At 41.6% G+C, this 72,089-nt stretch overlaps 2 protein-coding genes across 3 annotated transcripts in view; one reads left to right on the top strand and one right to left on the bottom strand.

Moving 5' to 3' along the window:
* Positions 1–12,742, bottom strand: part of LOC127569167 (cationic amino acid transporter 2-like) — a 17,966-nt gene extending 5,224 nt beyond the window's left edge. Inside the window, exons 1-5 of the mRNA XM_052013557.1 lie at positions 12,367–12,742; positions 8,103–8,258; positions 5,464–5,629; positions 3,122–3,258; positions 1,268–1,490 (exon numbers count right to left, since the gene is read on the bottom strand). Of these exons, the coding sequence (XP_051869517.1) occupies positions 1,268–1,490; positions 3,122–3,258; positions 5,464–5,629; positions 8,103–8,258; positions 12,367–12,742 (1,058 nt within the window). The remainder of the gene's footprint in view (positions 1–1,267; positions 1,491–3,121; positions 3,259–5,463; positions 5,630–8,102; positions 8,259–12,366) is intronic.
* Positions 12,743–33,907: 21,165 nt separating this feature from the next.
* Positions 33,908–70,005, top strand: LOC127569595 (fibroblast growth factor 1-like). 2 transcript variants are annotated; one of them, XM_052014376.1, is made up of 4 exons: positions 33,908–34,040; positions 56,339–56,544; positions 59,478–59,581; positions 69,211–70,005. In XM_052014376.1, exons 2-4 carry the CDS (start codon positions 56,376–56,378, stop codon positions 69,403–69,405), a joined length of 468 nt encoding a protein of 155 aa, XP_051870336.1. In that variant the 5' UTR covers positions 33,908–34,040; positions 56,339–56,375; the 3' UTR covers positions 69,406–70,005. The 2 variants fall into 2 exon arrangements, with proteins under 2 accessions (XP_051870336.1, XP_051870335.1); XM_052014375.1 differs by lacking the exon at positions 33,908–34,040 and adding an exon at positions 47,052–47,516.
* Positions 70,006–72,089: the final 2,084 nt, after the last annotated feature.

Here is a 72,089-nt window from a genome sequence, read left to right as displayed (position 1 = left end):
TGATTGGCTTCACCTCCATTTTTCAGTGAGCAACAAGAAAAGATAACTGTTCTCTTTGAATTACAAAGCACAGAGAAAAAACTACTTCTATGATTCTATACATATTAACATGCTATTGTATTCTCTAATCATAAAACAGAAAATGCAAGAAATATTCAGCAAGTCAGGCAGCATCTGTGGTGCAGGAATCAAGAGTTAATGTTTCTTGTCAGTGATCTTGGTTTTTCTGCAGATGCTCCATGGTATCCTAACTATTTTCAGTATCTTCTGCTGTTACCTCTGTTTCTCTCCCCACAGATGCCCCCTGACCAGCTGAGTATAGCCATCATTTTCTGCATTATTTCAAGTTTACTCTCCCTGGCTGATAGGATGAGAAATTTCTTTCCACAGAGGGATGTGAATCTTTAGAATTCTCTATCCCAGAAGTGGATAGCCAGTCCTTAAGTATATTCAGGACTTTGGACACTAGAGGAAATCAAGGGACGTGGTGTCAGAATGGGAAAATGGAATTGAGGTAGAAGATTAGCCACAATCTGCCTGATTTGTAGAGCTGGCTCAAGGGAGCATATAGCCTCCCCTACTCCTGTTTCTTACCTTCTGATACAGCATTGCATGTCAACAATTTACAAACATGTTGGACTAGTTGTTAAGGCTCATAATAGTTTTGGGGGAACAAAATAGGCCACCTAACCTGCTTACACACTGCACCCTTTCTCAATGGTTTCCATTAGCCAATCCCAGCCATGGAGTCGTCACCAATTTGTAGTTGTAAAGATAAAAAATTAGGTCACAAAAATGCTTATTGCTTGTACTGTTCGTTTTTTTCATTTGCGGTATAATATATTTACTGCCAACATAGTGGGATTTGTTTATCTTGCAATACACTGAAATCAATCCATTCATTTACTGTATAAAGACCACAAACAGATGCTGCAATGCATATTTATGTCAAGTTGCCTGTCTGTTAACTATATCCTTTTGGGATGACAAATATTTCTGCCGTTCAAATGAAGTCATAACAAGGAAAAGACTCCAAAACACTGGTTAACACTAACAGGACAAAATAGGTCAATATGTGTCACATGCACTCTGTCATGCCAAATAGATAAAATATATCACTACGTAATAAATGTACTTATTCATTGCAAGAAACAATGAGCAGTGCTGATGCATTTGGAAGACAGGAGCCTTTTTGCCCCTTAAACGTAGGTTGAAATTGTCAGTTCTATTTGATTGAGAGGAAAATTGCCTTCTCTTCATACAGTACCTTGTTGAAAGGGCACACAATGAGCCCACGGCCACAGAGTATTTGGGTGCACCCCATTCAACGTACTCAAAGGCCTCAGGGAGAGGGCTTTTGGTATCAAGAAGATAATAGGGCATCATAAGTGTAAGTGCAGCAGAAACCCCAAAGTAGGCCAAGAAGCAAATGAGAAGAGATGATATAATCCCAACTGGGATGGACTTCTGTGGATTCTTCACTTCCTCACCTGGGGAAATAGTCACAAAAAGATTCCAGGTGAGATACAACAGAACAAAATAGGTCTTGTCTAGTTCTATTGAAGTTCCTTCTTTTATAGACCCTTTTCATACTAAAACAACTGTTAATAGGCCATGCTGGTCCTAAGTATAACCAAGCAGAAAGACAGATCGAGAGACTGCAATCACAAATAATGTGCTCACAGCTATTTTACCATAGGGACGCACATCATAATTGCATTTTCTTTGCTGACAAAAGAGTTACAGAAAAATGAAAAAAAAATATGATGTTACAGCAGTAATAACTTTATACAGCACGTTATGGAACAAAACCTCACAGGACAACCTTCAAATGAAATTTGAGATCATGTGGCACCAGGACTGGTGACCAAATGTTTGGTCAGAGAACCTTTGGGAAATTTAATGAAAATATTTTAGAGTATAAGGATGGCACTCCATACTTTCGGGTGTTGTCAACTCAAAATCTTGGACCCTAATGGTGGAAACATTAAATTCAGAATGACTGCCAAACTTAAAAGCTGCTACCTCAGAAAGCTAATAAAGGAAGAAGTGAGGGGCCCAGGGAGGAACTTGAAAACAAGAATGAGCGTTATAAAATTGAGGCACTGCTTGGGTCAATGTCAGCCAATTAGCAAAGGGGTGATGGGTGAAAAGGATATGGCTTGAATTATAATATGATCAGTAGTTGAGATGTCCTGAAGTTTATAGACCAGTACAGCATGGAAAGGAGCTGAAGTAAGCTTAATTCACCATTAATCAGCCAAAGGTAATGTGGTCAGTGGATATCTGTTGGGATAGTTTTGTTGTGAAGATATTTAGAATGAAGAAATCCTACCCCCTCAGTCCATTTATTTCTCAGTCACAACTCAGTTCATGGAAGGGGCTGAGCAGAGGTGCAGCTGAATACCAAACATCAGATTGCATCTACAGGGTCATTGTTGTTAAAGACCAGCAGTGAATGGAAAGACAAATGGACAGTGCAACATGGTTAATAATCTATGCTCTCACCCTTTAACAGGGTATAACCCAAAAAAATGATTAAGGAGGCACTATCACTGAGCAGTATGGTGGTACAGCTAGTAGAATTGTTGTCTCAGTGCTCCAGTGAACTGAGTTTAATCTTGACCTCTGCTTCTGTCTGTGTGGAGCTTACATGTTCTCCATGACCACATAGGTATTTTCCAGGAGCTCCAGTTTCCTCCCACGTCCCAAAGACATTTTGGTAGGTTAATCAACTACTGGAAATTTCCTCTAGTGTGTAGCTGAGTGGTAGAGTCCACGGAGAGTTGATGGGAAATACAGAAGAATAAAAAAAAAGGGATTACTGAAGGATTAGTGTAAATGGGTGCTTGATGTCAATGCAGACTCAGTAGGCCAAAGGGCCTGTTTCCATGCTGGATGACATGATGACCCAAATAACTTAAGGAAAGTTTTCTAAGAGGAATGTACCTGTAAACAGCAAACTAATACTCAAGGAGTATTTTCACAGTACTTTTCTGCAAAGAAGTCTCACTTAAAATGTAAACAATTGCCTCAAATTTTTATTGATTCTCATGCGCCAGCTTTAAATCTGGATTTGTAGCATGCACAGTTTTCCTGCTTCTCACCATGAGACGCTTACCTGTGGTCACAATGGAATCAAACCCCACAAATGCATAGAAACAGGTTGCAGCGCCAGTCAGAGTACCTCTGAACCCGTAGGGCATAAACCCTCCTGTTCCATAATCACTCGTTACATTTGCAGCTGAGAACAAGTTCCTGAGGAATATGAAAGAACGTATAAGCACCCAATGCAAATTACAAAGCACTTTTAGATGAGGTATTTCTCTTCTCCACTGTGACCCTTGCTGTGGGACAGTCTCACAGGCTCTAGAGGCCTTCCAATCCAATGATCTCTTCTTCATCATGGATAGGAAAGGTTTAGAACATAATAGCACAGTACAGGCCCTTCGGCCCATGATGTTTTGCCAACATTTTATCCCTCCCACAAAGCCCTCCATTTTTCTATCACTCATGGGGCTATCAAAGAGTCTCTTAAATGTCCCTAATGTATCTGCCCCCACAGCATCTGCCAGCAGTGAGTTCCATGCACCCACCACTCTCTGTATAAGAAAACTTACCTCTGACATCCCCCTTATACCTTCCTCCAATCATCTTAAAATTATGCCCCCTCACGTTAGCCATTTTCGCCCTGGGAAAAAGTCTCTGTTCGCTTGATCTATGCCTCTTATCATCTGGTAGAACTCTATCAAGTCACCTCTCATCCTCTTTCTCTGCAAAGAGAAAAGCCCTAGCTCACTCAATCTATCCTCATAAGACATGTTCTCCAATCCAGGCAGCATCCTGGTAAATCTCCTTTGCACCCTCTCTAAAGCTTCCACATCCTTAGGAAAGGTTTAGAGGGATATGGGTCAAATGCGAGCAAATGGGACTAGCTTAGATGGACATTTTGGTTGGTTTGGACTAGTTGGGGTTGAAGGTCCTGTTTCCATGTTGTTTGGCTATGACTTTATCTTTGAAGGTGGTCCCTTGGGATTGAGGATGACTTTTTTCCACTCTGGTTTACTAGGTTCAAAGGTGACTGATCAGGCCAATGTGGGACTTGGAGACTGTGCAGACTAATTCACTGATGGGGCAGGAGGTACCTGAATGTGCAGACAGGTGGGTAGTTTGGAAGATGGTGCACTCCTTCCATCATTTACACTGAGCTCCTTTGTGCTCCCAATGCATGGGCTGAAGGCTTACAGCACCATTCCAAATACTCCTTCCTCACTCTTGCACAGTCATAGCCAGGGCTTCCTAGGAGTCAAAGGAGATGTTGTATCTTCTTCAAAGAAGCTTTGAGAACTACCTGGAATATTTTCCTTTCTCCACCAGGTAATCTCTTCCTGTGACAAAGTGTTGCTTTTGGGAGTCTGGTGTCGTAGGAGGAGCTGCCTAGTAAACCCAAAGCCCTACCCTGGTTTGAAGCCTGGACTTCAAACACCCTTTTCCTTAGTTGAAATCTGGGCACTGAGTGTTGGCATCTTTTTACTCCCTCCTTAGTAATCTTTAGGAACTGAGGTCAGCTTTAATTCTCAGCACTCAGACAGAGATCAGTGAGCCTGCAACTTAGAAACTGCCTGGTTCAATTACACACAAAGTTCACAAAGAAGACCCATTTGGGTAATTACAACAATAATTTGAAATGGCCTTGCAGCTTTGAGGGATAAAATAGAACTACGATGGTTCACAAGAGTATGATCAAAAAAATTTTAACTCAAAGATCTGGTGACTAAAAGCTCAACCAGCATCCTAAAGGAAGAATAAGGGAAAAGGAAACGTTGGGAGGGAAGTCCAAAGCTTAGAACCTTGGCAGGAGGAGCTCTGGTCATAGGTAAAGCAACTAAAGTCAGAGCTGCACCACGGAAGGTCTAACCTGGAGAGACGCAGAGATCTCAGTGGGTTGTTCAACTGGAAGGACTTCCAGATATAGGGAAAGGTAAAGTACTGGAGGAAACTGATAATAAGGTTAAGATTTAAAAACAAGCCATGATCAGATGGGGAGCCAGTTTCCATCATTAAGTACAAATGTAGTTTATCAATACTGTGAGTTCAGACAGAATCAACAGCATTTCTGATCATCTCAGGCTTAGGAAAGGTGTAAAGAGGGAGACTAGTCAGAAGACAAAATGGAGGGTAGCTAACAGCTGTTAGCCACACCTGGCAACTATTAACACTTAGAGGGTAAAGGGCTAAACTGGCCAGAAAAAAAAGGCCTAATTTCTGGGCATTATGCATATTTTTTATCAAGTATTTTTAAAATAATGGTAAAGATATAAAGATATTTTTAGAGGGAGTGGTAAAATGATAATGTTGTGTTACCCAAGTGCCATTTACTATAATTTTCTACTTAGCAAGTGACAAAACAATGCATGTGATGCACATTTGATCAAGCCCTTGAAGGTCCCAGTCAGCACATACCGCATTTCTGCAGTGACGTTCCGCAGCACCTCAGCAGCAATGTTCCAGTTTTTAATGTTACTTTTAATGCAACCTCCAATAATAACAAATACAAGCACAAGGATGTTGATAGTTGTAAAGATTTTGTTTACTATTGTTGATTCTTTGGCCCCAGATGACAGGAGACCTAAAGAAAAGAGTAGGACAAACACATCGGTGATCTGTGGATATGTCCACTTTGATATCTAAAGCCATTCTATATGGATATAAGATCCACATTCTCACAACTTTTTGACAAAAAGAAATGGAGAAAAGGAGAAACATTTGTAGAGCTAACTGTTAGAATTTGGAACATGCTATTCAAAAAGGTAGTGTAAGCCCATACTTTAAATAATTGCAAGATACTGTTGAAAATTATTTGAAGATTTGAAAATTTCAGCTTACTTGTAAAAGCAAAACAGGAAAAGGATTGAGACTAACCACATCTGTACTTTCAAAGATCCAGCACAGGCATGACAGGCCAAATGGCCTCCTTCCATAGCATAGGTTTCTACGATTCTATGATAAAATGATACAGAATTTGGTCCATCAGGTCTGTGCTAGTATTTATGCTCCACAACAGCTTCCTCTCATCTTACATTTCATCTTGTCAACATATCTTTCTGTCCATTTCTCCTCCAAGTTTGCCCTTGAAATCATCTATTCCCCTCAATCACTCTATGTAGTAGTAAACTCCATATTCCCTCAGAAGAAATGGGGTCTACTTGCCTTGGAGTTAATGATATACTTGCTTTGAATCTTGCTTGTCTACTCTAACTAGAGAACTGGTCTCAAATGTTTAGGACTGAGCTGAGAAAAAATAATCCTTATGAGGCAGATTGTAAATATCTCAAGCTCTCTGCTTTGGAGAGCTGCAGATGCTCAGACATTTTCAAGGCTGAGATTGATAGATTTCTGGGCATTAAATTATTGGTTATGGAGGTTTGAAAACAGAAGTGGACTGAGCACAGAATCAGCTGTGATCCTGTGGAATGATGAAGTAGGACCAAGGGAATTTACAAACTAATCCCTTCTTCTATCTGTTGTGTTCTACCTTATTTGATAATTGCTTGAAAATAATGAAAAAAAACCTGGAATATTTACAGAACTTTTTACAACCTCAGAATAGCCTGAATGCTTTACAGCAGGAAAAAGAAGTCTGAAACATCCCCACCAGGAGCAGTTATAATACAAAAATAATGTACTGCAGGTACAGGAAATCTAAATAATATATTATGAAAGAACTTTAATGATACCTAAACCAAATTAAGTAGTGAGCTGAAGTGCAGCAGCGTTAATAAAAATTGGGTCAGGAAGACAGACAGTAACTAAGGATAAGTCATAGATTGCCATGAGAATGCTACCATCCTGAAATAAAAAGCCCATTAAACTCCAGCAAGTGATGTGCATGATAAAGTAAACCCACTAAACTTTGAGTCAACTATGAACAACCAGAACTTTAAGCATTCCTGAAAGAACTAACTTTTCACGTGCACATGTGAAAAACAGAAAGAAAATGTGAACACTGAAACCACAAAGGATAATTAATGACTGACTTTTCACTCCAGGTAAACTGGATTAACAGAAGATGTTCAAAGATTCAGACTTCAAATGATTGTCAGTTTGACCAACAAGAAGTCAGTTTGACACATGAAGGCTCCAGGAGAGGTTAAGCATTATTCCATGTTTAATCCATGTGCTGGTGGTTTAATAGAGAGAATATCTGTGATATCTCTGCACATATGTATTCCTGGCAAAACAGATTCAGATCCCATCTAATGTCCAAAGTCGGAGATGTGAAAGCAACAGATTAATCCAACACAATAAATAAAGTACTTTTTGAGGCTATACTTATTCAGCTAACCCACTTACAGGTTAGTTACATGAAATGGTCAACAAAATAATTAGGTTTTAACAAAGAATCACGTTACCAAAGTATCTAGATAAAGAGAACATAGAAGTAGCCAGAATACATTTCAAATGGGGCAATTGTGCTTGGCAAACCTCTTAAAATTCTTTGAGCAAGTAATGGATATGGTAGAAAGGGAAATTGCAGTGTACTCTGACATCAGGTAAACCTTTGATGGGATACCACACAGGATTCTAGTAGAGGAGATTAAGGGAAGACAGAATCAGACTGTTTCCAGTCATCAAAGGATCTACAATGATGCTTCATAGCTAAAAGACTGAACAAAAGAAATGTGGAACAGAGTGCAAGAGAAGCTTCCTTACTCAGAGAGAAATGTGGCTGCTCAATTAACTGCCAGGGTGAGAAATTAAGGCAGAAACATAAATCAAAAGGACCAAGAGAATAAGAAAGTAACTTAAATTATTTGCTTGGTAAACTTTGACATGAATAATCACCCCTCTTGAAATGATGCACTTGGAAAGTTTATTTTCTGATTTGTTTATCTGTCATTGAACTTTTTAGACATAAACAATGTTGCTTAGAAGACCAATAAACAAGCTAAAATCCCATTGTCTATTTAATTACACAATGGCCCAAGCTCGGGCATAAGCTGTTTGGGTCAAAATGGCCTGTTTCTGTATCTTGAAGTTCTATTCATTTCTAGAAATATAGCACCATTTCTTAAATTGTTCATCTATAAAAATCACCTTACCTGCCAGTAACATTATCAAACATACAGCAAAGAAATCTGGATATTCGGCCAATCCCGATGTGTCCATTCTGACATGATTACGAATAAAACTTTCAATACATTTGCCTAAAAGTTCATCAAATGTGCCACTCCAGGCACATGCCACACTAGATGTACCTGATGTGGAAAAAACTGTAAAGTGAGACCAGAAAATGTATATATTTCCTTTTAATATTTTAATTAGGGGTAATATTGACTTTTGGAAATAAATGATAATTTTGGATTGGACATTCCTTGGACATCCTGCCCAGTTTTCATTCCCATTGTGTTCAATAGAACCATATCAACACTCCTGGATACTGCACACCTTCTGTATGAATGGTCATTTTGTTGATTTTTTGACCAGTAATTTCAGTCTCAGCAGGAGATATATAATAGGCAGCTAATTTAATGTCTCCCATTTTACACTCCCAATCAAAATTAAAATTATACCAGAAAAGGGGAACTCCATGTCAGAGAGGTTGTTATGTCTTACTGAACAGCTTGCTTTGAGTTCAATCACAAGCAGCATCATGACACCATTGACTGTAAAATCAGGTCCAAGTTTAGTACAACACAGGAACAGGCCCTTTGTCCCACCGTCTGGTTATTAACCACAGATTACATAGTAACATAAGAACACTCAAAATAGAAGCAGGAAAAGACCATTTGGCTCCAATACCTAGTACACCATTCAATAAGATCATGTTTTTGTTTTGTTTTACCTCAGCATCATTGTATTGCACTAACCCCATATTCATAATCATATTTCCATAAAACAAAGGAGACCATTCTGTCCATCAAGTCCATACCAGCGCTCAGGGTAATCATATTCATCTCATTGCTCCACTTATTACCCTGTAACCTATTCTCCCACAAATGGCCACTAGCACCCCTGTGATTCTTGCACTAGCCACCAGCATTAGGGATGATTTGTAGTAGCCAATAAATCTACCAATCTAAGCATATTTCTTAATTCTTTTCATATCCAAAAGTCTATCAGTCTCTATCTTGAATATACTGAGTGACTGGGCCTCTATAGCCCTCTCAGATATGGTATTCAAAGATACATTACTCTCTGGTTGAACAAATTTCTTCTCATCTCAGTTATGTATGGCCAACCTCATACTTTGAGACTATGACTACTGGTTCCTGACCAGCCAATGGAATTATTAACTCTGCAGTTCCCTGTCAAGCACCAGAAGAATTCTGTATGTTTCAATGAGATCACCTTTCAAGTTTCTAAACTCTTGGGAGTATAAAACCGATTTGCTTTATTTCTCCTCAATGAAAAAACCCATCTCAGAAATGAGTTCTTCTGGCTTTTTTTGACAATGTCTTCCTTCAAAAAAAGATAGTTAAGGTTCAATTGTTTTGTTAGAATGTTTCCTTTTACCAAATGCAGACTTGTGATGTCTCAAGTTTTTCATTGGACAAATGACTGTTCCAACAACTATCAATGACGGGCAAACATTCTCCACTCTTGATCTGTTAATCTGTAATCTCATAAAATACTTAACTGCCAAATAGTGAATCTCATGGCTGGAAGAATGGAAGATAAAAACTGAGATAAAATAAAACATGAGCATGCTCAGAAATGAAACTTCGGTTGCACTCCAAACTGAAAGAACTAAACATTAGTCAAAATATTATACCAAAGAAGTTGCTAAACTTGAAAGCTGATAAATTCCAGAGATCTGATGACCTACATTCCAGAGTTTTGAAAGAGTGGCTTTAGAGATAATGTATGCTCTTGTTATCATCTTCCAATGTTCTATAATTATTCCTGTGGATTGGAAGGTGGCAAATGTGACCTCAGTACTTAAGAAAGAAAACATAAGGGAACTAATGACCTGTTAGTGGTAGAGAAAATGCTGGAATCTATAACAAAGGGTGAAATAACAAAACACCTTGAAAATAATAACTGAGCAGAGCCAACATGGGTTTATTAATGGGATACGGTGTATTTGGATTTTTGGAAAGCTTTCAATAAGTTCCCAAACAGGAGGTTAGTCAATATGCATATGGAAATGGGGGTAATATACAGATTTGGAGGAGAATTTTTTATCAGACAGAAGGAAAAAGAAGGAATGTAATGATCATTTTCCAATTGGCAAGATGTGTCCAGTCGGGTAAAGAAGGGATTGGTGCTTGGGCCCAGCTTTTCACAATCTATATCAATGATTTGATTGAGCGGTGGGGGGGGAGGTGAGGGGGTCATATATCCAAGTTTGCTGATGACACTAAAACTAGGGGGTTATGAGTACAGAGGAGAGTGTAAAGAGGCTTCAAATGAAAATGGACAAACTGAGTGAGTGAGTAAGAGTGTGACAGATGCATTATGTCAAAAAGTGTGGAGACATAACAGAAAAGTTGATTATTTTTTTAAATGTTGAGAGACTTGTTAGTGCTGATATTGAAAGTGTTTGCTTGTACACAAGTCACTGAAGGCCAACATTCTAGTACAGCAAACAATTAAAAAGGCGAAAGGTATATTAGCCTTCTTTACTAGAGGAACTGAATACAGGAGGAAGGAAGTTTTATTGCAATTATATAGCATGTTGGTGAGACCACAGCTGAAGTATTACGTACTATACCATGAAAATAAAAGAAGGATGGCCTCAAATTTTTCGAAAGTGCTTAACAACCAATGAACTTGTTTTGAAATGTTGCTTCTGTTGTAATGCAGGAAATAAAATTAAGTGAAAGGTATTTAGGGCAGAGAACAAGATAACCTAACTAATTCAGATTAGGTGGTGGAATACCCTTTCAAAATTAGTGATTGAAATGGAGACCAATGCAGCTTATAACAGGTAGAGTAAGTGATTGAAGAAAATGACTGGCACATTAGATGAGTATCAATGTTGATGTGGAGGATAAACATCAGTCTGAACTAGATGGGTTGAATTGCCTCCTTCTGGGCAGCAACTTCAAAGTGATTTTGACAGTGATTGTTGGCAGATCGTCCATCCCAGGCATTATTTCTGAGCCCAATCCTTCCATTATCTAACATCCACCATTTATACAAGGCAGCAACATCAGGCTAACAATTGGAATCAGGAATCTTGGCCAATTTTCTTCGCCTGAATCCAGAGGTCCTGAGTCCATCTGGTGCTACCCATTCAGCGAATTGATTCTGAGAACCTTTGAATTACTAGGCTCAATCACTCACTGGTAACTGTCAAAGGACCTGAAGGAATATTTGTGAAAAATATTCTTTCCTGTTTCAACACATAACTATCTTTATCAATGAAACATGTAATAAGAAGCTGAGATAGCAGTCAAAGGGCAATTTAGTTAGTTATCTGTGTCATTTAGCTTGTTTGGATGTTAGCTCTGGTGAAATAGCCAGGCTTCACGTTCCTGATTAGTGTAATGTTCTCTGCCAAAGAATATATATTTCAGAGCGCTGGCTGACAACAGGATTAAGCTCAAATGTCATCTTGTCAATCACATTTGTGAGGCACTGGCATTGCTCCAGTTAGTTAGAAGGTTCACTAGAATGCTTCCTAGGGGCTTGTGCTATGAGAAGAGAATAAGTAAATTGGGCCTCTACTCTCCAGACTTTAGGAGAATGCAAGGTGATCTTATTGAGACGTATAACATTCTCATGGGGCTTGAAGGGGACATCAGGAATTGACACTCCCCTTTGCTGGGTCACAGTTTCAAAGTAAGGGGTTCCTTCAGCCAGAGGGTCATGAATATTTGGTGTTGTCTACCAAAGAGGGTTGTATATGCTCTGTCACTGAATACATTCAAGGTATTGTAAGATTGTAGAATATTAAGGGAATTAAATAATATGGGGTTAGTACAGGAAAGTGGTAAAAAATCAGCCATGATCTTATTGAGTGGCAGAACAGAATGGAATGGACTCTTGACCTCACAATCTACCTCATCGTGGTCTTGTGCCTTATTGTCTGCCTGCACTGCACTTTCTCTGTGATTTTAACACTAAATTCTGCATTCTGTTATTGCTTTTCCCTTGTACTACCTTGATGTACTGATGTGATGAAATGATCTGTATGGATGGCATGCAAAACAAAGATTTTCACTGCACCTCAGTACGTGTGACAATAAAAAAACAATTTACCAATTTAACAGGCATGGGGTCTGAATGGCCTAATGCCACTTCTATTTCTTACATTTCTGTCTTCTTAATTACCTGTGCAAAGTTCCATCGACTTTATATTAGTAATCATATAGCACCAACATAATCACTTAAGAATAATATTAAGCTGCTACTTGCCAATGACATAAGAGAGAATTAAGTTCCAACCCGTAATGAAAGCCAAAAATTCTCCAATCGTAACATAGCTGTAGAGGTAAACCGAGCCAGTCTTCGGTACCCGTGCACCAAATTCCGCGTAGCATAAATCTGCCAACACTGATGCAACTGCAGCAATTAAAAAGGAGATTATGATGCTGGGCCCAGACTCTGCTTTGGCAACTTCTCCTGCCAACACATATACACCAGCACCCAGAATGCTGCCAATGCCTAGGGCAATGAGGTCAATGGTAGATAAACAGCGACACAGACTGGATTCTTGAATGTTGTCCAATGTCACTGCTTTTCTCCAAATAAGGCACTGAGCAAATGATTGGACTCGACCACAGGAAATCATCCTAGTGGGAAAACAGAGAGAGGATGAACTATGAAGCAAAGAAAGATTAAACCATGATGCCTGTAACTGCCATGGAACCACAGACAAAGTGAGTTCTGAACTACCTTCTGACAGCTGAATGAAATTACAATGTCTTTCCTTTAGTTTTAAAGATGTTAATATATTAGAAAACAATTGTTTTTTTGCTGGTAATGCATTTTGTCATAGTATTCTCGGTTAGTTGATAGCAAGGTTCTATTTTACACAATGATGTAAATAATACACAATATCTATCCTATTCTTTGGCTATGAATATATGACATTGTGTAAACACTTGACACATTAATTGGAAATTTACTTTGTTACTCATTTATTTTAACTCATTTATTTTAACCAATTTAATCCCTCGGTTTACTTAGCAGAAGAGAAGACTTAAGACTTTTTAATTGTTTGCAGATTTAAAAGAAATAGTTTAATTTATAAAGCACTTTTCTTGACCCAAATGTGTCCCAAATACGTGATTGCTTCTGAAATGCTTAACACATGTAATACAACATAAGAACACAAGAAATAAGCACAGGTGCAGGTCATATGTCTCCTCGAACCTGTTTCATCAAAGTCACAACTGATTTTCTAACTCAGTGCCATCTTCTATCCGCATGTCTCTACATTACCTTAATATCCAGCAATTTATTGACTTCTATTTTGAATAAACAGTGGCAGAGTCTCCACAGCCAGCCCCCTCCCCCCAGGATAGGGAAGTCCAAGATACACCAGCCTTCGCATGAATAAAACCAACCCAGATGCCTGTCTATGCTAACCCCATTTGCCTGCAGTAGGCCTGTATCCCTCTTTGCCTTTCTTATGCAAGAACCTGCCCAAATGCTTCTTAAACATTGTAATTGTATCTGCCTCCACCACTTATTGTGGCAGCTTGTCCCAGATAACCACCACCATCTGTGTGAAAAACTTACTCCTCAGATCTCCTTTAAATGTCTCCCCTCTCACCTTAAACCTGTGCCCTCTAGTTCTAGGTGCTTCTTCCCTAGGAAAAACACTCTACCTATCCTATCCATGGCCCTCATAGTTTTATAAACCTCTCTAAACTCACCCCTCAGTTTCCTATGTTCCAATGAGGATAAATTCGGCCAATCCAATCACTCCTTATAACTACATCTCTCCAGGCAACACCCTGGTGAATCTACTTGATGAAGAATGGTACCAATTACTAATTTAACAGACTCTGCATGCAGAGTTGGCATAGACCAAAGTTTTTACCTAAATGGATCTGTCATGTGCTCATGGATAAGAAGAGGCTGAAATATTTGACAGTTTACATACAAAGGGGCTTGTATTTGTTTACAAAGCTGCCTTACAGTGTGAAATCATCATCAAAGATCTTTCAAGCTGCAGTTGACAAAATACAACCAGGTATTTTGAGTGTTTGTGCACTCATGATGGTACACTCATTGCATGCATATGAGAAGGAGTGTTTGGACAACTACACAAATACAATGTAAAGCTCAAAAGAAGGAAGCATGCATTCATCCAGATAGAAATCGTTTATTTAGAGCAAAGTGTGGATTCTAATAGATCACTACCTACCAAAGAGAAAGTAGAGACAATTATGAAGGTAAAGAAGCCTAAAAACTTTCAAGTTTCCAGTTTGCCAAACCAAGCCAATGAGGACAACTTCACAGTATTGGAAATGGCCATCAAGACCTTTCCAAAGAGGACACAATGATAATCGTGAGAAGGGGATTTTTAACATAGATAGTGGCTCGAAGTGGATCAAAGTGAAATGTGTTGAATGTTGGTCTACTTCGGGGTGTACTATTGAAGAACCATAATCAACTTTCTCATATCATGCTCAACCAGAAGAGTTAACCTCAAGTAACAGTCCTCAGTTTTGTTCATTCCTATTTAAGTTCTTTATGAAAAAAACGGAACATTAAGCATACTCTTATTTCACCATATCATCCACATCAAGTGGTGCAGCGGGGAGATCAGTGAAAATTGTCAAAGAAACATTGAAGAATGAAATATTACAAGTGTGCTTGCATTTAACAATCTGACATTGATTATCAAATGTTTTCCTAAACTGCACAATGATGTCATATTCCATTACGTTATACTCCTGGTGAGTTGCTGTTGAGAAAAAGACTCAAAACATGATTTAGTTCAGCCAAATCTTGAAAAGAGTGTGGAAAAGAAGCAGTTGAAACAAAAATGAGATTATGATTCAAGCCATGGAGAGAAACATACAACAAAATGACAGAATTTGTTTGTTAACACCACCTAGCAAATTTAACATTGAGAAATGGGATGTTGGAATGACAGTTGAAAAGCAAAGTCATGTTTTGTGAAACTAGGAGATGGGATTCCTGAAAGAGAGCAACAAACATTCTGCTGGAGGGACTCAGCAGGCTGAGCAGCATCTGTGGGGGGGGGAAGGAATTGTCAACATTTCGGGTCGAAACCCTGCATCAGGAGTGGTGCAGGGTTTAAACCCAAAATGTCAACAATTCCTTTCCCCCTACAGATGCTGCTCGTCTCACTGAGTTCCTCCAGCAGGTTGTTTGTTGATCCAGGTTCCAACGTCTGCAGTCTCCGTGAATTACTGAAAGAAATATACGTGAGAACATTGGAGAACCACGTGTACATTCCACAAGTTGATCTAGTGGAAACTATGAAAGAAACAACACAAGATTCTACAAGATCGAGTCAAGAAGTGACACCTTCCTCAAATCAAGAAGTAGATACAATGCAATTTCATTTAATGAAACTTGGAAAACCTGGAGGGGGGTTAAATCTGTAAATAAATTGAAAATGCGAATCGTCATTTCCAAAATGGCGGTATAGTGTATTTAAATGTGTGACATTGGTATTGGTATTGGTATAATACCATGTATAGGATATAAGCATCAATATGCAGTGCAGTTAGAGAGAGTGGAAAAAACAAGATACATATACATGTGCTTTAACAGTTCTCCATACCTTTTAGCAGATCATTATGTTTCTGTCACTACATACTATTAGAATAGTAAACCACTTGGGTGATTTCCTGTGACACTGTCCACTGAGTCAGGTGGCCCCCAAAAGTACAATTTGGGAAAATGAACACCGCATAATTGCTAAGGTTTGGCAACATTCACCAGGAGAAGGGAATCAGGAAGAAAATTAAAAGAAAAATGAATGAGGAAGGGAGAAGAAATTAAGTGGCTATTAGCAAACAGTCTGATTTACCTTTAATCTTCATTGGAAAATAATACAGTGCAAAAGGGCTGTCAATCTGTTTCAATCCACCACTGAAGTTCAATTTCACCCCCAAAATTGTTTACACATCTCGTGGGTGTGTGTGTGTGTGTGTGTGTGTGTGTGTGTGTGTGTGTGTATCTGTCTGTCTGTCTATCTATCTGTCTGTCTGTTTGTGTGTGTGTGTGTGTCTGTGTGTCTGTGTACCTGTCTCTGTCTATCTGTCTGTTTGTGCGTGTGTGTGTGTGTGTGTGTCTGTGTACCTGTCTGTCTGTCTATCTGTCTGTTTGTGTGTGTGTGTGTGTGTCTGTGTACCTGTCTGTCTGTCTATCTGTCTGTGTGTGTGTGTGTGTGTGTGTGTCTGTCTGTCTGTCTGTCTGTCTGTCTATCTGTCTGATTTTGTGTCTGTGTCTGTCTGTGTCTGTGTGTGTCTGTGTGCATGGGTGCGTGTGTCTGCACGTGTGTGTGTGTGCATGTGAGTGTATGTATTTAATAAGTTACCCCAAATGCATATATTGCCACTGCAAAGCCCAATGATCAACAGTACAATAATGACCTGATAATGATTTCTTTCAGCTCAAGGAATACATTTGGAAATGTCACAGGGAGAATCCCATTGCTCTTCCTCAAATTTTCATCAGTCAAATATGTTACATCTGCCCAAGAAGACAAATGGAATCTCATGCTAACTGAAAGATAACAGCCCCCTTCAGTAATATACTAGGATGTGATTCTAAATTATATTCTTGATTCCAAAGTAGGATTCAAATCTAAAACCTTCCCACTCAGCAATGAAACTGCTACAACACTGACACGCACCTGTTCTTATGTGGGTCAGTGCCCGTAAAGATGGTGAAAGAATGAAGAGCAACAAACAATCTACTGAAGGAACTCAATGGTTTGAGCAACATCTGTGGGCAGAAAGGAAATATTGACGTTTCGGGTCAAAACCCATGTGGCAAGATTGCATTTTGGTCCTTCCCTTTACCCCTTCTGCAGGTGCTGGCATACACTGCTGTGGATGCCAAGCATCATGTGACTTCCCACCAAATAGCCAGCAGTCACGTTTCACAAGCAGATTTTTCACATGCCGAACTTTTCTTAGCATCCACCAGAGATCACGTGCGGGCAGATGTGGAGTTTAAATTGGCATCATGGTTGGCATAGACATTGTGGGCTGAAGAGTCTGTTCCTGCACTGTACTGTTCTATGTTCTATGTTCTACCGAACATGTTTTCTTTTTACCAAGAGTCACTGGCTGGCAATCAAAAGCAGGAATTATATAATTATTGCCTCCTCTTGCCAAATGAAGCCAGTTCAATGTCCTAACTCTTCTTTTGATTGAGATGGGTTCACTTATGACAAACCATGTTCTGCTGTAATGTCCTTTACAGTCCAATAGCATTTGGCAGGAATCCAAAACTCCACCACTTAATTCTCACTAAGTTTGAGGGGACACTCTACTCTTTGGCCTTACTTGCTTTTGGCTCTTAATGCTCAGTGTGTTGCAACTATTGCAGAGTTTTTCATCTCTAGCTAAGCTATCAGAGCTGTCATTGTTTTTGCTAGATTTGAAGGTTGCTTGTCAGAAGTTAATCATTATCTCCTATTGTTCATTGCGTCCACAGTTGAAATATTGGTCCTTTGTCATCCACACCTATGCAAAATAAAGGGTCAAAAGCTGACAGACTAATGAATTATGGTTTGCTTTGTTTTATAGAAGCATAAGAATTCTGACTCTATTTTGTCAAAAGGGAACTGGACTGGGACAGAGATTTCAGCACATTGAAGGTGGGTCTCTTTACAGCTACACTTGGTAGTTGGGATTCCTTGAATTGTTTTAAATTATCTGAAGGGAATTCTTGAGGGTATTTATTCCTGTTTCAGTTTGGGATTTATCTCTGGTCTTTGTTACTCCACTTGTTCAGGTGGAAGAGGACATGTGTTATGGGAGTTGGATGGGGGTGTGGGGAGTTGAAGGTGGAAATGCCTGCCCTAGATGTTCCAGCCATTATTATGTCGACAACTGATCTTTGCTTCCCCTTCAATTTGTGTTTATATATGGCTCAAAGTTGGCTGGTCTGTGGAATTTTATGTACCAAGAGTCTGGAATGGGGTTAGTAGGTCAATGTATCTGATCCGTTTCACTGCCAATTTTTTACTAACTTAAACAAATGGTTGGAAGATAGGAAGCACTTCAAATGAGAATGATGCCACTGGTTCTCTGAACTGCCTTCTCCTCAGACCCTCTGGTCCATGTTATGGTTGGAATCGTGGTCTCAGGAGAAATGCTCAGCCATTTAGGACTGAGATGAGGATTAATTTCTTTATTCAGAAAGTTGCAAATGTTGCAATTCTCTACCCCAGAGAGCAGTGAATAGGTGGCCTTTGAATAAATTCAAGGTTGAGTTCAATAGTTTTCTGGGCATTGAGAGGATGAGGGATATGGGGAACAAACAGAAAGATAGACTTGAGGTGGAGGATAGGTCTTAGGTCCTTAACTAATACTCCTTCAAATGTTTTAAATGCTTTAAATGCTTTAAATGTTTGCTCAGAACACCTAACAAAATAATAATTTCAGTCAATTGGGCACTCAGACAATCACCGTCTCCAGTGATTGGGTAATTGGCAATATGACTGTTGCTGCTGAATTGATATCTCTTGGTGCCAATTTTATGCTTGCATATCAATTTCTACCCAGTATCTCCTTACTTAACCAAGTGACAAGGCAGCTGATTTGTGCAACAACCTTGGCCTAGATGAGGCACGTGGATTGGTCTTCCTACATGAAGATTATTAGTGTCTAAAGCCTAAGATGTCAGACAATGATGAGTCTACTTCGCACAAGGGGAAGGCCTTCCTTCACATGCTGCTCAGTGCAGAGCATGAAAAAGAAAATGGATAAGTCCTAGGCAGAAGCGCTATCTGGAATTTTGCAGGGGAGAGAGGCGGTGGTGGAGGAGAGGATGGTGTTTTGAGGATTGCGTCAGGCTGAGGGTCAAATGCCAGTTAGTAGTAGTGGGGGACCTATGGTCAGTGGTCAGTGGGAGGGGAGTGGTGAGGAGCCTGTGGTCAGTGGTCAGGGAGAGGTGGGTGGTGAGGAGCCTGTGGTCAGTGGTCAGGGAGAGGTGGGTGGTCAGGAGCCTGTGGTCAGTGGTCAGGGAGAAAGAAGTGGTCAGGAGCCTGTGGTCAGTGATCAGGGAGAGGTGGGTGGTCGGGAGCCTGTGTTCAGTGGTCAGGGAGAGGTGGGTGGTCGGGAGCCTGTGTTCAGTGGTCAGGGAGAGGTGGGTGGTCAGGAGCCTGTGGTCAGTGGTCAGGGAGAAAGAAGTGGTCAGGAGCCTGTGGTCAGTGATCAGGGAGAGGTGGGTGGTCGGGAGCCTGTGTTCAGTGGTCAGGGAGAGGTGGGTGGTCAGGAGCCTGTGGTCAGTGGTCAGGGAGAAAGAAGTGGTCAGGAGCCTGTGGTCAGTGATCAGGGAGAGGTGGGTGGTCGGGAGCCTGTGTTCAGTGGTCAGGGAGAGGTGGGTGGTCAGGAGCCTGTTGTCAGTGGTCAGGGAGAGGTGGGTGGTCGGGAGCCTGTGTTCAGTGGTCAGGGAGAGGTGGGTGGTCAGGAGCCTGTGGTCAGTGGTGGGTGGAAGGTTTGGTGAATGAATGTACAAGGTTGCTTCAGTGGATCAGGATCATCTGTTTGGGTAGTTGGGTTCTGTGGGTCAGGTGGAGCAGTGAGGCAAGGGTTGTGTGTTTAGACAGGTGTGGGGGTTGATATTGTGGTGTGGTAAAGAGCCCAAAGAAGAGCAGATAAGTAGGTCATTAAAAAAGACCTACCCGAGTTAGGTTCTCAGCGCTGGTCTAGGATCTTTTCACGGAAGACATATTAAACTTTGTCACTGCAGAGGAAGCACAGCGATTAACGCTCAATTGGGCTGAGCATATGCACCGACAGGCACCCTTTGGAACCACATGAACTATTTAACTCTCGGCAGTACTTGCACGGGGGAGTAGGTCCGACATGGAATACAGCTGATCCAAGCACGGTTCATGACATGGAGTACCATATCAAGTTTCCAAATCAGTGCAAGTCAACACAGAAACAATGATAATCACCAGCCACCACAGGGAAAATCCATTTTCTTTGGAATTACAAGGCCACTGAAGCTAATTTAAACCCTCAGGGCCTGTGTTACAGCTGATAATAAATGTTATCACATTCTATCAATTAAATTGTTACTGTTTCTGATGTAGTAAGAGTATTACAATAGCAAAGGAATATATAGTATTTAAAATTCTTTTTCAATATGATTGGAAATATATAACGCAATATATCCATTGTGCAGTTTTTGTACAGCTCAACAAGTAGCCATGTTCATATCTTGGCACAACTAAAATTAAAACGAGAAGCTGGGACGATGAGTACATTTTAAAATATCTCAAGGAAAAGATTATAAGGAGGAAGGGTTTACTCAATTCAAGGCCCTGGGAAGGAATGGGTTCAAGAAGGTGCCGGTGAGATAATTCTTGTTTTCAACACACTGAGAAAGCTGGACAGAGAAGGAAATGTTAATGAGGAAAGTTCCAACTGCAACATCAGCATTAAATTACAGATAAAACTGATGCCCACAAAAATTCCAACACAATAGAACAATCATAAACTGCTATAATGAAAGTTTCTGATATAAAGTACAGCCACAGAGAAAACACACGTTGGTTTGTTAGAGAGGACCAACAATGAAAACATCTATCAAAGCTTCCGAAAACATGATAGGCATTAATGCACCTACTTGTAAAACATCATTTTATTTTGAAGCATTTTTGTTTCATTTTTTGTTACCTTTTGTTTATAGCTGTGTATTTTATAATGTTCCCTTCTTCCAAGAAAAGTCCCAGTTCACAGGTGATAAGAAATCTCTGGTCCGTTGTTTAAAGTCACATTGAATAAAATATTAAAACACATCAAAAGCATTCGGCATCCCACTGGTTGAACTTGCATATTTTGTGAGCAATTTTCCAAACATTTAATGAAACATTGGTCATACTATCTATTGACTCATTGTAAATAATTCCAAGTTAAGACAAACCGCTTAACATGCAAAAATGAAAATCCGATTTAAAATCGACACAAGCATAATCCTTTAAGAATGCAGTGTATTGTTTGGAGTAAACAGCCAAAAATGCGAGTTTAATACCCTATTAATCCAGTATTAATGAGAGAGTAAAGGTGAGTTGCAGGTTGGAGCAGCATCGCCAGTCATTGCCGCAAAACTACTGATTGTGATATTAGGCTATTAACACGGGGCACATTTCAATAATTTTCCATCTGCTCACCAGTTTAACAGAGATTCTGATCCACATAAAACAGACAGGTTAATGCCTTTCCTGAAATAGCACCAGTCACAGTCACAAATTGCAGCCAATGAAGTGCTTTTGAAGGGTAGTCACGTGTAGTGGAGAAAGCATTGCCATTGCTTCACATACTGCAGAGTGTCATAACAGAAAAAAATAAATTACCAGATAATCTGGTTCTTAGTGTTGGTTGACAGATACTGGAGGAGAACTGGGAGATTTTGGGCTAGAGCTTGATCACACAATTCAAAAAAGGATTGTTGTGCAATCAAAAATCAGAGGACGGTAACTTTGCGTCCATTTTTGGGTCTGTTTGCACCCACCGGAAACACATTTCCTTGTCCTTTGTCAAGATTTTTGTGTTCCCCAGCACCTTTGTTCCAGCATTAAACTTTTCCAAATGATGGAATATTTGTCTGCTGAGACATATTCAACCCATTAGTCTGAAAGACTCCAATCATTATTTACTTACATAACATGGTTTTATTCATCTAATTTCTTCTGAAACTGTGCTATTTAAAGAACCAAGGTACAAACTGTATCCTTCACTTTCACTGAGTTCAGTGATCTCCTGCATTTCAAACACAGCCTCAGAGGTCAGAGACATTGTCACTCACAGTTTCCCAGACATAGGACCATCCCAGGCGGCTGCTGCTGCTGATCCCTGCCACATCTCACAGCTTGCTGTTTCCTGCTTCATCGGAGAAGCCACTCTTGCTTCATACTCAAGGAGAAGAAAATGCATATACCTTTCATTTAGCCCACAGGAAGAGACAGAGCAAGAGCAGGATTTGCATGAATCGCAGACTTTAGACCATGCTGTAGAGATCGCTCTGACAAACTCCTGTCTGGAGCACATGGGGTAGCCCTGAAAGATCTCTATGCCCCTTTTTAAACAAAGGCAGTGTCCTTCAGCAGCCTGTCCAGGTGCCTCTGATTCCCTGTGAACACTCTCTGACTGCTTTCTCATCATTCAAGTATCCACTTCATAAGTAACAACACTTCTGTGTAAGTGGAAGAACGTTCCCTGAATTGTGGTAATTCCCATTACAACCTGGTCGAAAGTAACAAAGTCAACTTCAGTAAAGAATTACACACTGTTTTGTGAACCTTGCAATTAGAGTTTCAACCTTTATGTAATGTTCAGAAGCAGCATTAGGGTGATCGACGAAGCTGTTTTAATACGAAAGGAAAGGTGATGTGCAAATATAAGCCTTGATTTGATCTTCTTTCAGTAAAGCCTAATTTGCACCTTACAGGGCAGACAGTGTTGTTGATCAGCATCCCTTATAAAAGACTGTATTTTAATAGTGCAGCACTCTTTCTGTACTGCATTGTAAAGGCAACATGTATTATATAGTCAAGCTTCTGAAGTGAGACTAGAAGCCACAACTTTCAGGCTTAGAAGGGAGTATGGTATACTGAGTTGTTGTGTTTGTCTGCCTTGGTTTACCATAGTTCTGGCTGATCTGTGGTTAACCAGCGGGGAAAGTCAGCAGGAGAAGAATAAAGATGGCTGCGCACAAATGAACAGCACATGACCCCGTCTCCCTCTGTATTATTGCTGTTATTAAAGTGGTGACAAAGTAAAACTGATCTGAACCAGATCTTGCAAACATCTTGTACATTGTTTTGAAATGTGCAAGCAATCAGAAACATTGTTTTTTCAATTATTCCCATTGTTGGTAATAAAATGCCTACAATTGGGCAGGTACCACAACTTGATTCTTATTTTGAACATTAGAACGGTGGTTAGGGGCAAATTATTCTGTGGATGTGATAATGCCAAATATTTACCTCACTTGGGTTGTTATTGTCTACAGTACTCATGTCATTTCTGAATGCACTGCCTGGGCACAATAGGCAATTGACACCAAAAAGTATACTGAACCAGAGGACGAGAAATTTGTGTTAATCGAGTAAAACTCCAATAATCTGGCACTCTCGGGACTTTGGTAGTTTCGGACTAGCAGATTTACCAGACTTTTGGATGTCTCTCCAATTATACCCAAACACACTTTGATTTCACTTTTTTTCACATGCTACACAGTAGTATAATACATTTTCCAGTGAACCCCACACGTTTAAAGGGTGCAGGAAACTTACAAGCACTCCGTACCCACAGACGTACCCACGTTCTTGACCCATGATGCTCCTGACCCCAACTTCAGCTCCAGACACACAGCCAGACCACAATCCGGACCCTGGTCCCAGCTGTGCTTTGGACCCCCAACTTTGGCCGCACTCAACTGCACTTTGGACCCAGGCTCACATTCTAGACTAATGCCAGACATCGAACCATCAGGATTTCCAAACATTCAGATGCCGGATTACCAGAGGTTTGCTGTATTTGTCTGCACAGCAGGGAGCGGTGGTGGAATTTACTTCCAGATGGCCTGAGCAGGAAAATCAGTGGGCATGAAGCCTGACATCAGAGTATCCCTGTCATGTGACAATTCACATATACCTAGCTCCACCTTGTGCCTACCCCGCCTCCCCTCGTTTATCCACCTATCACCGCTCTGCTTTTCCCTCCTATACATTGGATTTCCCCTTTTCCTATCTTCAGTCCTGAAGAAGGGTCCTGACCCGAAACGTTGACCGCCTGCTTTTCTCCACGGATGCTGCCTGGCCTGCTGAGTTCCTCCAGCAACATCGTGTTTTTCATCTAGATTCTAGCATCTGCGGTCCTTTGTTTCTCCAAAGGATTTCAAAGCTGCACTGAAACTGACATTGAAGCAGAGATCACTTCAATCTTCCATAAGCCTCAGCCTGTGCCCTGTGCCTTACAGGAAGCAGGTGCGAATGAATTGAAGAGACATGACATAATTTCACACATCAAGGGGAGTGACAGAGCAGGTCCTACTGTAGTCATACCAAAGCAGAACAAGACAGTGACGATTCCAAGATCAGAGTAAATTACTGTATAAAAGCTGAAACATCTCCATTACCAAATGCAAGGATTTATTTGCTACCTTGGCAGGTCGAAATTTCTTCAGTAAACTGGATACATCCTTTATATACCAGCAGCTGGAGTTGGATCCAGGGTCTGAAATCTATCTCACCATTGATGCCCACAAAGGGCTCCACAGATATTATTGCCTGGCACATGAAATTTCAAATGCACCACTGATTTTTCAGCATACCATGGATCAGATTTTATAGAACATAGAACACTACAGCACAGTACAGGCCCTTTGGCCCACAATGTTATGCCGACATTTTATCCTGCTCTAAGATCTATCTAACCCTTCCCTCCCACATAGCCCCCTATTTTTCTATCACCCATGTGGCTATCTAAGAGCCTCTTAAATGTCCCTAATGTATCTGCCCCCACAACCTCTGCAGGCAAGAACGTTCCATGCACCCACCACTCTCTGTGTAAAAAAATTACCCCTGACATCCCCCTTATACCTTCCTCCAATCACCTTAAAATTATGTCCCCTCATGTCGCCCTGGGAAAAGTCTCTGACTGTCCACCCGATCTATGCCTCTTATCCCCTTGTACACCCCTATCAAGTCACCTCTCATCCTCCTTCTCTCCAAAGAGAAAAGCCCTAGCTCGGTCAACCTATCCTCATAAGACATGCTCTCCAATCCAGGCAATATCCTGATAAATCTCCTTTGCTCCCTCTCTAGAGCTTCCACATCCTTCCTATAATGAGACAACCAGAACTTTGCAGGAGTTGAACCATGTTGTCTGCTTCATGTATGATATCCCGCCTTCTGCAGCTAACAACCTGGAGAAGGCCATGTACAGACTGCAGCAAAATGGATCAGAGTGAAGTCAGCAAGATGCCAATTCCTGCAAAGATTGGTGGGATGTCTAGGCCAGAGGATAGTGGCTCAAGACTTACACCCAACTCAGAGCAACGTGGATCCTTTTATTAATGATTTGGAAGAGCACAGGTCATTTTTGATTTACAATGGATGTTTCTTTGCAACACAACCCAACCTTGCTACAGCCACTACATGTAAGCAGAGGTCAGACTTAGTTGGTCTCCACCGAATGAAGAGCTGTTTTAGCAATGCAGGTGCCAACTTTTGAATAGCAAGTGACTTGTACACTACATTTCAGATAAGCCTCTGAGACATGATGCATTCACACGTTGAGTTGGTGCAGTTATTTGATTCCCCCTTCCAGAACACCGATACCAGGTGAGTGAAATTATGCTCAAATTGTAAAAGAAGCAGCATGCATAAAATCTTCAGAGTCATGAAAATTCACAATTGTTTGCATGGTTATGGATGCAGCTTGCTGACAGTTCTTGACCATAAATCAAGAGAGGGTTAGGCTGGAAAGAGTGTAAAGAAGATTTAGAATCATAGAATCATAGAACAGTACAGCACAATACAGGCTCTTCAGCCCACAATGTTGTGCCGACCTTTAAACCTCGTCTAAGTATCTAACCTCCTTCCTCCCACATATCCCTCGATTTTAAATTCCTCCATATGTTTATCTAGCAATCTCTTGAATTTGACCAATGTACCTGCCTCCACCACCGCCCCAGGCAGCGCATTCCATACCCTAACAACTCTCTGCGTAAAAAAACCTCCCTCTGATATCTCCCTTGAACTTCCCACCCATTACTTTACATCCATGCCCTCTAGTATTGAGCATTGGTGCCCTGGGAAAGAGGCGCTGGCTGGCTACTCTATCTATTCCTCTTAATATTTTGTATACCTCTATCATGTCTCCTCTCATCCTCCTTCTCTCCAAAGAGTAAAGCCCTAGCTCCCTTAGTCTCTCCTCATAATGCATACTCTCTAAACCAGGCAGCATCCTGGTAAATCTCCTCTGCACCCTTTCCAACACTTCCACATCCTTCCTATAATGAGGCGACCAGAACTGGACACAGTATTCTAAGTGTGGTCTAACCAGAGTTTTATGAGGATGTTGCCAGGACTTGAGGGCCTGAGTAATAGGGAGAGGTTGGGTAAGTGCTGCACTGGGCTCAATCTTTGCCAGGACCAGTCTCCAGAGTCATTGAGCAGCCCGTTTTTAAAGACTTAAATGTCATCACAATTGCAGCATCTTGACTCTTGAACAAATATATCATGCTGAAATGTGTTTTGTCCAAAGGTCATTTTATATTTATGTATTCACTTTTACTAATGGAAGTGTTGCTGGGATATTTATTGCCCATCTCTAATTCCCTTTGAGAAACTGGGAATGAGCCATAAAATGTAGCTCTTCCTGGTCTACTTTTGCCAGGAAACAGGAGCAGAGATGGCTCAGGGGGTGGGGGGTGCGGTGGGTGGAGACAGGGAGGGACCTAATAAAAGTATACAAAATTATGGGGGCCATTATTTTTTGAATGAGATTCCTCCAAAGATTAAAAAAAGAAGGAAAAAACCTCCCAAATATTGAAAGGCCTGGATAGAGAGGACATGAAGTGATGTTTCCAGTAGTGGGAGAGTCCAGGACCAGAGGGCACAGCCTCAGAATAGAAGGACATCCCCTTAGAACTGAGATGAGGAGGAATTTCTTCAGCCAGAGGGTGGTGAATCTGTGGAATTCATTGCCACAGACGGCTGTGGAGGCCAAGTCATTGGGTATACTTAAAGCGGAGGTTGATAGGTCCTTGATTAGTAAAGGTGTCAAAAGTTACAAGGAGAAGGCAGGAGAATGGGTTGAGAAGGAAAAATATGTCAGCCGATCGACTGGTGGAGCAGACTCGATGGGCCGAATGGCCCAATTCTGCCCTTATGTCTTATGGTCTTATAGAGAATGTAGATAGTCAGAAACTTTTCTCCACGGCAGACACATCCATTATATTTTGCTGCCATAAGCTCGGGGTAAGGGGTAAGACATTCAGAAGGGATCAGAGGAGGAACTTTCTCACCTCATACTGGAGTCTGGAACACCCTCCCAGAGGGGTGGTGGAAGCAGGTGCTCTCATAACATTTAACAATTATCTAGCTGAGCACTTAAATCCACAAGGCATAAAAGACTACAGCCCAAATGCTGATAAATGGGATCAGTATAGATGGGTACTTGATGGTTGGCATAGACATGGTGGGTCGAAGGGTCTGTTTCAGTGTGGAGTGACACTATGACTCTAAAAGATACCTAGGAGAAAGGAAAACAGGTAAACAATAGGCCTAAAGAGATAATGCGTCCATAATGCATGCTGCTGAGTTCCTCCAGCATTTTGTATGTGCTGCATCCAAAATGTTTAGATTTGTGGAAAATAACTGTATTTCCTAAAAGCTAAAATGTGCTAAATGTTATCACAAGGAATAGAGAGCTTCAGAAATAGGAAGAGCATTAGGTTCAGCCATGGAGACAAGAAGGGCACAGATTCCAACCCAGTACTGAGTCTGATGTCATAGCCTCAGCTACAGCTGAATAGCAACCTCCCAGTAGTGTGGGGAGCCAGGTGATAATTGTAGGATTCTCTACTGTTGAATAGACTGAAGAGAGTCAGAAGGTGAAATTTATCCCGGTGGAAGCGAATCACACAGTTTATAGCAAACTGGAATGGACTTGAATGGAGAAAATAATTGGGGTTGGATGGTAAGAGGGTCTGGCATTCACCTTCACACCTTTTGTGCCTCAGATCAATTTGGGCCCCTCTCCATCCCACTGCCAAGGTTCAGACATTGGTGATGGATATTTGGCCAAAGTGATGAAGGGATGCTGGTGCTTGGAAACTTTGCAGAAGGGTTTTGTAAATAGAGTAAATGTCTTTTAAAGGAAAAGTGAGTGGGGTTGCTGAAAATATGTATAAGAACAAAAGAAATAGAAGCAGATATTGGTACATGACCCCTCAAACCCACTTCACCATTCAATATCTTGGCCCATATATGGACTACTCCCAACCAGCTCTTAATTCAATCATCTTAATTCCTTAAGTCTAAAAATGTATCAATCAGAGTCATAAAGGTAGTTGCTAAATGCATAAGAAGGGATCTGACAGAGGGATGTGGAGAGGATGTTTTCTTGTCCCCATTATAGCTAGAGATGAGGTGATTTTTTTTCCTCTCTCAGAGGGATGTGAGTCTTTAGAATTCTCTTCCTCAAAGGACAGTGAAAGCAGCAACTTTGGAAAATTTTCAAAGCAGGGACAGTGAGATTCTTTATAAGTAAAGATTGAGATGTTATGGGGGGGTAAACAGGAACAGGTTGAAGTTACGATTGGATCAGCCATGATCGTGTTAAATGATGGAACAGAATTGAAGGGGTTGGATGCTGTAATGCTCCTGCAATTCATATGTCTGTAATATCCACAGATAAAGACATTTTTTTCTTACCTCAGTGCTGACTGCTTTATCCTACACCCTCCAGCCTGAGAAAACAGCCCCTCAGTATCTATCACAACAATCCCACTCAGTGGTGAAATCATCTCTCAGTCTTCGACTGCAAGTGTAGACCTTGTAGTCCAGTCGTCTCATTGCAGCAATTAATCTAATGAGTCTACACCGCACTGCCTATATGGCTTGTCTGCTATCTGCCTTTAATGACATTAAACTTCTGGGTATAACAAGTCAAGGTTAAGATCAGGAGACAGCTGTAAAGAGCAGAAATTATAGAGTGCAGTTTGGCACTCCATACAGTTGTGACGATATTGAGGTGCGAGGTAGCCTGGTATTAGAAAAAACATACAAATGCAACAAAGAAAGCTGGAGATGCTTTTGTTAAAATAAGAGGATAGAAATGTTTGTAAAATAGCTGCTACAAACTGATCCATGACCAAAAGTGACTGCAAGAATAATGCGAGTGTTTTAAAAGATGAGAAAAAGAACAGGAAAGTGTAAGACATATGAGTTTGCACTTATACAAATTGAACTTATAGGTATCTGGCCAGGGCAGCTGAGAATGAAGAAAGCTCTTTCATGTGTGGGTGCAGCAGTGTAGCAGTAATCCAGACACCCAAACTAATAACTGGATATATGAGTTCAAATCGTACTATAGCAAGATGGTAAATTAAACTCATTTAGTTCAACTAAATAGTTGCAAAATCCATTTGGTTCATTGATGCCTTATATTGTAACTCCAGACCACAGGAAAATGGATGACTCTCAGTTACCCTCCAAAAAAGTTATGCAAGCCACACAATTCAATGGCAATTTGGGACAGGCAACAAATCCTGACCTTGCCAGTAAAGACAGCGAAGGATGAATGAATAAAAAACATATGGTTGGATTTTACAGACAAATAACTGATTGTAATGAGAGGATTGAATCACTAGATGGCAACAAAATGTAATGGAAGTGTCCAAATTCAGCTGAGCAAATGCATAAACAGTGATAAATCAGCAGGAAACTGAGGGATATTGTGACCATCTATGGGGATACATTTCGTAGACATTAGCCAGCTTGGCCCTTTTGTTCAGTTGCTACGTTGTTATACACAAGGTCAATTTTCAACAATAAATTGCATTTATTTATATTTCCTTATGACATAGTAGAAGACATTTTGGCCTGTTGAGTCTATGCTGTTTTACAGAGCAATCCCATCCCCACACTAATGTTCTCCCCATATTCCCTCAACTCTCCCCACATTCTACCTCCCACTTACACCAGGGTCAATTTACAGTGGCTAATTAACCTAACTGAAATGTCTGAAGTTGCCATGGGAGCATCATCAGACTAAATTTGGCACTGAGTTAATGGAGATATTAGGATAGGAAGCCAAAAGCTTGGTCAAAAGGATAGATTTAATGTACTATAGGGTTATATCTAGCTTTAGAATAATGGAACCTACAAACAAGAAACAGATCTGGATTCGTATCTTTATTCAAAATCATCTTCTGCCGTTAGTACTTTATAAGCTAGATGTGTCGAAAAATTCAGTGCTACCTTAAGATTATTAGGATCTGATTCAGTGCTACCTTAAGTAGAACATTACCGCAGAGACAACCCACATCAAACCATTAGTCTCATTGAAATAATTCCTGAATGATACTGCAGGATATATTCAATCCAATGCTCAAGATATAGATTTTATTGTGCACAGAGTCTTAAAAATCCAGATGTACATGACTTAGTCTGCAATGTCCTTCATAAATGCAGCCTGGGAATTAGATCCAAAAATACGTCCACTCCTCAATGTCAAGTTAAACTTGTTTCCTGGAAATATCATTAGAGTGTGTCTGAATGCAAAATGAGTGTAAAACAGAGGCAATAATGGATGTCCCAGAAAAGTGGTGCACTTACACGGTATCTTTTCTTTTTTGTAAAAAGGCAATTAAAGGTTCAACCATTAGCCAGACACATCAAGCACACAATTTCAATCAAGATGCTACATTTTTAGAATGTCATTTATATTGTACCATAAAATGACATGAAAATAAATGGGAAATGTCAGAGCATGTCTCAGTGAGGATAACTTTCTTTCAAAAATCAATATAATTTAAGGTAAGATTTCTTTATTAGTCACATGTACCTCAAAACACGCAGTAAAATGCATCTTTTGCATAGAGTGTTCTGGGGGCAGCCTGCAAGTGTCACCACATTTCCGGCGCCAACATAGCAAGCCCACAACTTCCTAACCCATACGTCTTTGGAATGTGGGAGGAAACCGGAGCACCTGGAGGAAACCCACGCAGACACAGGGAGAACGTACAAACTCCTTACAGACAGCAGCCGGAATTGAACCTGGGTCACTGGCGCTGTAAAGCATTATGCTAACTGCTACACTACAGTGCCTGCCTAATTGCAATGAAAGATGAGAAATATGACTTTTTTTTTGTTCTATCTGCCAATCTGGTCATAATTTGAAGAAAACCTTTACTTTATGTATTTGTCACATGGCAGCAAGACAATCATGATATTCTAACAATATACACTTAATGCGAAAGTCGCAAATTATGTTCTTCTTCTGGGGCACTCCCTCGATATTGAGGATGACTTGCATCCCCTCCAATTTTGTGTGTTTTGAGGTGAATGATGAAGACAATTTGACAACTTCAGATACTTCCACAGATAGGGGAGGAGGTGGCTGACAAGGTAAATGCGTGAGCTGTGTGTAAAGTGGGTCTGTCTTTCTGCCACTTACACAGAACTTCTGCGTGCTCCTGATGCATGGATGTGAGGTGCTCAATACCAACCTGGATGGTGCTTCTCCCCTTTGAGCAGTCATAGGACAGAGATGCCCAGGCAGCAGTAGAAGTGATGCATTTTTTTGAAGGGGGTTTTGACTACAACCTTGAATCTTTTCCTCTATCCATTTGGTACTCTCTTCCTGTGACAGAGCTGGAATAGGCAGTCTATGGGAGTCTGGTACTGGACACATAAACAATGTGGCCTATCCAATGTGGCTGACTGAGTGTAATCAGGACCTCAACACTGGGGATGTTGGTGTGGGAGAGGACACTGACATTTGCTTGTGCATCCTTCCAGTGAGTTCTTGGAGACAGCATTAGTGGTATCATTCAGGCACTTTGAAGCGCCCACTGTAGGTCATAAACATAAAGGAGGGTTGGGATCACTGCTGCCCTGAGGGACTAAGAGCTCTGTGCCAGTTCTGAGGTCTTGATCTTCAAACACCCCTTTCCTCAATTGAGCAAATACCATACCGGTGCATTGAAGGTGAGGGTGAACTTCATCACTGATATCTGCCTTCACCAAGAGGTGGTCACCCGAGATGTCTTCTGTTCCCCCTAGAGATCCAAAATGGATCTCCTCTGTTGGATTGTGATATACAGGTCTTCATAGAAAGGGAGGATGAATGTACCCAATGGAGCCCTCATCTGGCGACCACATTTGTATCTGGCTACATCAAACTGAGCAGAGAGCCTGACTACACAAACACCAATTGTCACTCTTGTGCTGACATTCTTCCTGTCTCAGTTTTGCCAAGGATGGGCCTGGGATGTTGCCGCATAATGTTCCATTCAATTGGACCTTGCCACACTGCCTGCGCTTCATAGAAAAGTTCCTGCAGGAAACCACCTTTGACAACAAGTCCATTAGGCAGTGGTCAGCACGGAATGTCATGAAAGCCCTACAGGATAAAGAGATGGGAATGGTTTGTCAAGCAGGCCGGCAAAGTTTTTTGGCAGAATGCCCCATCTCACAGGCAAGCACCAACACCTCACTTAGCTGGTGGTAAGAAGGAGCCTTCTCCTCAGATCCTTCATGGATAGCTGGAGTCTCAATCCCACTGCAGGCTGCCCTTGAGAAGGCTATGGTATGCATGAGATGATCACCCACCTCCTCAGGGACTGTGCATTTGCCAAGAAGGTTCTCGAAAAAGATGCAATGGTCCTTGTCAAGGTTCATCCTGAGCAGCTGGGCAACAGAAGACAGTGCTCTACAGGCTGGTCCCAGAGACGTACACCGAGACAAACATCAACCACTCCTGTAAGATCATCAATTCAGTGAAAGATGTACCTTGGCACACTCAAAAATTGTTGGTCTTCCAGTGTAAGGACATGTCCACATGCGAATGCTGCTAACTAGCACATTCTAGGGTACAGGTGTACGTGCTGAGGGATGCAATGAACCTCAGTGCAGACATCACAAAGACTTTGTGGGGAAAGTCCACAGTCTAGGGTCGTGCCACCAGTGGACACTAAGGAAATGGACCCTGTATAAAAGCTTCTCAAATGCTTCATGGATGCATTGTTTAAGGACAAAACATTAGTGGCATTGATATATTGTGAAAGTAAGTATTGAATTAATGGTAAAATGGACATGGAGAAAGATTTGTCTCTCCTAGGAAGGATGTCATTTGAAGGAGAAATTTAAAGGGGACGTGAGGGGCAACTGTTTCACACAGAGAGTGGTGGGTATGTGGAATGAGCTGCAGAGACAGGTACAATTACAACTTTTAAAAGGTATTTCGCGAGGTACATGGATAGGAAGGGTTTAGAAGGATATGGGCCAAATGCAGGCAAATGAGACTAGCTCAGACAGGCTTGGTTGGCATGGATGTGTTGGGCCGAAGGGTCTGTTTCCATGCTGTGTAACTCCATGACTCTATGACTGTACTGTATTTACTAATTATATTGTGAATAAAGTATATTTTTGAAAAAGAAAACATTTAGTTACATCACTGAAAGAGTATGCTGGGCACTTGGATGTGACATGCTGTTCGTTTTGACCTTTGCCACATACTTTAAATGAAGGTTCTTTAATTTGTCACTTGCACATGAGGCTAGTAGAGCTTCCTTGCTCTGTGTGGATATCACTGCTTTGTAGGTTGAAACCAAGGTTTAGTTATTGGATCTGTGGTGAGGTACTTATTTTGAGTAGTTGTTTCATTTAAAGCTTCTTTCTCAACAATCTTAAGTTCAGCAGTAGTGGCTGGTGACAGAAAGCATCCAAGGAGCTATGAGCAAGCACAGTTTCAGAAAGCTCATACTTATGGCTGAGAAACCAGCAAGGGCAGGGTGAAGCCAGGTTACTGAACAGTGATATGTTCAGGCAGACCGATCAACAAACAATCCAGAAGAACTTGAACGTTCTGTACTCATGTTCTTACACTGAAAATTACTTAAACTGTGCAAATCCACCCAAGATCAACCTGCACTCAACCCCAGCTATTGACGTGTTTGTTGTTTGCTGCACGGGGTTGTCCAGCCCTAACCTCACAGTCTTGCAGGGACAGTCGGCTGTAGGATTACAAGTCTGACTGGCTATCGGCTCAGGCAGTGGAGTTAATGGAGCTCAAACAACAGGCAGCACTTGAACTCTGAGGCCTTTCATCTTGGCTCCGTGTGTACTCTGCTGACAGCTCTTTCCAGCACATTGCATAGGTCCCCAGATTCTTCGAAAGGTAAGGGAGCATTTCAATAAACATATCTTGGGCTGTGCCAGGACCACACTGAACTGTAAGTCTAATGGTGTCAGGATGACACTCGATTTTGTAAGCCGACAACGGGTTTGATTTCAGCCATCAGTGGATTAAACTGCTCCTGTCTGAGTATTTAAATGATATTTTTTCATGGAAGATAAAATCCACATTGAAAGAGGTTGTTTTTTTTCTCTCTGAAAGAGGTATTGCTCTATTCCAAAATGTACGTTTGCAGTTAATGCCACTGATCTATAATTTAACTGTTGCAGTGCTGTGGGAACTTGAATTTCAAACTGCCTCCCTCACTATTTTTGCAATACTGATCTTCCTTTCAAAAAATATTTTTATTGTGTATCTTCTGAGGGTTTTCCACAGTAAAAGGGTCTGTGACTGTCTAAAAAGTAGCGAATAAATGTGGTACAAAATTCAGAGCTGAAATAGTTTTGGAAAGTCCAGTTGGAGTTAGACTAACCACAATTCACCTGAAATATTTTGATCTACATGTGATAAAATGTGAATGTATTTTAAAAAGCTGAAAGGGGAATTGTTAAAATTCTGACTCATATCCAAGATTAATACAGGAAAAGAAGAACTTTGCTCTCCATTTCAAAACTCAGTGCAATAGTTATTTTCTCCCCTCTCTCTCTCCTTCTGATCCTCCGGAAGTCCCATTTTCATCCCCTTTCCCACACACCCCCAGCCCCACATGACCCATCTTCATCCCCTTCCCCCTCCTGGCTCCATCCACCCACTTCACACACAAGGATCCCCCCACCCCCACCCCAATCTGGTTACAACTGTCATTCACCTCTCCCCTAATGGTTCCCATTCTCACCTTTACCCCAAATCCAGCACTGGTTTGTGTTCCTGTGTTCCAGCAGCTGTCTCCCATCTTCCCTCCTCTCCCCCCACTTTGATCCATCCGTTTCCTCCCCCTTTATCCTCTCTGTCTGCCTCCATCTATCATTCACCTGCTACTCTCTTCCAACTCCACCCCCACTCCCCTCCCCTACCTGGCACTACCTGCCTGTCATCTCACAGCCCTCCTCAGTCCACCAGTCACCTTGGAATCCCTTCTCGCCACTCCCCTTCTCCTCTTTATTACTGGTCACCTCGCTTCTCCACTCTCAGTCCTGATGCAGGGATTCGACCCAAAACTTCGACAATTCCTTTCCTCCCACAGATGCTGCTCGACCCACTGAGTTACTCCAGCAGATTGTTTGTTGGAATAGTTTTGTTACCCTTTCGCTTGCCATTTTCTCCTTCCCGCACTGTGGTTCCCTGTTGCTCCAGTGACAGATGATGCTGAGGTTTCCAGGCTGTTACAAAATTAGCAGCCTGCTGGCTTTATTGTGGAGCTAAATGTCAAATCCAAAGTGAAATGAAACTGGATGCGCTGTGGAGGAAAAAGGACTCGCATTTAAGAAAGGACGTTCATGACCTCAAAACTTCTGCCATGAAATTCTTAATTGAATACTTTTGAAGTGATGTGATAGAGGAAACAAAGCAGCCAGTCTGAGACAGAAATCCACCATATTTAACATTGTGACAATGTTTCTTTGTGAAGATGCTTGAGGGATAAATGTTGCCCGGGACACTGAGGATAATTCCTCGGCTGTTTGAATTAGTGGAATTGGAATTGGTTTATTATTGTCACTTGTACTGAGGCACAGTGAAAAACTTGTCTTGCATACCAATCATACAGGTCAATTCATTACACAGTGCATTGAGGTAGTACAAGGTAGTACAAAATGCCGAGTAAAGTGTCACAGCTAAAGACAAAGTGCACTGTAGGTAGACAATAAGGTGCAAGGTCATACAAAGTAGATTGTGAGGTCAAGCGTCCATCTTGTCATACTAGGGAACTGTTCAATAGTCTTATAACAGCGGGGTAGAAGCTGTCCTTGAGCCTGTTGGTACGTGCTTTCAGGCTTTTGTATCTCCTGCCTAATGGGAGAGGGGAGAAGAGAGTATGTCCCTGGTGGATGGGGTCTTTGATTATGTTGGCTGCTTTACCGAGGCAGCAGGAAGTATAGACAGAGCGCATGAAGGGAGGCTGGTTTCCATGATGTGCTGAGCTGTGTCCACAACTCTCTGCAGTTTCTTGCTGTCCTGGGCAGAACAGTTGCTGTGATGCATCCAGATAGGATGCTTTCTGTGGTGCATCGATAAAAGTTGGTGAGTGTCAAAGGGGACATGCCAAATTTCTTTAGCCTCCTGAGGAAGTAGAGGCGCTGGTGAGCTTTCTTGGCCATGGTGTCTATGTGGTTGGACCAGGACAGTCTATTGGTGATGTTCACTCCTCGGAACTTGAATCTCTCAACCCCCTCGACCTCAGTACCGTTGATGTAGACAGGAGCATGTGCACCGCCCCCCCTTCCTGAAATCAATGACCAGATCTTTTGTTTTGTTGACATTGAGGGAAAGATTGTTGTCATGACACCATATCACTAAGCTCTCTATCTCCTTCCTGTACTCCGACTCATCGTTATCTGAGATACGACCCACTACGATGATATCATCTGCAAACTTGTAGATGGAGTTAGAGCAGAATTTGGCCACACAGTCTTGAATATAGAGGGAGTAGAGTAGAAGGCTGAGGACACAGCCTTGTGTGTCAGGGAATCATGAGAGAGCAGACAGGACCTTGGTTCAACTTGTCTTCTGAAAGACAGCATGTTCAACCATACAGCTCCTCTTCAGTAACGACACAAGCATGCAGCCATCCAAACTTAGAGCATCAAATGCCATGCTGCAGTCTGGGAAGTAAACCTCTTGGGATCAAGGCTGACTCACATCCAAAAGAAAACAAACTGCTGGAGGAAGTCAGCAGGGTGAGCAGCATCTGTGGGGGGGACAGGACGTGTTGACGTTTCGTGTCAAGACCCTGCATCTGGACAACTCCCTTCCCGCCCCCAGATGCCGCTCAACTCACTGAGTTGCTCCAGCAGATGGTTTGTTACTCCCGATTCCGGCATCTGCAGTCACTTGTGTCTCCCCACTCACATCCACTCCGGTTTTGTGAGTCCTGAAGTGACTGATGACTGAGGTGGCAGGAGTACTGATGAGGGCAAGCACGGTATTGTAGCAGTTAGCATAATGCTTTACAGTGCCAGCGACCCGGGTTCAATTCCCGCTGCTGTCTGTAAGGAGTTTGTATGTTTTCCCCATGTCTGCGTGGGTTTCCTCCGGGTGCTCTGGTCTCCTTCCACGTTCCAAAGACGTACAGATTAGGAGCTGTGGACATGCCATGTTGGCACTGGAATCGTGGCGACACTTGCGGGCTGCCCCCAGAAAACTCTATGCAAAAGACAACGCATTTCACTGTGTATTTTGACGTACATGTGACTAATAAAGATATCTCCTACTAAAATTCACAGCACTCCAGGAAGGGAAAATAATTTTGCCTGTCATTATCTGGTGATTCCTGCTGACAGATGTGTGGCCAAGGTAATGCTGCAGTGCTGAAAAGGTCAAGCTGCCTGATCCCGCACCATCCAAGCTCATTCACGTGGATTGGAATCAGGGTCCAGGAACTAGAAGACAGCAATTTCTAGGCAGTTCTTCAGGATCGAGGATGACTTACTTCCTCTCTGGTTTTGTGCGCTCTCAGGTGACTCATGACACCAAACATTTTCATGGATGGGGCAATTGCTGGCCAACAAGATGGATGAGTAAGGTGGTCCATTCCTTCTGCCACTTAAGCATGTCCAATGCATGGTCTCGACGTTCTCTATAGCTTCCCCAGTGTTCCTTCCCCACTTTGAGCAATCATGGGTCAGGGATTCCCAGGAGCCTGTGAAGATGTTGCATTTCTTCAAGGAGGTTTTCAGCACAAAAGCCAACTCCAGGTACTGTTCATTCATCCTTTAAGTGAATCTGGTGGACTTTGTGGAGTCAGCTTTTGTGCTGCTTTTCCTCAAAATCTCTTCGCTTGACAGAGCTTGGAATAGAGTGTCTGTTTCTGGGGTCTGGTGCCGGGTATGCAAGTGATGTGGCCTGCCCAAAGGCGCTGAGTGAGTGTAACCAGGGCTTCAATACTGGAAATGTTGGCCTGAGAGAGGATACTGTTCACTTATCCTTCGGATGAATCTGGAGGACTTTGCAGAGTCAGCTTTTGTGCTGCTTTTCCAATGTTTTGAGGTGCCTTCTGTAGGTGGCCCAGGTCTCAGAAATATATCAGACGGCAGCGATCTTTGCTACCTGGTAGACCGTGAGTTTTGTGCCAGGCCTGAGGTTTTGATCTTCAAGCACGCTTTCCCAATGGTGCTTGAAGGCAATAATGAATTTCATCATTGATGTTTTTCATCACCAAGAACTGAAAGTGGCGTTGCAGGTAGACAGGATGGTGAAGAAGGTGTTCGGCATGCTGGCCTTCGTCAGTCAGGGCCCTGAATGTAGGAGTTGGAATGTTACATTGCAGCTGTACAAGATGTTGGTGAGGCCACATCTGGAGTATTGTGCACAGTTTTGGTTACCCTGTTACAGAAATGACATGATTAAAGTGGAAACAGTGCAAGGAAGATTTAGGAGAATGTTGCCAGGACTTGATGGCCTGTGGTATAGGGAGAGGTTGGGCAGGCAAGGACTTTATTCCTTGGAGCATAGGAGACTGAGGGGGTGACCTTATAGAGATGTATAAAATCATGAGGGGCATAGATAGGTTGAATGCACACAGTCTTTTTCCTAGGCAAAGGGAATCAAAAACTAGAGGGCATAGGTTTAAGGTGAGAGGGAAAAGATTTAAAAGGGACCTGAGGGGAAGGTTTTTCACGCAGATGGTGGTGCTATTAAGAAACAAGCTGCCAGCAGAAGTGGTTGAGGCAGGTACAATAACAACATTTAAAAGACATTTGGACAAGAACATGGATTGGGAAGATTCAGAGGGATATGGGCCAAACGCGGGCAAATGGGACTAGCAAATTGGTCAGCATGGATGAGTTGGGCTGAAGGACCTGTTTCTGTTCTGGATGATTTGATGACTCTATAACCGGCTCCCAAGATATGGGAAAAGGTCCCAACTCAAAAATAACAAGGCCTTGGGAGTAAATGGTTTCGCCACTGAATGTTCATGCTCAGCAGTGAAGGGTTTCAGTCAAAATACTCATCACCCACACCTGGGAAGATAAGTATGTATCAGGGGACTTCAGAGTTGCTGTAATCATAACCATTTTCAAGAAAAGAGACAATCTGACTGCGGTAACTCCCAATGGGTCTTCCTGCTAGCTACTGCGAAGGTCATCGCCAGGATCCTCTTTAACTGCCTCCTCCCAGAGCTGCTGTCTGATTCAATCCATTCAAGGGGACAGTGGACATGATCTTCACTGTGCCACAACCTCAAGGAAAATGCAGGGAGCAGCTCCAGCCACCATATCTCTATGCTTCTACCTGCACTGCACTTTCTCTGTAACTACAACACTATACTCTGCATTTGGTTTGCTTTTTACTACCTTGATGTAATTATCTATGGCACTATCTGTCCGGATGGCACTCAGAACGAAAGCTTTTCACTGTATCTCGGTACATGTGACAATCATAAACCAATACCAGTATCAAAGGCCTTTCCTCCCCCTCAACAAAGCCTGCTATTTCAGCAACCAGATAAGAGATAAGATTTCTTTGTTAGTCACATGTACATTGAAACACGCAATGAAATACATCTTTTGCGTAGAGTGTTCTGGGGGCAGCCCGCAAGTGTCGCCACGCTTCTGGCGCCAACATAGCATTCCCACAACTTCCTAACCCGTACGTCTTTGGAATGTGGGAGGAAACGAGAGCATCCGGAGGAAACCCACACAGACACGGGGAGAACGTACAATCTCCTTACAGGCAGTGGCCGGAATTGAACCCGGGTTGCTGTCACTGTAATAGTGTTATGCTAACCGCTACACTACCATGCCTGCCCTAGGAGGATCAGTAGGGGGCACAGGCCAGCTCTCTGATGACGAATGGGAGAAAATTAACGAGGAGAGGGAGAAAATTGAGAAGGATGCTAACCTTGTGGCAAAAGGCCAGTTAACCTTTTCCTAGAATTGGGTCCACCAGTAGTTTTAGTGGGAAACAATGCCTCCTAGTGGTCTAAAGCACTGCACTGCATGAAACTAGAGCCGTCAATGGGAACACCTATGGGTCAGATGCAGTATAAGAGACTCAGAGAGAATGGAATTCTCCCACAAAAACCTGCTGGGGTCAAATGTTGTAAGATTGAAAAGTAATTTTAAAGTAATCCTTACTGAATTTACTTGTTAACTAACAAGTGAGCATTCAGTACTCCTAACTTCTAACAACTATAACAACGGTCATAGATTCATGGAGCTATTCAGCACAGAAATGGGCCCTTTGGTCCAACTTGTCTCTGCTGACCATGATGCCTATCCACTCTGGTCCCATTTGCCTGCATTAGGTCCATGTCCCTCTACTGCTTTCCCATCCAAGTACCTGCCTGGTAGTGTAGTGGTTAGCATCTTGCACCCCAAGATCTCTCTGTCCATCAATACTCCTAAGGTCCCTGCCATTTACTGTGTATGTCCTAGCAAATATTTTCCATACCAAAATGCATTACCTCACACTTGTCTGGAATCCTGGTATCCATACACTCTCACTAATCTACTAAAACATCCCAAGGAGCTTTAACAGATCTTTAACAAACAATTTTTGATTCCAAGGCACTTAGGGAGATATTAGGAAAGGTTGATCAAAGGAGGAAGATCATGTGGAGAGCCTTTGGGAGAGAATTCCAAACAAAGCTCTTCTCAAGTGAATTTATTTTCTGGGATGCAGGCAACACTGGACAAGATCAGCATTTGTCTCATCCCTAATTCCCTTTGAGTAGGTGTGAGCTATTTTCAGTGAAGCTTCAACCAAATGGCTTGTTGGGCCATTTCAGAGAGCAGTTCAGTGTCAAGCACTTTGGTGGATCTGGACTCCACATTGGTCCACAGCAGGTAAGGATCGCCAACCTCCTTCCCCAAAGGATGGTAGAAACTAGATGAACAATTGTCACCATTGCCGATACAATTCTCATTAGTTAACAGAATTTAAATTTGACGACAGCCATGGTGGGATTTAAATTCACATCTCTGGAATGAGAGTAAAGGTTTGGATTAGTGGTCGAGTAACTTAACCAGGGCACCACCATCACTGTGTACTTTATTAAGGTAATGAGCAAAGACCAACTTCAGCTGTTTGCTAGAACCTATTATAATTCTTTGTTACCCTCAGCATGCAACTTTATCTCAGCTCTGTACTGAATGGCATTGACCCTGGAACAATAGCAAAATCCTTCACTTGGACAGCTTCTTTAACAAGGGAAAACATCTTGATCCACTGTTCAAAGCCACGATTTCTTTAAAAAAAACTACAGGAACAAAGCACTAGGAAGAGCAGGGGGACTAAGTACTTATGTGAAGAAGAGGGAAATAGGAGGAGCTGTGAGTTTGGGGAGTGGGGTGATGATATGGGGAAGAGGCAGAGGGACAAGAATTCCAAAGAGTAGGACCTGGGCAACTAAAGGTAGAGCTCTTAGTTCCGATGCTCAAGAGGTCAAGATCAGAGGAACAAAATATTGAGGAGATTACAGTGGTAGGGGAAATGTGGGTGCATAGGGATTAAACAGCCTACACAGAATTTAAATGATGGGCGAGCTGGACGATTCGGGGTGAGATGAGGGTAGGAGTGTTTTGGTTGAGCTGAATTTTATGAAGAGGGGAAGGTGAGAGATCACCAGCAACTATTGTAATCTGGAGGTAGCAAAGGCATTGATGAAGGTCTCCACTGTAGATGGACCAAGATTTGTGTGGAGTTGATTGGCAATCAATAAGAACAGAGCAGTCAAAATCTGGGTTTATTGAGACAAGAACCAAATGGCTTGGAGCTGAGGCAGACACCAGGGAGAAATCTGGAGATAAAATATTAAAGAATGGACAAATCTAGTCAGTTTTAACAGATGCACATCTGTCTGTATAATTGATTGTGTATTCAAAAGAACTCAGACATTCCTGGATTCAGAGAATAATTAAAAAAGAAAAGTAAATAAAACTAAAAATTGTTAATGAAATTGCACTGGAGTAAATGATCATCAACAAAGTGAAAAATTTCACCAAGGGAAAACTGATAAATGAAAGATATAATTCTAAATAGTGTTCATTGTAGGCTCTGTCCAATTTGTTATTCAAAAGAACAGGAGTAATGGGTGAGTGGGATGGTGAGGGGCAGATGCACAGATTATCCACAATGCCCCTCTGCCCCATTGTGTTTAACGCCAAGGGGGAAGTGTGCCTGACATGCACTGCACCTGTCAAAGCTCACAAATCTACCGCCACAGGCTATTGAAATGCCTTGGCACAGCTCCAGCACAAGCCTGGCTGATGGCAAAGTCTAACCAGAGATGAAAACAATTGCACTGGGGCAAACGACCTTCTTACGCACCGTCAAATTCAATGCAAAATTTAACATGGAAATGGTGCTTTTAACAACACTGTGCTTCAAGCTAAATTTACTCTCAATGTGTTTGACTCTTTTGTCCCTCCCTTGCAATCTTTCTTGATTACTTCCTGTTTTCAGCTGTTTCCAGACTGGCAAAGACGGCAAGTACACAGTTCAAAGTTGTTCTCTTGTCATCATGCTTTTAACTAGAAACTATATCTGATATTTTTTAAAAAGAACTGTTAGTGGTTCTTAAGTGGTTGAACTGTTCTGGGTAGGGAATGATCTGTAGGTTACAAGGTGCTTGAATCTTAGGAGGTAGCCTGTTTTGAACAGGTGTGAGTTTTTCCCTTCTCTATGAAGCAACAAACAAATGGCAAAGATCAAACCATTTCCTATGTGCACACTTTCTATTCATTCCTGTTGTACGTAGACTGTATTGTGATTGTACTGAATTAATTACAGCTACAGATGAAAGGATGGATTAGCTGGGTTATAATGGGACCACAGAGGAAAAGGATAGAGTGTGGACTTTTTCTGCAAAAAAAACTGAGTTACTTTGGCATGAGTAGATTAGAGGGGCATGTAAACCTTAATTTAAAATTGTGATTTTGATGTTTACCACTGGGCTATATCCAATAGTATGATTGGTGTGGTCCATTTATTGAATCACTAATCTTATTTCCTATTCCAATTGTTTTTTAATTCAGTGTTCACAAAAACTGAAATAAAAATGCAGGAATCTTTTTGTGTTACTGAGTGAACCATTCTGATCCAAATAGTAAGACTCTACAGGACTCCCTGACTGAAAACTCCCTAATATGGTGACAACTCCCTTTTTAATGAACTTATTAAGGAATGTTGAGAAACAAGTGCTTTGTGACATTGGTCCAAAAATGTCTAAGTGAAATTTCTAAGAACTGTATATTAAATGTCTAACTAGTCCAGGCAAATGAATAGCAATTACTTGAACATTTGGAACAATGTGAGCTCATACACCACAATAAACAGGAAGAAGCTAAGTTGAAGTTTGTTTGAAATTTGTCTGCTAAAGCCACAACATGTTTTTTCAGTGGGTAAACAAGACATTTAAGTTTCAAGTTTGAGGCATTAAAATTGGCTGTTGCATCCTAAAAATTAAGATTGGAAGAATTCATCCAGGGGGGTATACATGTTCGTGTGTAGGATAGAAGTACCCCTGATTGCTAAATGCTTGTAATTGTCTGCGTGGGTGTCACATGAGGAGAGAACCAACCTCCATTGTGATGCCTCCTGTATTCAAGTAGTCAGCCAAGGTTTATGAAATGGTCATGTGTAAGGCACAAAAGAGTGACTGGCATTCTTGGAATCATATTCCAGGGGATGTCAACAACTTCAGCAGAGATGGAGAGGGAGAGCAGGGGTAAACCCACAAGAAAAAAAGGGGTCTGAATAATCACATGTTTTCAAATATTACACCCTAGTTGGTATTTATAATTAAGGTAGGTTGATTTGGATTATTTCACACAGAACATCTGTTCTAAGATGCACTAAAATAGGAAGTGACAGGATTTGCCTTCAATTGATGTTCATTATTACTCCATAACTGCAGAGGTTGAAGCTAACAGCAAGTATGGGATTATAGTAACATTCAGCTCTCCATTCTGCCCATCCAAGTAATCCAGCCCTGCTGGCCTCTCCCCACACTCCTGTAATTATTCTCCTTCAAACTGAGTACATCTCTGGGCAGCAGAGATGTGCATCTGATTACAGCTCTCTGAAACGTCTCAATGATTTGATATCAATGGACTGCCCTACTTATGGAAATGCAGTCTTTCAGATGATGCATTAATCTGAGTCACCCTCACCTTCTAAAGTGAATGTAAAATAATCCATGGCAGTAAATCTTAGTGACCTGGTCAATAGTTTGCCCTCAATCAACATCATAAAAACACATTATTAAGTCATGATCATGTTGCTGTTATTTGGACATTTGCTTTATGCAATTGGTTCCTGCATTCCCAGAATTACAACAGGGACTAAGTACTCTTGAAACAGGCACCCAGTTCCAGGCATAGTGACAGAAGAGATTACCAGGCAGAGGAAATGATTCAAGCATGTGCTCCAAGCTTGCGTGCAAACATGCAACATCCCCATTGACTCTTAAGAATTCTCGTGACTCCTCAAAGTGAAGAATGAGCATGCAGGATAATGCGGAGAATATCTGAATCAATGCATTGGGAGCACAAAGAGCTCCTGCATAAACGATGGAAAGAGTGCACCATCTCAAAAGCTACTTGCCCAGGCATCAGTGAAAGAGCCTAGGGTTCCCACATTGGTATCAACAGTCACCTCAGAGCCCATAAAACCAGAGTAGAAGAAAATCATCCTTAATTCAAGGAACTGCACTACATGGCTGTATTGTCCCTGAGGCTGCGCAGGGTGCTCTACAAATGCAAGTCTTTCTTTCAGCTTGAAGTATACATGGGCAAAGGCTATGGCAGTATATTTTGTACATTCCAAATAAAAGCCACAACCCTCCCAATCTAACAAACACAATAAAATGTCCATGATTTTATTGAATGAAATTGGAGATAGTCGGTCACCCAGCTTTATTCAGAATCAGAATCAGGTTTATTATCACGGACTTATATGTCGTGAAATTTGTTGTTTTGTGGCAGCAGTGCAGTGAAAAGACAAAATTACTATAAATTACAAAATAAGTAAATAGTACAAAAAAAAGAATATTGTTCACGGGTTCATGGACTGTTTAGAAATCTGATGGCGGAGGGGAAGGAGCTGTTCCTAAATCATTGAGCTTGGGTCTTCAGGCTCCTGTACCTCCCCCCCCCCCCCCCCAATGGTAGTAACGAAAAGAGAGCATGTCCCGGTTGGTGAGGGTCCTTAGTGATGGATGCCACCTTCTTGAGGCACCGCCTCTTGAAGACGTCCTCGATGGCAGGGAGGGTTGTGCCTGTGATGGAGCTGGCTGAGTCTACAACCCTCTGCAGCTTCTTGCGATCCTGTGCATTGGAGCCTCCATACCAGTCAGAATGCTCTCCACCATACATCCATAGAAATTTGCAAGAATCTTTGGTGACATACCAAATCTCCTCAAACTCCTTATGAAGTAGAGCCACTGATATTCCTCTCTTTATAAGGATGGCCCAGTCGTTGCTTTATCGTTCTGATCATGATGATCAGCTTAAAATATAAGTCAACAATGAGGTCAATAAAGTGTATGTTTATGCCCATGCAACCAAGGGTCTTAGTAATTGTATAGCCAACTGAATCAAATTTCCTGGCTACATTAATAAAAACTACAGCAAGATTTTTTTCAATTCCGCTTGGTCCCTACGGTAGTGCAGCAGTTAGCGTAACACTATTACAGAGCCACTGACTCAGGTTCAATTCCCGCCGCTGCGTGTAAGGAGTTTCTACGTTCTCCCCATATGTCTGCATGGGTTTCCTCCGGGTGCTCCAGTTTCCTCCCACATTCCAAAGACATACCGGTTAGGAAGTTGTGGGCATGCTATGTTGGCACCGGAAGAGTGGCGACACTTGCGGGCTACCCCCAGAACACTCTACACAAAAGATGCATTTCACTGTGTGTTTTGATGAACATTTGACTAATAAATAAATATATTATCTTATCTTAATAAATTAATTAAAATAGAGATATTTTGATTGCAATGAGGGGTTGCTGCTAAAATTCCATTCTGTTGGTTGCTCAGGGTAACTGCATTGGCTAATTAAATCACAAAGTCATAGCGAGATATGGCACAGAAATAGGCCCATCAACCCTCTGAGTCCATATTGACTGTCAACGACTTGCTTACACTAATCCCATTTTTTATTTCACTACATTCTCATCAATTCCCTCGCAGCTTCCATCACTCAGCTACTTACTACAATTTACAGTGGCCAATTAACGTACTGACGTGCATGTCTTTGGGAGATCAGAGCAGTCACAGGAAAACCCACATGCTTGCAGTGAGAATGTGCAAACTCCACACAGACAGTACCTGAAGTCAGGATTGAACCCGGGTCTCTGGTGCTGTGAAGCAGCAGTTCTACTAGCTCTGCCACTGTGTTGTCCCTTCTAGTCCCTTCTTTTCTAACTAAAATTTTTGTAAACATCCTGAGTAAAGTTGGTCCCTGACTTTGCTTAAGACAAGATTAAAATCCACGCAAAAGCAAGAGCAGCACCGAAGCGAAGTTAGACTACGGTGTCTGTTTAAGGTTCTAGTTCTGCATATTCATACTGCAATCTTCTGACTTCAAGGTGAATATCATACCCACTGAGCTACTCTAGCAATATCAAACCCTGGTCATTATTTTTGTCCTGTTATTTGATATCCAAATCTTTATTGGTTTATCTGGCATTGGGGATATGATTCCAAGAGTTCTGGTTCCTTTGCTCCAGACTTCTGGTTATGTATGATAAAGAATTTTCCTGTTTCCAAACTCTGGGTCGGACTCCTTATCTTTGGATAAGCGGATGTAACTTTCTTATTAAGCTGCTTATTTCTTTAAGTCTGTTGTTTAACCTTTTGCAGCTAGTGGTATTGAAGAAATTCTCTCTCCTGCTCCACTTGGTGAAAGCGTTCCTTCTTTCTACAAAATGTGTCAGACTCCATACTTTTTCCTCACTGGATACTTTTGATGGCCCACGCATTTCCTTTAAGAAACCCAGATGTAGTTTTTTCTTTGAAGGATAAATTTTCTTAGTACGTTTGCTTTATTAGAACTTTAAAAAAAATTCTGAGGGGCAATTCATCAAAAATGAGTAATATTTTCAACAAGCATTACTTTAACTGGAAAGAGATCCCCGAAGGAAATTTGTTCTGAGAGAGTTAATTTAGCAATGACAGGGACTTCACGGTAAAAGGGATGAGGAATGCAGAGTGTGCTCTGGGGAGTAAGAGCTATTCACTGTTTGAAAGCCCTGGTTTGTTTTTACAAAGAGGCCTTTTTACGATTTACATAAATTTCAAAGTGACAAGCAAGTTGATCTTTGCTAACAATTGAGCCAAGTCAGAAGCAAGACAATTGGTAAGTTGAATTCTGCATTTGTGATATTTCAATTTACCTATTGAGCAGGTTCCAATATATTTATTCTTGTGCCAATTTTTCATTACATTTGCAGGATCTAACGTCTTTTGAGAGACATTATTTAATGACACTAATTAATGACACTATTATCACTAATCTGCTACTAATACAAAAACAGAAAATGCTGGAAATACTCAGCAGATCAGGCCGCATCTGTGGGAAGGGAAACAGAGTTAATGTTTCAGGTCGACAAAGACCCCTTCTTCAAACTGAAATGTTAACTGTTTCCCTTCCCTCATTTGTGGCCTGCTCTGCTGAGTATTTACAACATTTTCTGTTTTGTTCTAGATTTCCCACATCTGCAGTGTTTTTTTTATTTTTACTGCTGTTGATACACTTTGCTCTTAAGGTTACAAGGGAAATCTTGAGAAGGTTCAAAGCTCACTGGTAAATACACATTAGTTCCTGCTGGCACTTGTAAATTTGATATAATACAGTTTAGCTCACTTAAGTTTGTCATGCTCTAATTGCCACTTTCCTGCTAATTTTAGTTTTATAATCTTTCCTTCAGGTTTTGTTTTCTCTTCCTCCTTCATGACCATCCTATTGTGGAAACCAGAATTAACCATTTATGCTTCCTTCATGAAATTCAGGTTGTTCCTTGGTTAGTTTCCAGAAAAGGGCACCTAAATGCTTTGTTAAGTGACTCGCACAGCCTACAATGCAACGGATTTCACTTTTCTACATAGATCAGGGGCTTTAAACAGAGCAACATTAACCAGAACTAGTTGAAAGTGTGTTTATGTTTTCCTACTAGCTTGTTGCGTTTAAGGTAAGATATCTTTATTAGTCACATGTACATCGAAACACACAGTGAAATGCATCTTTTGCGTAGAGTGTTCTGGGGGCAGCCTGCAAGTGTCGCCATGCTTCCAGCACCAACATAGCATGCCCACAACTTCCCAACCCGTACGTCTTTGGAATGTGGGAGGAAACCGGAGCACCTGGAGGAAACCCACGCAGACACGGGGAGAACGTACAAACTCCTTACAGACAGTGGCCGGAATTGAACCCGGGTCACTGGTGCTGTAAAGCATTTTGCTAACCGCTACACTACCGTGCCTGCCCAACTACTGTGCCTGCCCATTCAAGAATTAAGACCTACAAACCAAGAAGGTAGCAAGTACTAATATCTGTTCTAAATTGAGTTGGCTAATCACAACAGTGGCAATCACTTGGTTAGGAGAAGAGGAAGTGAGCCAAGGTTCCTACCACTAGTAGACCTTCCTGCTGTTGAACATATGAATAATGAAAACCTTACTGTGGCATTCCCGCGGTAAGACTTCCCACAAATAAGAATTACATTCTCTCTCTTCTTCTTATGCAGTCCCTCAGGATTGAGGATGACTTGCTTCTACTCTTGTTTTGTAGGTTCTGAAGTGGCTGATAAAACCGACCAGGAATCCTTCCACAAATAGAGCAGGAGGTGCCTGATGGGCAGGCTTATACAGAACTATTCACGTAGTAAAATGCCCCAAGGTTCTTTACAGGTGTACAACTAGGCTAGAATTGATGCCAAGTCAAAAAAGCAGTCTATGGGAGAGATGATTAAACACTTGATCCAAGTAATTTGGAGTGGGAAATCCCTGGGTGAAGCCAAAGCTACCAGTGGAGGGGTGTAAAAAGTTGGGAATGCCACAAGGGGTCAGATCTTTCAGAGGCGTGTGAGGTAAGAGGTAGTCACAGAGATAAAATGGGGAAATCTTGTAAACAAAACAAATTTGAGCTGGCAAAGTTTGCAGATAAGAAGCCGATGTATACAAGCAAGCACAAAAGTGTCGTGTTAATGGGACTTGGTTGAGATGAGACACCAATATCAGAGTTTGAGACGAGTTCAAGTTTATGGAGGGTGGAAGAAGAGTATAAATTGGATAACCATGAAGTATCTGCCTTGGTAGGGAAAACAGAGTAGTATTTAAATGGCAAGAAACTGGGAAATATTGATGTACTAAAAGACCTGTTCTTATATACCAGTCACTGAAAGCAAACAGGCACATGCAGCAGTTAAGAGGGCAAATGGTATGTTGGCTTTCATTGCAGAAGGTTTTGAGCAAAGAGCAAGGACACTTTGCTTCAATTATACGGGACATTGTTCAGATCACACCTGAAATATTGCATGTAATTTTGGTTACTTTACCGAAGAAAGAAAATATTTGCCATTGAGGGAGCACAACAAGGTTGATTCCTGAGATAGCAGAACTGTCGTATGAGGAGAGATTGAGTCAACTCAATCCACTCAACTCAAGTTCAGAGACGTGAAGGATATTGAGTTCAGGGAGGGATACGTTGATTGTCTGGACCACATAGGTATTAAGAAGGTGGAGGTGTTAGAACACATAAGGATGGATAAATCTCCAAGGTTGGATGAGATCTATCCAAGAGTGCTATGGGAAACAAGGAAGGAGATTGCTGGGGCCCGAACAAAGCTGTTTGTATCTTCTTTAGCCATAGGCAAGGTACCAGAAAACTGGAGGACAGTTAATGTTGTTCCTTTATTTAAGAAGAGCAACAGGGATAAGCCAGGTAACTACAAGCTGGTGAGCTTTATGTTGTAGTAAGGAAATTATTGGACAAAATTCTAAGTAGACAGGATTTGAAAGACAAGGACTGATTAGGGAGAGCCACCTTGGCTTTCTGAGGGGGAAATCCTGTCCCACTAATTTGACTGAGTTTTTTTGAGGACGTGACAAAGGTGATTGATGAAGACAGGACAAAAAACGTTGTCTCTATGGACTTTATTCAGGCATTTGACAAGGTCCCACATGGGAAGCTAGTTCAAAAGTTTAAGGCACATGAAATCCAAGCGGAGCTGACTAATGGGATCCAAAAATAGCTTGGTGATAGGAGGCAGGGGATGGTGGTGGAAGGATGATTTTATGATTGGAAGCCTGTGACTATCATTGTACCACAGGATTGGTGCTGGGAATCTTTGCTGTTTGTGATATATGTAACAAACTTGGATGTGAAAGTAGAAGGAATGATTGGTCAGTTCGTTGGTGACACGAAAATTGGTGCGGATAGTCAGGAAGGTGTCTATAGCTACAAAAGAATATAGATCAGTTGGAAAGTTGGGCAGAGTATTGGCAGACAGAATTTAATCTCAACAGGTGCAAGGTGAAGCATTCTGGGAGGTCAAATGGAGTAGGACATTGAAAACAAACAGCTGGAGGAACTCAGTGTGTCAGGCAGCATCTGTGGAGAGAGAAGGACAGTCGATGTTTCGGGTCAAGGTTCTTTCATCTGGACAGTAAATGGTAGGGCGCTAAGGAATGTTGATGAACAGGGCGACATGAAGTCCAAAAATGCTCAGGAATCTCAGTGCCACCCAGAACAAAACATCCTGCTTAATTGACACCTCATTCACCATAAACATTCACTCCCCCCTCATGCACGGTGACTGCAGTTACTCTTTTGGGTTAGTCTGACAAACTATCTGAACTTATGACCTCTACTACCAACAGGAACATGGGCAGCAGACATGTGGGAACACCACCACCACAGGTTCCCATCCAGGTCACAGAACATAGTGATTTGGAAATATAGCACTCTTCTTCCATTGTCACTAGGTCTAAATCTCAGTAGACCATCTTTACCAGAAAGTCTCCAGTGGTTCAGGAATCTGGCTCGCTGTCATCTCTTCAAGGACAATTAGAAATGGGAAATAAATGATGGCCTTGCCAGCAATGACCTCATCCCAAAACTGAATAAATATAAACAAGTTTGCAATTGTTTGAACTAACTAGGAGCACTACTAAACACCAACAACTGCTGAGACAGTGTGTGTTTGTACTCAATCAATTGAAACACATTCAAGCACTGCGTGTTCCTTCCAGGTCTCATCCAGTCCAAGAGCAGCTCATTGCTAGTGACTTGCTCCAGATATGACCTAATATGTATGTTGCCGTCACACCATCCAAACCATTTTAGGAGCAGCATGTTGGGTCACTTGCTTTGACTGTTTATCAATGTGTTCTCAGCTAATTCCTATTGTTGCATTGGAAACAAAGTAGTTTATTGCAGCTTCCACAAAACCTCATGATGAAACCATAGCAATAGGAGCAAGAAACCATTGCTCCTAACCCACCATTTGCTCAGGGCAGGTTGTGGTAGATTGCACCAATCAAAATGCAGATCTTTCACAGCCTTTAAAAGGCAACAGCATAAAACAGGTTGTTTTGGCAGGGGTAAGGTTCCTTCCACAGCCCAGTGATCCAAAAGGACTCAGGAATTTGTGACAGTGGACATGTTGACAGTTGACACCAGAAGTTAGACCTTTGATCTCCCTAACCCTTCAGCTGCGACTTCACACCACAATCTGGAAGTGCTGGAAGTACTCAGCAGGTCAGGCAGCATCTGTGGAGAAAGAAACAAGGTTAATACACAAAAAGTGCTGGAGGAACTCAGCAGGTCAGGCAGCATCCATGGAGGGAAATAAACAGTCAACATTTTGGGCCCAGACCCTTCATCAGGACTGGAAAGGAAGAGGGCAAAAGCCAGAATAAGAAGAGGAGCACACGCAGGCAGATGATAGGCGAGTCCAGGTGAGAGGGGACTGGTAGGTGGATGGGGGAGGGGGAGAAGATATCATAAACTGAGAGGTGATAGGTAGAAGAAGCAAAGGGCTGAAGAAGAAGGAATCCGGTAGGAGAGGGCAGTGGACCATGGAATAGAAGATGGACGAGGGGAGGAGAGTCAGTGGGCAGGTCATCAAGGTGGGGGAAGGGAGTCGCAGGAATAAGGGAAGACAAAGGAGTGGGGGAGTGAAAAAAAGAAGGGGAGGGGTTACTGGAAGTTAGAGAAATCGATGTTGAGACCATCAGGTTGGAGACTCCCAAGGCAGAAGATAAGGTGTTGTTCCTCCAACCTGTGGTAACTGTTTAACTACTCCAACGGGGTTCACTGTTTCAGATTTATGATCTTTCATCAGAACTGAATTAGAGATAAAACAATTTTTAAAATGTGGAGAAAGGGGTTGTATAGGAGGGTGGGGGAGAGGTGGTTTCCTCACAGAGAATGCAAGGAAAATAAATTGCAGAGGGATTAAACTGCAAACAGGGTGATAAAGCAGGGTCACAGAGAGTGGCAACATCATTGGAGAATTACACCAAATAGGTCTGGGAAAGTGTGAATAGGGCAAGAGAATAATTATTTAAAGTGTTTTGTTACAATTTTTGTTATATAGTGTGTTGGTGAGGTCACACCTGGAATACTGCGCACAGTTTTGATCCCCATACCTAAAATATAATATAGTTGCATTGGAGACAGTCCAAAAGTGATTCACCAGGCTAATTCCTAGCATTAGAGGATTGTCCTATCAAGAGAGGCTAAGCAGGTTGGGTCTGTATATAATAAACACCAAGGGGCCGCAACAAGATAGATGCTGAGATGTCTTCACTAGTGGGAGAGTCTGGAATGAGGGGACATAGTTACAAGATAAGGGGCCGGTCATTTATAACGTAGGTGCATACAATTTATTTTTTTCATAGAGGGTGGTGGATCTGAAATTCACAGAGTTGTGCAGTCAAGGTCATTAGAAGTACTTACGTAGATTTTTTTGATTAGGAGTGGTACTGTTGATTCTTCGCTTAAATTTGAGGAAGTTTGGAATCCATTCATTCAATATTTTCAGATGATATAAATCCCTTTTCAATAATCTTTGAACTTAGAGGAGCGGAGTTGACGACATAATAATGCTCTTTGTTCATCGAGAAATATCAGTCCAGTTTTTTTTTCTTTTGAAATTTTTTTTTAGTTTGTTTCATTTTATTACTTACAATTTTTTTTTCAATTTGAGTTTTTTAATATAATAAATCTTTTTCTTTCTCCTTTTGATTTTTTTTGTAATATATTTGTTTACCAAGAAACCATGGGGCCTAGAATATATTTTTATTCTTTATGACTATATATGTCATGATTGTCTTCCCGATCTTTTTGTATAATGTATAATTACCAGTGTTAAATGTATTAATCTATATTAATTTGAAAATTAATAAAAAGATTGAAAAAGATATATTTTTGAAAGATTAGGAATTGACGGTTCTGGGGAGGTGTCACAGAAGAGGAGTTGAAACCAGCGTAGATCAGTCATGATCATGTTGGAGGGCAAGGCAGGCTTAAAGGACTTGGTGGCCTACCCCTGAGCTCTTGTGACCAGCAGAGAACTACTACAAGTGCTAGAAGTATGAGATACAAAAACTGGAACTGATGATCATCAGAAATTGTTGAACTCAGTTTTTGGTCTGGAAGGCCATAATGTGCCTGGTTGGGAGATGAGATGCTGTTCCATCAGCTAACACTGGGCTTCATTGGAACAGTCAAGGCAGCTGAGGACAAAGAGATCAAAGTCAGAGGCACAATGAAGTAATAACATATATAGAACATAGAACATCCAACATAGAACATAGACATTACTGCACAGCACAGACCCTTCGGCCCACCATGTTGTGCTGACATTTTATCCTGCTCTAAGATCTATCTAACCCTTCCCTCCCACATAGCCCTCCATTTCTCTATCAAAATATTAAAATGGTATGCAACAGAAAGCTCAGGATCAGGCTTACACTGAACAGAGAAGTTCTCCAAAGTGATTACACCTCAATTTGCTGGCAAAGTATATGGCACAGCACACAGATCAATGGATGATTGCAATGGATGATCAGGGTGATTGCAGCCAGTAACACAAAGTTTTTGAATGGAGTAACTGGTTATTTAGAGATTCCATTAGAGAAATCAAACTAAATATTTCCTATAATTCCAAACAAATGATTGGCATAAATGGGGTTTGCTTATTACACAAAATAAGGGATTGTATTAATGGAAACCTTTTGACAACTTCGGCACACCCCAAGGTGTTTCAGACCCATTGAAGTACATTATGAAGTGTAGTTACTGTTGTAATATAGGAAACATGTCTGCCAGTTTGTGCACAGAAAGGCCACAGTGTGTCGATGAACAATTTGGTGACCTTTCAGAACGATATTGGCTAGGACACCAGGAGAATCAGAATCAGATTTATTACCACTGACATTTGACATGAAATTTGTTGTTTTGTGGCAACAGTACAATACAAAGACATAAAAATCTATAAAATACAAAAATAATTAAATAGTGGAAAAAAAGGAATAACGAGGTAGTGTTCACGGGTTCAGAAATCTGATGGCGGAGGGGAAAAAGTTGTTCCTGAATCACTGAGTTTGGGTCTTCAGGATCCTGTACCTCCATCCTGATGGTGGTAGCGAGAAGAGGGCATGATCCAGATGGTGAGGGTCCTTAATGATAGATGCTGCCTTCTTGAGGCACCATCTTTTGAAGATGTCCTCAATGGTGGGGAGTCTTACATTCCCAGTCTTACATTCCCATAGAGAACTCTTAAGATAAGATAAGGTATCTTCATTAGTCACATGTACATCAAAACACACAGTGAAATGCATCTTTTGCGTAGTGTGTTCTGGGGGGCAGCCCGCAAGTGTCGCCACGCTTCTGCCGCCAACATAGCATGCCCACAACTTCCTAACCCATACATCTTTTGAAATATGGGAGGAAACCGGAGCACCCAAAGGAAACCCACGCAGACACAGGGAGAATGTAGAAACTCCTTACAGAAAGCGGCGGGAATTGAACCTGGGTTGCTGGCGTTGTAATAGCGTTACGCTAACCATTACATTACCATGCCTGTGCTTATTATTAGGATTGCACAACTGCTAAGACAATTATTGGTCACAATCTCTGGTTGATTTCTCTGCAAATGATTTATCTGATCAAGGAATAATATTTTCTTAATTATAACCAAGGTTATGGCATTAAAGGAACACTGGTTGATAGAGAAGGACTGAATGTCTTCACTCTTTGCAATACACAACCCAAATGTGTAAATAAAACTATGTTACCTCAGTTCCGTTCTACCTCAAACAAGATTTTGAATTAACTCTATTCTGGGCATTCATTGTTGGAAATCTGCATTGGTGACAAGGTCAGTTTTTATTGCCTATCCCCAGCTGCCCTTAAGTTGTGACGAGCTGTTGGGTCTTGGCAAAAAGAAACTTTCACAGCACCATCAAACTGGGAGTTCTGGAATATGAACCCAGCAATGATGTAGGAAAGGTTCAAAATATGTCAAAATCTAGATGATAAGTTGCAAACAGGTGAAATTGAAAATAATTGTCTTCCTGTGTGCCTACTCTTCTTGCCTTTCCAGGTGGTGGGTTAGAGAGATCCTGCTAAAGTTCTCCGGTGAATGTTGCAGTGCACCCTGTGGGTGGTACACACTGTAGCCACAGTGTGCTGGTGTGGAGAGAGTGGATACCTAAGCCAGTGGAAAGATCAACTGCATTTCCTTTACCTGATGTCCGCTGGAATGTTTGTGTGTGTGTGTGTGTGTGTGTGTGTGTGTGTGTGTGTGTGTGTGTGTGTGTGTGTGTGTGTGTGTGTGTGTGCATGAGTTCATGTTCATGCACGTGTGTGCACTTGTACATGTTCCTTGCTTTGTTTTGGGTGACAGCACGATCAGATGTAGCTGTAACCACTTTTTTTAACTGGATAGTTTGTCAATAGTTTGTCAACTATCTGGGCTCAAACCGAAAATAAATCAGAACAAGGGTGAGGAGGCAGCAAAACCTGGGATGAAAATAATCTGAAAAATATATAAATATACTTGTGACGCAGACTTCTAATCACTTGGGTTTCTGCTTCTCTGGTATTTTTAGATCCTAGACTGGTATTCATTGAAGTGCACGGTTTGTTGTGTGCCCGTTGATTTATTCCAGGACAGAAGACCCATATGAACACTAGCCTGGAGGCAACATGGATGTGGGAACTGTGACAAGTTTATCAAACTTGTCTGATCGCTTCAATCACTTCCTGCCGAGTTACAAAGACCCAAAGCTCTTGTACTGTGAAAATGGAGGGTATTTTATGCGAATTCTCCCTGATGGAAAAGTGGAGGGGACAAGAGACCGCAGCGATGTATACAGTGAGAATCCTTTTCGATCATCGTGTGCTCAGTACTATTTAAATATGTGTGTGTGTGTGTGTGTGTGTTTGGACTTGTGTTGCTTGGCAACTGCTTTGAAACTTCCCAAGTTCTTAAGTTCCATTCATTAAGAACTCTTTAGCAGCTAGAAGATCAAGGATTCCAGCAAAGTTGCAGGGGAGCAAGAAAACAGTTAAAACTTAAAACAACATAATCTCAGCACAAATAGAAGAACTTCCTTTTAAACTTTGCTGCAAGTTGAAACTAAGGTCTTGTGGAGGTGTGAACGTCCCTTCAAAAGCAAGTGTTAATCAAGTGCTAGAGAACTAAAGCTTTCACTTTCATTACTATAGTTTTCCTTTCTCTCTTCCTCACTCAAGCCCACACCCTCCCAGCACTGCTCCCAAGTTGTCTTTCTTCATAGGTGAAATTAGAGAGCTATTTTAGTATGGTTGGCATCACATCATCCTGTTCATCCCTGTCCATGGTTTAATTATGGGTCTGCTATTTATTGGGGAGATGTGGGGATAATGCATGGAGGGGGCTTAGGGTCAAGCTGCACTTAGTTCAGTGGGGAAAAGGAGAGGCTGGTGATTGTAGGTGCAGGAGGTCATGGGCTTCCTCCAGGTCCCTGGGTGGAACAGCTCTATTCCTCCTAATGCATGGTGAGAGCTGAGACAGCCTCTTACATCGTGGAGCTGTCATTGTGCGATTAGTAATAAGACCCCTGTGTAGTTTAAACTTTTCCCCTTCCGAGCCCTACAATTCTGAGGTTGACTTCATTCCCCTTACGCTGAACACATAGAATTCATCTGCATTCAGGAAACTTAAACCTGCCAGCCTGAAAGGTTATGAGAAAACACTATTTGGCCCTGTTGAGTGCTTAGAGTTTGGAATGCACTGGAAGGGGTAGTGGTGCAGGTGGATTCAATTGTAGTGTTCAAAAGGGAGCTGGATCACCATCTGAAGGGAAAGAATTTGCAAGGGTGTGGGGAAAGGGCAGGAGAGTAGAACCAGTTGAATTCCTCTTACACAGAGCCAGTACGGACCTGATAGGCTGAATGGCCTCCTTCTACGCTGAAACTATTCTTTTATTTTGCAATATGTTATCAGAGTAGTGAGCAGTGAGTTTTGATGATGTGTTATCGGATGAAGGAAACCGAATACATCCATGATAAAGATTGGGCAATATTGTGTTTATGAATACTTACGAATTACACTGGAACCTGCTACATTTACAGCCCAAGCCAAGAAAATGAATATGACAGTAAAGTTCTGTTAATGCTGCAAGCTCAAGACTTCAGAGGTCTCAGACTTGCAGATTTTCTGGATTATTGGATGTTATTTCCAAATAATACTCCAACACTTTCTTAATTGCTTCCTTATAGATGTTACATACTACATTTGTGTCACAAATTTTCCGGTGAACTGGCTAGGTTTCATGGGAGCATGGAAATAGAACCAAGTGAGTTGAAAGGGAGTGCAGGAACCAGAGCCCCAGTGTGTGAGAGGGAATCTGCACTGGTGAGCCAGCTGCCGAGCCATTAGGATTTCTGACAAATCAGATAGTGGATGTGCTGTACATTGCTCTTCCCTCTCTTTCGCTGTCTCTCCTCTTGCATTTCACTCTATGGTGTAGGTGTGGCACGACCCAGTCCCTTCACATCTTAAATTAGGTTACTTTGTTTCCACGGAATCATAGAAGCACAGAAAATTTATGGCACAGAAGTAGGCCATTTGGCCCATCAGGTCCAGCTTAGACCCATTTCCCAGTCTCCGTCCAAAGCCCAGTAGTTTCCAGCAGATGATGACCTCATCCAAATGCTTTTTCAATGTGACAGGAAATTTCTGCCTCCACCACCATTTTTGGAAGTGAGTTTGAGTCATCAGCATCCTCTGGATGAAAAAGAAACTTCCTCACATCCCTTCTAATCCTCTACCAATTACTTTAAATCTCGGCCCTTGTTGTTGACCTCTTTGCTAAGGGAAACAGGTCCTTTCTTCTCACCCTGGTTGGGCATCTCAAAACTTCACATACCCAGTCTCCCCTCAGCCTCCTCTGGTCCAAAGTAAACAAACCAGCTTGGCTCCTCCGGTTCCGACATTTTCCATTAAATCTCCCATACTTTCGTCAGTGATATCACATCCTCCCTGCAATGTGATTTCCATGCAAGTTCTACAATAGCTTTTTCGAAGTCACGTAATTTTGAACATTATCGTCCCCGAGTCATAACTTCTGTTTTCTTACTCCATGGCACAGCACTTTTTTTCGCATCCTTTTATCACTTTTGTTAAATGAGAAGGAAAGAAAACAGAATTGAGACACAAGAGACTGCAGATGCTAGAATCTGGAGCAACACACAAAACACTGAAGGAACTCAGCGGATCAGGCAGCATCTTTGGAGGGAAATGGACAGTTGATGTCCCGATGAAGTGTCTCAACCTGGAACACTGACTGTCCAGTTCCCTCCATAGATGCTGTCTGACCCAATGAGTTCCTCCAGCATTTTGTGTGTTGCTCAAGGAAACAGTGTACTAGACTCACTGTAGTCTGAAAGAAGAAAGGGAAACAGCCGGAAAAGATGAAAGCAGCCACATCAAGTGCTCTGTTCTCCTAAAGCTGTAGGACAAATCCTCATCATTTAATCTGCATAGGCATTTCAGCCTTGAATTCAAAGACTCCACAATATGTTTTGCTAATAGCTAAGACAAAATTGCTGTGTGGCTTGGTGCTTTCCCCTTCAGCTTGCTGTATCACAGAGCAAACTAAATATTGGTGCCTGTGGAAACCTTTCCCACGTGGGACCTTCTTTCATCAGATGTACTCACACATTCTATGAGCACGTTTCAGAACATCAGAAGCTCTTAGGATATCTTAGCATCTCTTTCATGTTGTGGCAAATATGATTCATCTCCCTTCCTTCCTCTTTCAGTTCAGCTTCAGCTACAGGCTGTGAGTAGAGGAGTGGTGACAATTCAAGGGATTGAAGCTGGACACTACCTGGCAATGAGTGAAAAGGGACATCTTCATGGCTCGGTAAGCAGAGACCTTGGCACTTCTCTGGAATGGCATTGTTGTATGTAGGTTGCACTCTGCAGCTATATTTAGGGATATCTGAAAAATACCATGGAATTCTACTCCCCTTTCAGTTTCCTTTTGTCATTCACATTTGGCAAGATCAGGTATTTATTGATCATCCAACATTGCTGACCTATTTTTTCAGAAAATAGTTAAGAGCCAACAACATTGCTTTGGTTCTGGAGGCATCTACAGGCCAGGTTGGGTAAGGACAGCAGATTTCCTTCCCTAAAGGACACAAGCTTCACAACAATCATTAATTTCAAGATCAATAATACTGATACAAAGTTTTCATTCCCAATTTGCTTAATTAATTGAATTTAAATTTTCATTTATCACGCTGGGATTCAAACTCAAATCTTTGGGTAAATAGTGTAAACCTCTGGCTGCTTAACCACCCTGACAATATGCACTTTGATAATGCAACACACATGCTGCAAAGGTGGTTTAATCAGATTCCACCGGAGCTTCCAAAAGGCACGACTAGTGGAGCTGTTGTTTCATAGCTCCAGTGACCTGGGTTCAATCCTGACCTCTGGTGCTGACTGTGTGGAGTTTGTACATTCTCCTTGTGGGACTCCCCTGGGTGCTCCAGTTTACTCCCACATCTCAAAGATGGGTTGCTGGGCAAATTGGCCACTATAAATTGCCCCTAATGTGTAGATAGGTAATAGTATTTGGGGGAGTTGAGGAATATTGGGGGAATTAAAAATGGGATTAGTGTGGGGTTAGTGTATATGGGTACTTGGTAGTTGGTACAGACTTTGTGGGCTGAATGGCCTGTTTTGTGCTGTATGACTGTATAAAATTGCTGGAGTGCATGACTAAAGTAGATAGGTCTTTCAAAGAGCCAGCACAGAGATAGTGGACTGAATGGCCACCTTCTATTCTGTAAAATCCTCTAATTCTAGTGGTATCGTAGTTATCGGAAGCAGTATGAGAAAATGCTCAGCATGCTGCCAGAGGTGGTAGTGGAGGGAAATACGATAGAGGCATTTAAGAGGCTCTTAGATAGACACATGAATGTGCAGGAAATGGAGGGATATGGACATTGTGTAGGCAGAAGGGATTAGTTTAGTTAAGAATTTGCTGTACTGTTCTATGTTCTATGTTAATGTTTTGGGTGTGGACTTTTCTTCAAAACAAGCCACGTCTGACAGCACAGTGGGAGGGATTTTGACTACCAAAGACCAGCAGGGTTCTCTTCAGGACACAAGTAAAAATATTAAAACTCTGAAACCCCTCTCTAACACAACGCAACTCTGCCTGTCTCCAATGCTAACGAAGGCAGGAGAGCTATCAGCAGGCTGGAGAAGGGTTAGTCATTTGAATCTTATAATGAGAAGCAAAAAACTGCAGATACTGGAAATCTGAAATAAAAAGTGAAAATGTTGGAGAAATTATTGATACAGAAAAACTGAACAGGTCAAGCAGCATCTGTGGGGGGAGAAACAAAGTTAATGTTTTTGGTTGATGACTTGGGATGTGGTGAGGGAATGGGATTGGGTGGTGGGGGGAGTGGAGCAGGCTGTGTAAAAGGATTGTTGGCTTGGCTCAGGAAGTAGCCCAGGATTGTTGACTTGACCCAGCTGGTCAAGTTTAGTAGCTCCACCCCTCCTCTGCAATCAAGCAATGTCCTCAGCCCAATCATTCTAATCCCTGAAGAAGCCTCTGATTTCTCCATCACCTGCTCTTTCAATCTTCCCTCACACCGCATCCCTTCCAACCTCTGGACCAAGTCCTCCCTTCAGTCTTTCCTTCCTCTCCCAACTCCATGTGAAGGCCTATCCAGCCTTTCTATCTGGCAATCTGTGCCTGGGCAGTGGAGATGAAAAAACATTGAATACAACAGGTAAATCCTGAGGGGGCCAGTCTTCCTGACATTGAAACAGCATCTTTTGTTCCACCCTAATCTCTACTCTCTTACTCTCCTCCCACCTCTGACCTCCACCTTTATCCTTCTCCCCCCTCCCGTCAGGCACAAGATACAAAATCCTGAAAGCAAGAACCACTGGGCTCAAGGACAGCTTCTATCCCACTGTCATAAGATTATTGAACAGTTCCCTAACACAATAAGGTGGACTCTTGACTTCACATTCTACCTTGTCATGGCTTTGCACTTTATTGTCTGCCTGCACTGCACTTTCTCTATAACTGTAACACTTCATTCTTTATTCTGCTACTGCTTTTCCCTTAAACTACCTTGATGTACTGATGTGATGAAATAATCTGTAAGGATGGCATGCAAAACAAAGTTTTTCACTGTACTTCGGTACATGTGACAATAGTAAATCAATTCCCAACAACCAATTACCAATTACTAGGATCATCTGAAGCCCCTAAACTTCACAGCATTCTTTCTGATCAATGAATTGGGAACATTAAAAACCAATCAGGTCCACCAACGAGGAATCCAAGTTCTGATGCAGGTGTTTTTCAGTTTATGTTTCAGTCAAAACAACTGACTGCTTTTAACTACTAAATGGCCAGGGAATTCTAAAGCACACAATATTGATTTACATTGCTGCAGAGAAGGTCAATCACTATCCCTTTTGGCTTTGCGATCTCGTCTCAGCAAAGCAGAGTCACGATAACAACTTGCATTTGTATAGCATCTTTAATATAGTACCAAATATCACAAGACATTTCAGAGCACAAGATCCCACACTGAGCCAGATTAGGATAGGTGACCAAAGCTTAGTCAAATAGAGGAATGCAAATGAACATCTTAAAGGAGGAGAAAGATGGAAAGGAATAAGAAGGAATTCCAAAGCTTAGGGCCTATATTGTTGATGGAATGACGTCCAGTGACGGAAATTTGATAACTATCAGGATAGAAGTTCATCCTTTGTTGCATATAATTGACGCACAATGTAGTACCATTGCCTTCCATTTCCAAAAGTTAATTTTGTTGAAGTGCAAGGAACAAATTTCAAAAGCAGAGATTAGATGTATTCATGACTGTAATGTGTATTTATCATATGCAACCAAGAATGGACTTCTACTGTTCTGTGCTCTGTACCCCAATTACTCCTTATAACTTATTTGGAGGCCATTATACAAATCTCCAGTATTTGTAGATTCACAGAAATGACGCTGTGCATTTAGCCACACAGCACAGGTAGTTTGCAACATCTAAGAAACAGGAAACTTCCAATGGCAGCCTATCTTCAGAAACTGCAAAACAATGCTCAAGAGAACAATTAATCCAGGTAGAACTTTGGTTGAGTCTTTGCCACTTCACTGTAAAAGGGCTTATTACATCAGGCCATGAATTCAAGAATAATGGCATTCTCCCTTAGAAAATCAGAGAAATAAATAGAAGAGAAAGAGGTAATTCAGTCCAAGGACTCCATGCACACTATTGAAGAGATTTCCAGCCTAATCACACTTTCCAGTTTTCAGTCCGTAGCCTTATAGGTTACAGTGTTTCAATTTCAAACCAGGCTACTTCTTAAATGCAGTGAGGGTTTTTGCCCCAATTGCTCTTTCAACCAATGAGTGTCAAATCTCTACCAACATCTGGTATTCTCATCCTTTAACTAATTACTTTGAACCCGAGCCCCTCATTATTGACTTCTCAGCTAAGGGAAGTGGGCCCTTCCTATTCACTCTAACTAGGTCCTTTATAATCTAATAAACCAGAAATAAATATCCCCTCAGCTTCCTCTATTCCAAAGAAAGCAAGCCTTGTGTTTTCTTTATTTCTCACTGAATTTACTTTACTAACATTTCCTGGGCTTCACTCCAGACCAGTTCTGACAGTTAGGAATCATCAGTTTCAAGGGAAGGGTTAAAGAAAGGTAGTGTAGCGGAACGTTATTACAGCGCCAGCGACCCAGGTTCAATTCCAGCCACTCTCTGTAAGGAGTTTGTACATTCTCCCCGTGTCTGTGTGGATTTCCTCTGGGTGCTCCAGTTTCCTCCCACATTCTAAAGACATACAGGTTAGGAAGTTGTGGGCATGCTATGTTGGCTCCGTAAGTGCGGCGACACTTGCGGGCTGCCCCCAGAACACTCTACGCAAAAATGCATTTCACTGTGTGTTTCAATGTACATGTGACTAATAAAGATATCTTATCTTATCATCTTATTTTATCTTATCTTATCTTCAAAGTCAAAGTCGAGTTTATTGTCATAGGCACAAGTATATGTATGCACAGGTACAATGAAAAACTTACTTGCCGCAGTATCACTGGCACATAGCTTCAGTTAAGCAACATTCATAAGAAAAACAGAAACATAACTTATACATAATTTTTACAAGAAAGAACAAAAAACGTCCATTCCAATGTAAAGTGGTCACAGTGCTGTTATACTGAGGTAGTGATTGACGGTGGCATAGTGAGTAGTATTCTCCGAGTCAGGAGCTCATGGTTTCATGCCTTACTCTGTGACCTTGGATGAAAAGTCTAAGATCAAGGTAAAAGTACATTAAATTTCTTACTGATGCAGTCATATCATCAGCAATGCAATTTAACCTATTTGTACCAGTTGCACTGACCAGTATCGTATCTGTACCTACACCAGCCTTTCCCAACTTACTTTCACCTCTGCTTGTACTTCTAATGCAGTACTGCCCTGTCAGAGTGCTGATCATCAGTGGAGACACTAAACTTTCACCTGCCCTCTCAGCTTGACGTAAAGGGTCTCATGGTGCTGTTTTGAAATAGGGGAGTTTCTCAGTTATCCTGGCAGATATTTATCACTCAACCGACATTACTAAAAAGACATTTGTTCATTTTTTTCATTGCTGTCTCTGAGACCGTGCAGTTTGCAAGCAGCCCACTGTGCTTCTTGCATTAACACAGTGACCATACTTCAAAAAAGAACTGTTGAGCACCTTGACAACCTGGGATTGGGAAAGGCACTATATAAATGTAAGTCTTCCTTTGTATTTTCTTTTCCACCAGAGGAGAAATACAACCATGTCCTGTACTCTAAAAGGATTCTTTGATCACAAAGAGCTCTGTACAATAACGTGTTTATCCATAACAGCTTCCTTCCCCCACTCCTCCCTCTCTTGCTTTCCTTCCTCGCTATTCTTTCTCATGCTCTTTCCTGTCGAACCATAAATCACAATCCACAGCTTGACTTCCCTCGAAGAGATAAGTATAGGGGAGGTAACATCTTCGTAAATTACTGTTATAAGACAAAGGAAACACCACTCACCTGCACACACTGAGCTCAGGACAGCTGCTCTTCCCTGAAGCACAAAAAAACTGGTAAAGCAACTCAGAAAAAAGAAGGATTCTTCAAATTCATAGTCCTTGCCATGCAATATTAGATGATAGTTCTGCTCGACAACAAACAAGCTTCACCACTCCCTGTAATAATACATTTAAAAAACATAATCAAAGTCTGTCACGGTATGTTTCTTTTTTTTAACGTTTAAGTAAAGGCTTCCTCACTAATCTACTCACCAAAACTTCCTTCTTGAAGGTACTAACTATTAGAATTCTTCTGTAATACAGCATGGAAACAGGACCTTCAGCCTAACTTGTCCATGCCGACCAAGATGCCCATCTGAGCTAGTCTCATTTGCCTGTATTTTCCTCACATCCCTCTAAACCCTTCCTATCCATGTACCTGTCCAAGTGTCTTGTAAATGTTGTTATTGTACCTGCCTCAACCACTTCCTCTGGCAGCTCATTCCAATATATGCACCACCCTCTGAAGTTTCTGAAGAACTCACCAATCCCAATATTCATTCCACTAAAGGTGCAAATGAGACCAAAAGTAGATGGGTCACTGCGGAGCATGGAGGCTTAGCTTGTTTGATTGGCTGGGCCTCATTTCAGCCAATTTTTCCAGTAACCAATCTGAACCCACCTAATCCACTACCCAGAAAATTGGGCATCCACTGACCTGTGGTAACCATATCGGTGATTGGTAAACAGGGAGCAGTAAATGCTCAACTGGGATGGGTCAGACCCTGGGACAAATGTGTCCCAAGACTTCATTGTGTGGCCTGGCGGAGCAATCAGAATCAGCATGTCCGTGCCAACCAATAAAAAGTCATTTGCGTTCATTCCACAGTAATCCCATTTTATTGTCCTCACAGTCCTATCTACCCCCCCTAAATCCTACCACTCACCTTTACACTAAGGATCTCTTACAGTCACCAATTAACTGACCAACCGCCATGTCTTTGGAATGTTGGAGGAAACCAGAGCACCCGTAAAGAACCTAGCCTGTGACAGGGAGAATGTGCAAACTCCACACAGACAACACTAGAGGTTAGGATTGAACCTGGATTGCTGGAGCTGTGAGTCAGCAACTTCACCAGTGTCACCACTGTGCTGCCATTCTCCCGGTGCATCCTCCGGGTGTATTGGTCTCCTTTCATGTCCCAAACACATCTGGATTGATAAATTAATTTTCTACTGTAAATTGCCCTTAGTGTGTAAGTGAGTGATAGATCTGAAGGGAATTGAATGGAATGTGGGGAGAATAAAATGGAATTAGTGTAGGATCAGTGTAGAAGAGCGCAGATAGTCAGCATGAAGTCAGTAAGCCAAAGGGCCATATTTCTCTACTGTGTGACTCGATGACTCTATGACTGGATGGGGAATCCTGCTTTTCAAGTCCAGTGAGGAAAACTAAAGTTAATTATTGAAACCTACCTTGCTCAGCACCTACCAAACCTGTGAGCTCCTGACCTCTTTGCATGTCCTGGCTCCTGGCCCAGTGTAGCCACCATTGTCGGAAGTGCTGGCGCTGTATGCAGGCACAGGTCCTGAGATCTCACAGTAAGCTGCAAGTGCAAAAGCAGAGAAGGGTATGGAGCACTGACGGAGTGGGTGAGAAAGAGCACAAGGAGAGTGATGGAGGGGAGAGACGCACAGGGAGTGAGGGAGAGGGAGAAGGCGAGGAGGCATACAAAGAAGGAGTGAGGGGGATACAAGGAGAGTGGGAGGGAGGGAGGGAGGGAGGGAGGGAAGGAAGCAAGCAGCAAAGTTTAGTATCAGGTGACTATATTTTCTAAACTAAATTTAAGGACACAAAAAAATTGTACTTACCCACAGACTTCCTAAAGCTGACAGCACTAAAGGGCCTCCGATTACATGCAGTATAATGTAATATACATTATCAACATATTTAACATTGTAACATTATAATTTGCCTGTTGAGTGATTTTTTTAAAAATGCAAATAATAAGTATGACTTTATTGCTGTTTTAACCACATGATAAAACAATAATAGACTATAATATTTTTGAATAATGCAAAAGCAAATCTTTGATTTTGGCGTGGGAAAATAAAGAGCTGACAGAGGAGGGTGAAGCACCATGGCTAAGTGCCAAGAAATCGAACTAGAGTTTTTCAGGAATGCCTACCGTTTCCATGAAGAAGCTCAACAATGCATTTTTTAAACCTCTTTAAAATAGCATTGAGGAGACACACATCACTGTTTTAATACTGAGCAATTTACCTCTGGTAGTTTCTCTTTGTTTAAAATGTATTCACAGCATTGAGACATGTCTGGGCTGGTGAAATATAATGTTTTCCTATGGGATCATAAGCATTGCCAAAGATTATTTTTATTGCATGAAGATGATATGTTGATATGTTCCAGAGACTGGACAGGTATTTGGAATTAAGGTGCAATTCTGCCCTGATTCCTCTGTAAGATGGAACACACTTGAAGGGGCTGAGTGGTCTAGTCTAGTTCTGAACAGTGCAGTCCAGTTTTAAGGATGAGCACTCTGCCCCAACAATGCAATTACAATTCTGCATTCACATATCCTTAATGATTGCATTAATCAATACTTTTAAAATTCCATAACTAGTAGCCAAAGTAGATGGTCTAACACGTGCATTAATAATATAAGACACTGAGCAATTTTCTCTTGCTTACATCACATAGTTTAACTTGTACATTATGAAGACCAGTTTCAATGAGCAAATAATATTCTTGTCTCTAATTCATAAGATTGTGGGCTCCAAAATGACATTTCATGGGGAAATTATATTAGCAGTGGTCTTGCCCATCACATGAAACTTTGAACCAGGGATCTGTTTGCCTTTTCACAAGGATGAAAAATACCTCTTTGACTTAGACAGTCTCTGATGCTATGGCCGATATTCTTTCTCAACTAGCATTAACTAATCATTTGCCACGTTTCCTGTTTATTGGGCCTTACATTGTGAAAATTCCCTGCCAAAATGGCCCATGGGGAATGCACTTCAGAAGTAAATCACTAGCTGTGAAATGCATTCGAGAGTCTTGAGATCACGAGGAGACACGTTGTTATGGCTAAACCCTAAGGTCCCAAGAGCAATCCCTCCTCCATCAATCTAGCAATCCACTTCCTGCACTAAATCCTTCGTTTATTCCAGAGCATACCAATTCCTGGCTAACTGACATTTCATTGTTCTTGGCATTCTCCTTTCCGATCCTGGAGGGTGCGGATTCATGCATTCTACATCTGCTGGTAGCCTCCTCGTTATCTCTTTGCAGTGATTGTTGGCAGCTTCTTTTACTATGGGTGGGGACAGTAAAGCTAGATTGTTGGTGGCCTCAGCTAATATTCACACAGGCCCAGATTCAAACAGGATCATTGGATGACAATCAGCAGCAGAAACCCTGGGTGTTTCTCTCACCTTCCTTAGCCAGCAGGCAATCAGAGCACCTCCAACCACAGCACTGCTTGAGATCAGCTGACCCTAGAAAAACCAGAACTGCAACACTGCAGCGGTTCAAGAAGGCAGCTCATCAGCCCTTACACGAGGTCAATTAGGGGTGGGCTGGAACTGCCAGACTTGCCAGCAACACCTACATCCGTAAAAGAATAAAGGAATTATTGGAAATGACGATTAGCATGAAGGGGCTAAGCCATAGTGCAAGTTGCTTTGACTAAGCTCATGTTTCCCTGGACATAAAAGATTAAGGGGCAACTTAATTGAGGTGCTTGAAAGATTTGTTTATGTAGATAGGGAGAATCTTTTCTATTTAGTGCAGGGGTGAAGGACAAGGGCCATAAAATTAGAATTAGCCCACAACTGAAGGCACCTCTTCACAAGGGCCGTAGAAACCAGAACTCTCTGCCTCAGGTCAATGGAAAATTCAAAGCTGAAACTGAATGAGTTTTATTACATTAGGGCACAAAGGGAAATGATTTGGAGTTGAGATACAACTCACCCAAGGTAAGTTGGAAATTACATTGGTAAATTGATTTATTATTGTCACATGTACTGAGGTACAGTGAAAAATTTGTCTTGCATACCGTCCAAACAGATCACGTCATTACAACAGTGCATTGAGGCAGTACAACATTGAGGTATAACAGAATGCAGAATGAAGTGTTACTGTGTTGGTCTAATTGTATGATGGGACAAGTTTACTGTTCTTCTTTGCTACATCATTGTGACTTACTTGGAGAGCATAAGACAGAATGAAATGCCCTGAAATTCCAAAATGTTCCATATTAAATGCAAGTTCTTCATGTTCAATGGAGACACCGCAGTTTGATTTTGGCTTCATGTTCGAACTGGGATCTTTCTGGCCTATGCCTTTACATGTTAGGCCACCAGGGGGAGCTCGTCTCATTTCAGTAGTTTTTATTCCTTCTATTTTATACACAGCCATCTCCAACAGAAGAATGTTTCTTCCTGGAAACCCTGGAGGAGAACGGTTATAACACGTACAGGTCCAAGGAGTACGTAGAGAAGAACTGGTATGTTGCCATTCGAAAGAATGGAAATGCCAAGCCAGGACCAAAAACCAATGCTGGGCAGAAAGCGATCCTGTTTCTCCCCATGCAGGTGACAAGTGATTAAAAGTATAAACACTAACGGAACAGCCATCTGATTGAAACAGCTTCTGAATGGACTGAAATAGGACCCTGACTGGATTAAATGATCAGTGTGTTCAAAAAGGCAAGTGACTAGTGATAGTCACTGGCATGAAAGTGGGACCTGCTGAATAATTCCTCCCTCCCCCCCCCCCCCCCCCCCCCCATTTCGGCCCATGTTTTACCCTCCTGTACTGACAACACTGACTTCCCCTGGAACCATGGAGGTCGTAGAGTCAGCATGCACCTTCTGACACTTCAGTGAAGTGACCATCCCAGACAGTGAGCCTTGGTAGTGGTCAGCGTTCAAGGGCTCCAGACTCAAACCAATCCTGGCCTATGTGGACAATGTTTAAATAGACGTTTAACAACAGCTGGATGGTGATTGGGACCTCGAGCCCTCACTGCGTTTTACACTCACTACCATATCACAGAAAAATTACTTGGATCTCCCCAACAAATCCTAATAGAGCAGAGAAGAATTCAGGTACCTCCAGGATTGTGCAATTTATTAACATATCAAGTACATACCCTCTCAACTATGGAAGGAGGTTCAGGGTGAGGGAGGGAAGGGGGGGTTGCCACTAGGAACCTTTGTTGTGGGGCTGGGCTGTTACTAAGACATTCTATAACTGACATTTAAGAAGAAATCCTCTGAGTCTTCATCTGCAGTGAAGCATCTGACCCCTCCATAGATTTCCCATCTCTAGCAGTAATTAATATGTAATTCCTGGCAACTTCAGAACAATCCCTGGGATGCTGCATTGTGGATTGGAACAACACAGGCTGACTATAAATACAACTATCTAAATGTTAAATAACTACTGCACTGTTTCCAGGTCCTCAACTGTTACAGGCCTGTAATTTCACTTTGAGTAAGGATTCAGCGAAAACCTAACCTCATATCTGAATTTTGGAATTTTATGTATTAACAATTGTCACTTTATTTCAAAAATCACCTACTTTATGCAGCCAACCTGAAAGGTGACAGATTAATGCCACAGATTCAGTTCACTATGCTCTCTGTATACTGTAAGCATGAATTTATTCATTATTGCTTGGATGAGATCATTAAAGAAACAGTATAAATCCAAACATAGTGGTTTCCTTTATATATTCATGAAGCATGTTAGAAAAAGAAATTTGTGATAATATTATCACTTCATTGTGAATACAGTGTCATGAGAGATGATGTAACAGTGCTGTATTTTCTGCTTATTAGCTGTGTGGAAATTAATTGATACTATTCAAAGTAGTCCTAATATTGTTTTAAATGGCACCACCTGCTAACATATAACCAGTAACTGAAAAATTAAAAAAATACTACAGTTGCTGAAAGTCTGAAATAAAAACAGAAATTGCTAGGAATACTCGACAGGTCAGGCTGCATCTGCAGAGTCAGAAACATTTAATATTTTAGGTTAATAATCCCACATCAAAACTGGAAATCACTTTTCCTATTCTGAGGAAAGATCATTGACCTGAAATGTTAACTGTTTCTCTCTCCACAGATGCTGACAGATCTATTGAGTATCCCCAGTACTTTCTGTTTTTATCTTACAAAAGATATAACCAGTGTCCTGCACACACCATGCCCTGCAGTTTACTACTCAACAATGACTTCTGCCACAGCACACACTATTCTAATATCCAAAATGGGAATGCAGGCAATGAACCTGAGTATAGCTTGGTGCAACATCGCTGATATTCACTGAAGCATTAATTTGTCTTCTCTTTTTTTAAGCTGTGATCCTTCAAAACAATCATCACCTTTTAACACACTCTGTTCTCTCAATCTACCTTGGCATGGCTCTTGCACCTTATTTATCTACCTGCACTACATTTTCTCTGTAACTTTAACAACATATCCTGCATTATGTTATTGTTTTCCTTTTGTACAACCTTGATATGCTTGTGTATGGAATGATCTGTCTGGATGGCATGCAAAAAAAGCTCTTCACTGTATCTCAGTACATGTAACAATAATAAATCAATTACTAATTACTCGATTAGTTTATCTTCTCTATCAACCACTCATTTATTTCCTGCTTTTTTCTTTTTCTCTGTTACTCTTTCTATCTCCACTCTGATTCTTTTGCTTTTCATCTCTTCATCAGAGTCACAAAATGGTGGCTTGATGCCCAACCCTGGGGACTGGAATACAAAATTCCAGACTGACACTTCAGTGCCGTATGAAGGGACCATTCGAATTGCCATCTTTGAAATAAGACAAGATATTGAGTTAAGTCTCAATGGCACAATTTGGCTGAAAGCTGTAATGTTTTCCCCTATGCTCTGGCCAATACTTATCTCCCCCTCCAACATCACTAAAACAGATGAAATTCATTCTCTAAGTGCTATATGTGCGGTGCGTTAATGTATATGTGCTGAACTGCAGTTAAGAGTGGTGATTTTGCTGATTATCCCCCTCCCTAGCCTAAAGTCAATCAGACAGCCTCAAATGGCTGAAATCAGCCAACTCAGCCCATATTGAAACTGGCATGTTCCTGGCTCCAACAGCACAATGTATTAATCTGACATCTTCCCATCTCTACAGAAGAAAAAACAATCAGGTATTTTTTTTAACTAAGGAAAGTAGCTGTCTTGAAAATCTATGTTATAATAAAACCTTGTTGTTATAAACAGAAATTGCATTGGGACCTGGTGATT

Source organism: Pristis pectinata, chromosome 4 (assembly GCF_009764475.1).
Source record: "Pristis pectinata isolate sPriPec2 chromosome 4, sPriPec2.1.pri, whole genome shotgun sequence".
Taxonomy (NCBI): domain Eukaryota; kingdom Metazoa; phylum Chordata; class Chondrichthyes; order Rhinopristiformes; family Pristidae; genus Pristis; species Pristis pectinata.
The sequence above is the reverse complement of the archived record's forward strand: the minus strand, read 5'-3'. Positions and strand labels throughout refer to the sequence as shown.

Bases quoted from the DNA above. Each gene is read 5' to 3' on its own strand.
- LOC127569595 (XM_052014376.1), top strand. From the start codon at position 56,376: ATGGATGTGGGAACTGTGACAAGTTTATCAAACTTGTCTGATCGCTTC. The intron at 56,545-59,477 runs GTGAGAATCCTT...TTCCTCTTTCAG, and splicing joins AGACCGCAGCGATGTATACA to TTCAGCTTCAGCTACAGGCT. The intron at 59,582-69,210 runs GTAAGCAGAGAC...TTTTATACACAG, and splicing joins AGGGACATCTTCATGGCTCG to CCATCTCCAACAGAAGAATG.